General features: G+C 36.9%; 5 protein-coding genes across 7 annotated transcripts in view; all 5 read left to right on the top strand.

Annotated features, from left to right (window-relative positions):
- fcf1 (FCF1 rRNA-processing protein) overlaps positions 1-31 on the top strand; it is a 26,835-nt gene extending 26,804 nt beyond the window's left edge. The window contains exon 8 of the mRNA XM_079631888.1: positions 1-31. This exon is cut by the window's left edge and continues 1,663 nt beyond it. The gene's annotated coding sequence lies outside the window, so the exon portion shown is untranslated.
- Positions 32-2,180: 2,149 nt separating this feature from the next.
- Positions 2,181-2,862, top strand: cga (glycoprotein hormones, alpha polypeptide). The gene is made up of 3 exons (XM_079631882.1): positions 2,181-2,367; positions 2,452-2,639; positions 2,724-2,862. The coding sequence occupies exons 1-3, from the start codon at positions 2,274-2,276 to the stop codon at positions 2,796-2,798; spliced, it is 357 nt and encodes a 118-aa protein (XP_079488008.1). The 5' UTR covers positions 2,181-2,273; the 3' UTR covers positions 2,799-2,862.
- An 839-nt stretch (positions 2,863-3,701) lies between these two features.
- znf292a (zinc finger protein 292a) lies at positions 3,702-24,206 on the top strand. Of its 3 annotated transcripts, XM_079631981.1 has the most exons (9): positions 3,757-3,924; positions 4,619-4,773; positions 7,310-7,388; positions 11,032-11,167; positions 11,320-11,522; positions 13,257-13,393; positions 14,845-14,923; positions 17,385-17,523; positions 17,612-24,206. In XM_079631981.1, exons 6-9 carry the CDS (start codon positions 13,378-13,380, stop codon positions 23,603-23,605), a joined length of 6,228 nt encoding a protein of 2,075 aa, XP_079488107.1. In that variant the 5' UTR covers positions 3,757-3,924; positions 4,619-4,773; positions 7,310-7,388; positions 11,032-11,167; positions 11,320-11,522; positions 13,257-13,377; the 3' UTR covers positions 23,606-24,206. The 3 variants fall into 3 exon arrangements, with proteins under 3 accessions (XP_079488106.1, XP_079488107.1, XP_079488108.1); XM_079631980.1 differs by lacking the exon at positions 14,845-14,923 and having other exon boundaries at positions 3,702-3,924; XM_079631982.1 differs by lacking the exons at positions 3,757-3,924; positions 4,619-4,773; positions 7,310-7,388; ... (1 more) ...; positions 11,320-11,522; positions 13,257-13,393 and adding an exon at positions 15,155-15,236.
- Positions 24,207-32,850: 8,644 nt separating this feature from the next.
- On the top strand, positions 32,851-61,585 carry mthfd1b (methylenetetrahydrofolate dehydrogenase (NADP+ dependent) 1b). Its single transcript, XM_079632224.1, has 28 exons — positions 32,851-33,030; positions 37,312-37,396; positions 40,440-40,499; positions 40,809-40,862; positions 40,943-41,079; positions 41,209-41,309; positions 43,954-44,090; positions 44,854-44,965; positions 45,548-45,675; positions 45,806-45,903; positions 48,380-48,553; positions 48,682-48,818; positions 49,052-49,098; positions 49,183-49,290; positions 50,494-50,568; positions 51,310-51,412; positions 51,582-51,658; positions 54,497-54,637; positions 54,731-54,799; positions 55,016-55,127; positions 55,325-55,464; positions 55,637-55,678; positions 59,088-59,188; positions 60,016-60,193; positions 60,364-60,471; positions 60,607-60,759; positions 60,933-61,041; positions 61,132-61,585. Exons 1-27 carry the CDS (start codon positions 32,993-32,995, stop codon positions 61,020-61,022), a joined length of 2,805 nt encoding a protein of 934 aa, XP_079488350.1. The 5' UTR covers positions 32,851-32,992; the 3' UTR covers positions 61,023-61,041; positions 61,132-61,585.
- A 6,451-nt stretch (positions 61,586-68,036) lies between these two features.
- gpx2 (glutathione peroxidase 2) lies at positions 68,037-69,216 on the top strand. Its single transcript, XM_079632276.1, has 2 exons — positions 68,037-68,408; positions 68,634-69,216. Exons 1-2 carry the CDS (start codon positions 68,112-68,114, stop codon positions 68,991-68,993), a joined length of 657 nt encoding a protein of 218 aa, XP_079488402.1. The 5' UTR covers positions 68,037-68,111; the 3' UTR covers positions 68,994-69,216.
- Positions 69,217-72,089: the final 2,873 nt, after the last annotated feature.

Below are 72,089 nucleotides of genomic sequence, written 5' to 3'. Positions count from 1 at the left end.
TGCTAACTAATAAATGTATTTATGTATCTCCTGCCGTTCGTTCCTCCATGTTCAACAATGATAGTGATTGTGCTTGGCAAACTGCATATGCTTCCAAACTTGATACGTTGATTAATAAAATTGTGATTGCTATTGCATTACAATGGCAGGCCATTTGCCAAATTAGCAGACATTACAAACATGGCATGTCAGATATTTATGGAATATACATGCATGTCTTAACATTTTCAATAATTGAATGGATAATTTTGCATGTGATGTCTCACACGATGAAAGAATGTTTAGAAGTTGTGAAGAGTTAGACAGTTTCACTGAGAATCGATTATCAGTTTTGACCCAAGCATGTGCATTTAGATATTGTGCAAATTGTAGACAATTGCAATTACTCTTTTGCACACGTGTCTAAATAAATAAGAGTTCCAAATCTAATGTGAACAAGAAACTTATTGTACTTATGTTAATAATGCGGTGTTAATAAAAATAACTTTTATTTGCTCACCACATTCTTATTTTTCGTCATCTTAACAATTACATCTCAGTCAGTTGTTTACACATCACCTGCCATGCAGTTTAATCAAATCACCATTGAGAAACAGGTTACATGTTTGTAATGTCTGCTACATTATTCTCGGCATGATTATTATTCGCTTCATGTGGCTAAAACCATATTAACCATATCTGCCGTGCTACACCGCATGACATTTAATTGGGCTATACTGGGACATACAGCTAGCAACAAAAGTCTTAAATTCATACAATTATGGCATAAAATGTTGCATGAGAAGACATAGAGAAGACCCAATTTCTGCTCCACTGGGTTTAGTAGATTATGGCTGCGTGTGCAGATTAATTTCAGTAATCTGTAGAATTTGACAAACATGCGCAGATGCCCCTTTTCTGAATCTTGCGGTTTAGAGATGTAATGCAATTGAGGACATTTTTGTTCCAGCCTAAAAGTCTTAGAAAGATAAATGAGTTTGTTGAAAGTGTCTATAGTGGGTGGTCATGTTATAAATGATGATAAATTGTTAGAACTGCTTTGTCCATTTCAGATTTGTAGAATATGTCTTAAGGCATTTCATTTATAACGTTTTACCACCATATGTTGGTTTTAAATCATGCATGCGTTATTATTGTTATATAACTACTGGCTAATCTAGGACATGAGAAAATTGCATGTATTTGGTTCCAGAAACACTACTGATGTGAAATTGCAGTGTCATGTAGTATCTGATGGGTTAGTGGTTGGTAGCAGATGTATTCAAGCCTTCAGCTATTTTTGTGAAATGGAGATCTGTTTTTCATCTAGACATTTATGTATAGAAATTTTTTTAATGTATTGTTCCCTTCCAAATGTTTGTTAACTTGGTCTTTAAAGAAAGGTCTGTGTACACTGCCTTTCATAATTAGAGAATGTGAAAGCATATGTAATGACAAAGTAATGCAGAAAGGTCTCAAATAAACGGCAGAGTTGAAAATATTGCATAAAATAGAAAAAATAACTTTTTTTGGGAATATGTTTGCATGTTGCCATTGTTCTTTTCTTGCAGTCTTAGTTTGTTAATGTCAAATACTCCTCTCCATCTGGCATTGGAAATATTGAATTACCTTTGCATCAGGCATGATTCAGCGCAGTCCAAACCAAGGTCTTGTGGATTTGCTGCAGATGGAAAGATTGAGAGATAGTCAAGGCAAGCAAACATTCATCCTTGACAATTGATACTGTGTGTTTATAGAAGAGTTGAGGTACAACGTTAATTACAGACTACTTCGTGTGACAGTAAATCATGTAACAATCTGGAGGTTTGAATTGAAAACAGAACAAATGTGTTATATGTACAAGCTTAGTGTGCGTTATCACAATCAACAATGTAAGGCCGGTCAGAGATCGCAAGCCAAAATATAGTTCATTGAAACTACAGTACATATTCAGTTCTTCATTTAACTAATGGATTACAAGGTCAGCAAGGGAACAATCACATGCAATGCACACACAAGCTCACACACACACAATATGGGGCAGGCGTAAGCAAGGTATAAAAGGTACCTGTGCCTGAGAAGACAGATTGATCTCGTCTCACTGGAAGTCAAGAACAAAGGTAAAAATATATATATATTTGTGATCTTAAAGAATTCACTTAAGATGTACAAATATAACATTAGAGGAAAAATGATCAGGGTGTTTGTACTTATTTGATGTATTTTAAAAATGTGAGTGTCGTTTGGAAAGTGTTTCTTTTTCATCTGTGTTATTTTTTTCTATTATAGCCATCATGTTTTGGACAAGATATGCTGGAGCAAGTATATTATTGTTTTTAATGCTTATTCATCTTGGACAACTGTATCCAAGAAATGATATGACTAACTGTAAGTTGATAATCAATGACTAAATTCTAATACTCGATATGCTACGTTTTCCTTCACATTTGTGTGTGTGTGTTTATTTACAAGTTGGATGTGAGGAGTGCAAACTCAAGGAGAACAACATTTTCTCAAAGCCCGGGGCTCCTGTCTATCAGTGTATGGGATGCTGCTTTTCCAGGGCTTACCCCACACCCCTGAGGTCCAAGAAAACCATGCTTGTTCCCAAAAATATCACATCAGAAGCTACATGCTGTGTAGCCAAAGAAGTTAAACGGGTAAAATATAAATGAATAACTGCTATTATATTACATTATTTATTTCGTTATTATATAATAAAATTTGTTTGTGTTTGTTTGTAGGTACTTGTCAATGATGTCAAACTAGTCAACCACACAGACTGCCACTGTAGCACCTGCTACTATCACAAGTCTTAAAAACACTGTTACTAGTTTACTTGTTTGCTTACATTTAGTTATATTCCTGTCTACCTGTCATTTTACTGCAGTGCTTATTTTCTGTTTTTAATTCACAATGACTTATATAGGCTATTTAAAGTGAAACTATAGCTACTGTTAGAAGTTTGCTATGCATACTGTGCCAATTGTCTTATGTAGGCTAAACTAGATTCTGTTTTCAACAATTCTTTTTTTAAAGATTGCCCTATACTTCCATAAATACCTTATGAGCATAAAATGCTATTACAATTAAATTGAATTTAAAAAAAAATCAAGGCATGCTGGAATGCTTTTAAGCCCTCTTTTATTAGTAATTGCTGACTTATTTTGTCATCACTGCTGTAAGATTGTTCAAATACATTAATTAAAAATAAGATTACTTGACAGCTGCTTCATTTCTTTTCTCCATCAATTTTCTGCCTGTTTACTGGACTGATGTGCCATCATGTCTATGTATTTCTTTGTTGCTATTACATTTCTTTGTTTAAAAAAAACAAACATGCATGATAAGACGGACACACGGGGTGAAAAAATTTTTTCTTTTAAATTGTTTTATGAAATCCCAAGCTTAGTTTTTTAAAGAAAGTAAAAGAGATTTATTTTTGTGTCAATGGCGTTATTTTTTGTGGCCGGAACGTTATGCTACTCGAAGAGAATTTTTGAATACTACTATGACGAAAGATTGGGTCATGAATCATGCTTGAATATTAAATGTTTCTTTGACGTACTTCAAAACAGTTGCTATGGCGACTGATTCCCGGTCATAAATATTAAATATGTATTGTATGCATCGCTCTGTTACCTTGCTGTAATGTAGTTTTTTTTTGTTGTTGTTGCTTGAATATTAATTGGGCTGTGCTGACGTTGCTCGGTAGCCCTCTAATAGTGAATGCACGGGTCATGAATATTTGGATCAGGCCTTGGCCGTAGTAGTTTGAGATATTTGGGCTGGTGTGTGAATGCAGCGAAGATGGCGGAGGAGGAGGGCAGCGCGACTGAGGCTGTGGCCCTCAGACAGAAATTTCAGGATCTTATCTCTGAATTAAAAAGGACCTCCGAGTCGACGCTAGATGCCTCCAATAGTTTTTGTCGGGATTTCTGTCAAGTACGACTTTATTCATGCGTTTTAATCTACCAGTCTTTGTTCGTGGACGATGCTGCATGTTTGCATCGCTGCACCAACGATAACAAAACTAATAATACAGTCATTCATAAATATGATGGGAAAAACACAAAAAGCTGTATGCTGAAGAGATGAAGCATGATTGTGTTTTAAAGTCATTAAATCTTACAGACATGCTGTTTGTTTATATGTATGTTTGGTATGGTGACTGCTTCTGATGGCTAACACATTAGCTTATTGTAGCAGCAGCCTTTACTTTCACTCAGAACAGTTATTTGAGGTACATCATATAATCCTTATTATAAATATATATAACGTTAGACTATATCAAATCATCTGATGTAACATCGAGATGATTTTGTAATAATCATGTCTTTTTTGAAGAAAACAGCTGTTTTCTCAATTATTACTCTGTCAAATTATCTGATTATCAGATTAAATTAATCATTCTAGATCCTGTCAATATTTTATTTGATCGCAACGTGGCCTCCACAAATGTAATGTAATAATATATCAATCATTACTTTTCATCATATGTACCATATTTAATAATTTTTTTACTACTACTGTCAGATGCTTTTGTCATTGGCGTTGGGCCATCACTGAGACTATACAGTTTAGACTCTGAGCTGAGACTGACTGGACCCTTTATTTATGGCTCTTTTTTTTCTTTCAGGTTTTGATGCAGCATGGATGTCAGTGGAGACCAGATGAAGATCCGCTTCCTCTGTTGGAGATGTACACAGTAGCTATAATGTGCTGCGCTGAGGCTAGCCCGTTCCTCAGCCCTGAATGTGAACACCTAACAGATGTGCTGGACAAGTTATCATGGTGAGTATAGACCAGAATGGGTTTGCATGCTCAAAATGCATGTTAGTTTATTATTTAGTACTCTCCTGAATAAGATATTTTACATAAAAGAGGTTTACATATAGTCCACAAGACAAAAAAATTGCTGAATGTATATAAAAAAAAAAAGTCCCTGTTCAAAAGTTTATGAACCCTGGATGATCCACGACACGATCTTGTTTAACTGCCCAATGTTCTTTTCAAAAAATTCTCAAGGTCTCGAAAATTCTTCAGTTTTCCAGCATCTTTCTCATATTTTAACCCTTTCCAGAAATGTCTGTATGATTTTGAGATCCATCTTTTCACACTTTTTGAGTAACAATTGAGTGACTCAAACACACAACTATTAAAAAAGGTTCAAACATTCACTGATGCTCCAGAAGGAAACTCTTCAGGGAAACATGCAAGTATCTTCTTTTGCTTCCGAAGGGCAGTACCATCCTGTTCAAATGTTTTCACCGTCGTGGATCATCCAGGTAACGACACAGTATTAAGAATCAAGGGTATGTAAACTCTTGAACGGGGTCATTTTTATAAATTCAGCTACTTTTCAGCATCTCGTGTCTGAGGCGGTTCTCAGACAGTTCCTCCACGCACACAGTTGTGGCCTAATGGTTAGAGAGTCGGACTTGTAACCCGAAGGTAGCGGGTTTGAGTCCCGCTAGGCAGGAAATGTAGGTGGGGAGAGTGAATGAACAGCACTCTCTTCCACTCTCATTACCCACAACTGATGTGCCCCAATGACTCCCCGGCTCCGGGTGTGTGTTCACAGTGTGTATGTGTTCAATACTCACTGTCACTGCTGTGTGTGTACACTTGGATGGGTGAAATGCAGAGCACAAATTTCGAGTATGGGATCCATAGGACACCATACTTGGCTATAAGTCACGTCACTTAAATCACACACATACACAGAGCGTGTCCGATTACATGCGTCGGTCATGCTTCAGGTCATATACATTCATATAGCCTGTTTAAGATATTTGGATATATAGATTTATATATAGATTTGTTTGTGACAAATCGTGATACTGAACTCACGATACAATATTATCACAATATTTTAAATAAAGGCGTTTTTTATTATTATTATTACATTTTTATTATTATTGTATTATCAGGACCCACAAATATCCACCCATTGAATTATTATACATTAAATTCAACATCATATAATAGTTTAATGTAGTAATGTCACTGAAACTCACGCTTTCAATGCAGGCATTTGTTGCACAGACTCTCCCAGGGCTCGCTATGTCCTGCCTCTCCTGCGATTAATGCATTATACATATAATAATAAACCATCTAAAATGCTTTGAATAATCATACTACTAAAACTAAATGTGATGGTGATTTAAATGATGTTTGCGCTTTCAGTTTGAGGGGTTCCGCTCCAGCTCGTATGTGCTTCATTTGAACATTGCAATCACTCACAACACATGAAAATGACTATTCCCAAACTGTACATTTTAATTCTGCATTTACACTCAACAATCTCATGTTGTTTTCGCGCATCACACAAGCATTTTAATGTTTATGTTTACTACAGTATGTGTGCCGTTGTAAATCTGTTCAATATAAAGTCATCTCTTCAGAAGACTTGGATTTGGATTAGACCACTCGATTGATTATTTCTGCAATGCTTTTATTAATTTTTTTGGATCTTTTAAGTTTTAGAGGAATTGAGCCCTGCTCGCCACACAAGTCAAGTCACCTTTATTTATATAAACGCTTTTTACAATACAGATTGTTCCAAAGCAGCTTTACAGTGATAACAGGAAAATAATGCAACAAAGTTTAAGTAAGTTCAGTGATGGTTCAAATCATCATTTTTATATTTATTGTATGGTTTGGATGTTACCATAGACGTTTCTACCCCACCCATATGGTATTCATTTTATTTGTGCAGGTCTTAAAAAGCCTGTCATGGGAAGACATCTTGAATAAAAACTGCACATAAATATGGCTTAAACTGTTTCATTGTGGATTGATTCATTCTATCACAAGATTATGGGACCCTGTGTCTGAGCCTGTGTGAATCTAATTTATTACTTTAGCCACTAGGTGGCGGTGTGTGTTACTGTTTTAGGACACCCCTTCGCTTAGCCCGAATAAAATCACAGTAACAGACTGGGGCCTGGCCAGAAATGTTCAAAAGGGTGGGCCTTCATAAAACAGGGTGGGCAAAAAAAAAAAAAAAAAAAACTGCATGTTTTTAAGTTCAAAGTTACAAAGCAGAAAATAAGAAATAACCTACATGAATGAATGCATTTATATATGGTCAGACACTTGCACGTGTATTATTAATGTATTATTAACATTTGACCAAAATGAAGCTCAAATTGAGTTACAAATTGAGTCAAAAATTAGGTTTTTGACCAGCGAATTTCGGAATTTTACCATAAAGTGCATTGTGTGCCTTTTACTATATAGAGAATAGTGCATAAGTAAATAAGTGAGTCAGTTTGAACGCAGTGTAAAGGAAATTGTCTCAATAGATGTTTTTGTTCCCTGCTAGGAGCTGTCTGAATCTTCTGTTGTCATTCTCCGGGAAAATCCCTGGTGCCTTATGGGAAGAGTTTCAGTCTTCTGTCAAGGTCAGAGACAAGACTTCATTAAATATTTTTATTGACACAAAGGTAATGTGCAGTATCTTATGGAACTGGTGGATGGACCTGGCATATCAAATTATTATTACATTCATATAAGCATCAAATATAAGCATCACACAACAGCATTTCTAATTAGTATTATTATTTTAAGAACGTATTGGGTAAGAGTTAATGGCTTTTTGGGTTTACTAAACATGGAAAACTAAGCATGATTTTTTTTTAACTTTTCAATGCACATTTCTTCTCTGTGCCGTCAATTATATGATTGCTTTCATTACACAGTGAATATATATGACCTGTGCTGGCAAAATAAGTCAGAATGTGCAAATTAAATATATTCACGTTCTCTGAACGTTCCGAAACAAAATCACCAAGCAACCATACTGTAAAACCCCTGGTAATAACACCAAATCAAACACACACCTAGTCAAAACTCATATCTATAGGGAAAATATTTGTTCAACTTTATTGAAAATATTTATATAAAGAATATTTATCATTACCCAACTGATTTTCTGCTTAGCAGTCAGTTTAAGAAGTGTGTATCTGGTTAAGGGCAATCCATGTAGCAAAATTATGCAACAAAATATCATTAATAACAATAAATAACAAATTGCCCATTTCATGTTAAAAAAAAATTTATTAAAAAAGACTAAATTCTGTGAAAGAATTTTCATGATTTTTCCTCCATGGATGTGTGGCCAGATAAATAGTGATCAACACAGCTAGCAAAGTTCATTTTAATACATTCATATTGTGTCCATGCCCAACCATTGATTTGCTACATTAATGTCCACAATCATCTTATTTTGGTTATGGCATAATAATTTGAGCTAAATCTCAATTTCTCCGACAAGATTCACCGACCGCAGTGCATTTATTGCATTAGCCAATGACTGAGCACTCTCACTATCATCCATATCCGTTACAAAACAGGCATACAGATGTGGTCAGAAATCACATTATGAAATAAATGTTTTTCTCCAAAACTCGTTGGCCACAATTATTGGCACCCCCAGAATTTTTTATGAGTAAAATATCTCTGAAGTATATTCCCATTAATATTTAACTTTTTTTTAGCACACAGATTGTCTAGCTATGACTTCTTGTTTCACATGAGTGTAAATATAAGGAAACACAAAGGCCAAATTCCCTTAATCATCCTTCACAATGAGTAAAACCAAAGAATATAGTTCTGATGTGCATCAAAAGATTGTTGAGCATCACAAAAAAGTGGCTGTACGAAAATAGCTAAAGAATTGAAAATCCCCATTTTGACCAACAGGACAATAATTCAGTTCCAAGTAACTGAGCACAAAAAGAAGCTTTGAAAAAACTGAACCCTATAGAAAATGACTGGGCTCCACTGAAGAGAAGAAGCACCAACATGAACTTGTGAATCTGAAGGATCTGGAGAGACTCTGTATAGAGGAATGGTGTCTGATCTCTTGTCAGTTGTTCTCCAAACTCATCAGGCATTATAGGAGAAAACTCAGAGCTGTGATCTTGGCAAAGGGAGGTTGCAAAATGATTTAATAACAGGGAGCCAATAATTATGGCCAGTGTGTTTTGGAGAAAAGCATTTATTTCATAATGTGTTTTACCCCCCCACTTTCAATTCTTTTACTTCAATGAAAGGTTAGATTTGTGCATTTTTTTTGAATGAAAGATCAAAAGGAAAAACAATGCAGATTTATTTTTACAGCCCATATTTACCCATATCATATTTACCAGGGGTGCCATTAATTCTGACCACAACTGTATATCGAAGATTTTTTTTATTAAAAGCTTGAAAATGGGATATTTCTGCTGTTTACACTTTTCATGTTTTCAGAGCATGGAAAATTCCATGATAACACAATGTGCCACCGCGTGGGGTGTTGCCCTTAAGTGTTTATTTACACTAATTCCACCCACTGACATCTGGTTTGGCCAGACAAAATTACAGAAGATGTTTGATTGCCAACAGTAGCAATAGTGTAGGGGTAAGGTGCATGGCAGATAGTTTTGACGCAAATCGACCGGAGTTCGAATCCGCCTTTTGTCGAATTCACTCTATTCCCTTTTCCCATCACATATCATATTATGTAAAAGTAAATATTATGTTAATGTATTTTTTTTTTTTTAAATATTCAGAAAGTGGAAATAAGGTGTCTAACGTGTTTAATAATAAAGTGTTTATTGGTTAGGGGGAGGTGTAGGGAAGGCTTTATTGTCCCGATACATTGCACATCATCACATTTTTCAATGATTCTCAAACAACTCAACGGATGAATCAGTCTCTCTAAATCCCTCCTTTCCGCGAGCTACTCTTCTCTGATTGGTCAGATGGCCCAGTCTGTTGTGATTGGTCTACCGCTTACAGCATATTTTGGAAGCTAAATGCCCAATACATAACCGGAGGCTTCCTAAAGTTCAGAGATTGTACACACTGTAATGATGGAGTCGATTTAACCATATCAATCCTGAGCTTTAGTCCAATGATGAAACATTGTAAGAATTAGTTATTCAACCCGGGAGCTGTATCAATAACTATGCATACGTTCACCCAGGACTAACATGAATGACTGATGTAACAAAAGTTTGTAAAACCAATCTTGCTCCATCCTTTATCTTTACTCAAAGACTTAAGAACGACAAACAATCTGCATTAATGTTTTAGGTAATAGTGGCCCACAGCTGCTTAGCAGAAGTTTTCAGTAAGACACTATAATAACTTGAGTTAGCTGGTTAGCTGGAAACTTACACATTATAAAACACAAAACTATGGTACTTATTTTGAACACCCGGTAGAAAATATAATATCAATAATTATTCACATAACAGGTTGTGATTCTGAGGAGCAAGCTGTTCCAAATAAACTGGGTACTGACCCATCTTTTAAGAGCAAGCGTTTAGCGAATCCCGTGTTGAAGTAAAATGACTTGTTGTGAGCTGGTCAAGTTGTTTGCGGGCAGACACCGTTCAACATAAGCAAGCATTATGCAAATTTAATTTCTAGTGACGTAGAACCGTCAAGTAGTGAGATTCGAAATACAAACGACTCATATTGGCGGATCAGAATCGATTCTTTCTTTTGGGAGACAATCACTTTATTTATTTGGCTGGCACTTTCGACTATACAACTTTGCCGAACGTTTACATTCACAAACAGCTATATTACACACTGAATGTTTTTTTTAAAATAGGGGCTCTTTAAGCCACCAAAACTTCTAGTAAGTGACGATCCTGTTGAAATGTAAAAATCCTGATCAGAGCACCCTTAGTTTTTGAAAAAGAAGAATCTAAAAGACTGTTTACTAAATAATTAGTCATTCTGCTGTGGATGCACTCTTTCCATAACACGTTAAAATATTAGCAAATAAACAAAGAATTCACAAATTTGTAATGCAATAGTGTTCTCGTTATACTGTTAGTAGGGCTGCAACAACTCATTGATAAAATCGATAATAATCAATAATGAAAACAATCGACAACGAATTTGATTATCGATTAGTCGTATCTGCGTTCTGTGCACAGAAACCACTTGCCAGTCATCTTGTGAATATTATGGATAGGGTTATGGGCAGGGTTACGTGTGGCTGGAGTTAATTAAGGTTTTAATATTGTGATGATTTGTTTGATGCAGATGGCTCATGAGATCCTTCAGGCACGTGGAAACTCGCAGCTTCACACCCTGTTGACTCTGGTGGAGGAGAATGGTGTGTGGTCCAACTCCACTCTGTGTAGCCTTCTCTCAAGTGACGTCCCTAACGTAGAGAAAGGTAAAAATGCTTTTACCGTCTATCACTTTTTTATTTGAATATTCTCTCTTTTATAGTTCATACTTATTTGTTCCAAATTTCGGTAATAATGACATTAATTTATAATTGTACTGCTACTATTGTTAACTTGTTTGGATGTGCGTCTTCTGTAGTACACAAGTTTTTATCTCGAGAAGGACCTGAACTACTTCATATGCGTATAAAGCACCTCATCAAACTGAAGCGTATGGATAAAGCTGCAATACTAGCAAAGATATGCGCAGAGTTTCCTGAATTTGGAGGAAAGAAGAACTTCAAACAAATCTACCTCGTATGTCTGTGTGAAATAAAGCCACAACAAGAACTTATGCAAGAGGTGAGGGTCTTTTTCTTTTTTCTTTTTTTTTTTTTAAATCAGAGTGATTTACAATTACAATATAGACTATATTGTATTAATGCTGAAGTTCAAGTATGCATGAGTGGATTGTACATGAAAAGCTCTCCTCTGTAACAGTCTTTATTTATTGAATTAAGCTGTTTGAGCACCTCCAGAGGTTACTTCCACAAATTAGATTTTTTTTGTTGAACTTCAGAATTAATATTTCAATAATGTTTTAAATGTATAGAGCTGGTAAGTCCCGCCCCTTCCTTAAAACCCCGCTGAACCTCAAAGTTGAAAAACCGTCAATGCAAGTGAATGGGAGAAAATAATTATTTTCTGGTCCCGTTTGAATTGTGCCATGAATGTGAACATATGTTGTCTGTGAATTTTTTATATAATCTTTCATGTTACAAGTTTGACAGTATATGGTATGATTCGTCGGCTAGCAGTTGTGGAAAAGACATAACGAGAAAGACTACATGTCGCCTATGTGACGTCACCCCATAAAGTTGACTTGCCCGTGGTTTTCGCCAACCTCAACGATTTTGTCCTCTCCCTGAAAGAAGGCGGTGAAGTGCACCAAAGACACAGCCATGTCTAGCGGGATCCGTGAGCTAGAGCCGTGAGCTAGTGGTGTTGATGTTTCAAACGCGTCGAAAGCAGCGAAGAGTTGTAGTCCACAAAGTGCTCTCACACAAAGTCTACCCGTATCAAACTTCTACCCGCTAAACTGTAGCATTCTTCACACTAAAGATTATATAAAAAATTCACAGACAACATATGTTCACATTCATGGCACAATTCGAACGGGACCAGAAAATAATTATTTTCTCCCATTCACTTGCATTGACGGTTTTTCAACTTGGAGGTTCAGCGGGATTTTACGGAGGGGGCGGGACTTACCAGCTCTATAGCCTTGCACAACATGAATATATGAATATTATTTTCTGTGTCATGATAGAATCGCTATAATTTTTAAAGGGTTAGCTCACCCAAAAATTTAAATGTAACATTTATTTACTCACCCTCATGTGGTTCCAATGCCAGAAGACTTTAAAGAAGATCTTCGGAGCACAAATGAATATTTTTAATATGCTCTCATCCATGATCAATGCATATACATAGAGTTCCTCAAATATGGTAAGCATGAAGGCTCAATTATACTTGCTTGGCATGCGGGAACAAACCCCATTGGGCTTCTGTGTTTGCCCTGTTTGATGTGTGTATGTGCATTATGAATGTGTGTTGTTCGGTGTTTATATTGGAATAAAAACCTAAATCTGACTAATATCATATAAAGTTCTTCTGAAGACTGCAATTAAACTGCTCAATTCATAGATTACTTTTACCATGTTTTTTTGTAGGTTTTGATGCATGACACTTTTTGTTGCATTCAGTTTCAATAGCGGAACAAAAATGATGAGAATTTTCATTTGTGTTACAAAAGATAATTATTTTAGGTTTGGACCAGATACGAGGGCCGCAAATTAGCTTTATGGCCTATGTACATGGCATTGGTTGTCTGTGTGTAACAATGCCTATACTGTCCCTGTTAAACAAACAAAATGGGTGAGCAAATGATGACAACACTTTCCTTTTTGTGTGATCTATCCCTTTCATTAATCCGTTATTATTATTGTTTGTTATTTATTTATTATTATTTAATTTGCATAAGCTTGACTATTGCAAATAATGTGTAACCTAAATTCACTCTGTTATGTTTGGTAGATAAAGGAGGTAGACTGTAAGGAGGCTCTGGACATGATTTGTAATTTGGAGTCCGAGGAAGACGAGAAGGGAGCTCTCAGTCTTTGTACTGCTTTTTTCAAGCGCCAGCTTCTCAGTGGGGATGCTTATTGTGCCTGGTAAGACATTTGTTCTTATTTTCAAAGGTGAAGTATGTAGTTTCTGCGACACTAGTGTCACCTAGCAGAAATTTTTCAATCAACCTTGCAAACATCGCATTGCACCTCCACCAACTCCAAGATCACAAACACAGCTCTTACGGGTCCTTGTGAAGGCATGTCTTAACTGGTAAAAGTTGGACTTATTTCAATAAAAGGTCCAAAATATTAGGAATACTTTAAGTTTTGTTGCTATGGGTCATGAGTAAGCAACTGAGTAGGCTTGCTTATAATAAACCCATCCAATGTATCCTTACCAGGCGCACTTTTTGACATGACGTGCCACACCTGTTTGAGGCTGAGTAAACGTTATAAACCTAGGGCCAGATTTACTCACAGCTGGCGCCAGCGCAAACCCTCTTTTGGCATTAAAAAACTACTGTCAGGATATGCTAAAGACACGCAGTGGAAAATTAGCACTGAAAGGCGGGGACACCATTATTTTTGCAGCTTGCCTTATTGCATATGCATTTGTAGGAGTTTCCCTTTCAGATGCAAAATTTATGGGAGGAGAGTATTTAAATGAAGGTAATTTAAGGTTTGCACTAGTCCATTTACTGGTATTTGTGAAATTATTCACCGCCCCAAAAAATGTCTTAAAGCAGATGCTGGTTTGCACTGCTTTTGATAGATTGTGTTGGTCATTATGGAAATGATTCGGCTGAGTCTGTGTTCTTTAATTTGCGCGTTGTCAGTAGATCACGCGGAGAACTTTCCACTCCCATCAGCGCTTTTTTGGAATTGCGCTCTCACGCTAATTTGCCCTGTTTAGTAAATCTGGCCCTTAGTCTTTCTGAACGGGTGCATGATGATGATGCATGTTATTAAAGTGCCCATTGCAGCGCAGTGCATCGCAGTGCTGTCCCTGTACGCTTTGACGTGTTCATGAACGGTTTGATCTTTAAAGTTCTAAATGCTGTGAATTTTGGCTTGCACATTTGTAAAACCTTAAAACCTTTGCTATAGGTTGCTGGAAAGAGATCTGTGCGGACCGCTGTCAGTGTTTTGATGGTGCTCAATGTTTACACTTTTGGGGGAGATAAGCCCATGAATAGCATACTAATAGTAGCCAATGAACAATAAACTGGGTTAAGAGAATGTACTGTTTTTTAACATGAAAAATCTTCACTGTAATTTGAAAAGATCTTGTACTTCAACTGTAATTTCACTAAATCACTGTGCACTAGGGATGCAAAAATAATCTAAAAATAATTGTGTTTGTGATTTTGCCTGTTGTATTTCACTAAACGTGTCATTTCAGATTTTCATTCAGGTCTGTTTCCATTATGTGAGGTTTTACTATATATATATATATATGTGTGTGTGTGTGTGTGTGTGTACTCTAGTGCGTGCATAATTATTAGGCAAGTCAATATTCTGATCATATTTTTTCCAATCATTGAATGAAACAGTGATTAACGCTCCTCCAATGGCGCATTTGGACTGTGTCAGCGTCTATTTCATGTGCACAACATGGATAAGCTACAACAGGTAAACATGTCAGCTGTGTGTACTCTAGCTGGGTTGACAATATTGACACAAGTGTGATTTTATTCGATCTTGAATCGATAAATGAATTGATAAATGAATCAAGATCAGATTTATACTGTTTTGATTAACTGCGTGAACTAAACTTTCAGCTTTCAATTTGATCACAAAATTTAAACAATAATGTTGTTTTGAAACTCTTTAATGTCAAAACACTCCTTAATGTTCAAGCAGCAGCACGGAGCACAATGAACGATCATCTCTTCATCTTTACTACTGCTTATAGCACAAAATAAACATGAACGGACATAAGAAGGTATGTTGAAAAAAAAAACGTTTATTTTACTGAAATGTATCATTTCTCATGTAGTCGCTCAATCAGTTTCAATTGTGAAAAGACATCAGTAAAACAGCTTGCAAACAAAGTCATGTAACATTACATTTACCCCATGGAAGCAATTCAATGTCCACAGCTCATTAGTTAACTAGAAAAGTAACTCTAGAGAGGAGCATTTTAATAAATATAGTAAATATATATGGTGCATATTACATATTCACTACATTTTGCTTAACCTGTTAGCTGCCTAATGTGTAACTTAAATGTTTGTATACAACTCAGTTTTTATTTGAGTTGTTGATTAATTAATTAATTATTAAATAAGCTTTAATTTCATTTAAAATTTTCAGCTAATTCAAAACTAATTCAGGTTTTGGTGTTTCAGTAAAAAAAATCAGAAAAAATCAGTAATGGTATATGATTGTGACTTTCCCATAAAGAGAACAACGCCTTATATTCAGATGTGCAAGTATTTAGGCAAATTATTAGGCAAGTAACTTGGGCCAAATTAGTATATAAGTGACACTAAAAAGTCAACAATTATGAAATAGTCATGAGAAGGATGCAAGACTACAGAAATTTCACAATTAAGGCGTGTCCATCGGACAATGAAATGCTTATTGGGTCAGCAGGGTTGCTAAAAATGGATTAAATATAAAGACACTTTGGGCCCTATTTTAACGATCTGAAACGCAAGTGTCAAAGCGCAAGTAACTTTGTGGGCGGATCCCGGCGCTGTTGCTATTTTCCCGGCGGGATAAATGACTATTGCGCCCGGCGCAAATCTAAAAGGGGTTGGTCTGAAGTAGCTTCATTATTCATAGGTGTGGTTTGGGCGTAACGTGAAATAAACCAATCAGAGCGTCCTCTCACATTCCCTTTAAGAGCCGGCGCGCTTGTTCCATGGCAGATTGCTATTATAACGGCGGATTTGCCAGCGCACGCCAGGAGCGGTTCACAGCCGAGGAGACCGACGTTCTCGTCAGGACCGTAAAACACAGAGAAGTGACATTGGGGATGATGGGAGAAACCCACCCAAATTAGCTTCGGTTAAACAGGCATATAATTTGGGTAAATGTGTAGCCTAATCTAGATTTAAAAAAAAAAATCTAGATAGATCTTTTTCCACATCTTCATGGACACAACAATGATTTCCCTCGTGTGTTAATATTTTTCCTTGTAATAATGTATGATTTGCAAAAATGAAAACTGCTGCGTCTGTTTATATTAGAGAATCAAAGTGGATGCGCGTTAACACACTACATTATGGCCAAGCACGCGCCCTTAAAATACCATATGACTAACGCGCAACGCGCCACTGTCTTTAGACTGTTTTTATCCTGGTCAGTGGCGCAATTGCTTTCTAAAACTGGAAAATAGCACCAGGGGAGTTTTGCGCCGGAACACGCCTCCTCTTTGCGCTGAACCGCCCCCGCGAGCGCAAGTTCATTCCCTAATTTACCGATGTGCGTCTGTGGAGGGAAAAGTCCGCTGTGCGCGGGTGCAAAATAGGAATGATACATGCGTCGGTGTTCAAAGTCAATTACGCTGGGTGCAAGATAGGGCCCATTAACTGCAAAATGCTTTAAGAATGAAGTGTAAAACCACCAGAAACCCTTTACTCACCAGTGACACCATTTTCCAGGACTGCAACCTATCGACTTGCATAATAATTATGCACGCACATGCAACATCACCTGACAAGGATTTCATGTTCACTGGCACTGAAGAAAACCACTGATCATCATTGTTTTGTTCAGTGCAGGCTTTTTAACTGTCTGGATGATGTGTAAACTCACTGACTGCACAAATGTCCCTGTTATAGTCAAGACATAGACACAGTGTAAATCAGAGATTTATTGTGCAGTGTAGACAGCTTTATTGATTATAACAGGAGTTTTCATGAGCATGCATAAAAATGATGAAACAGTTGATGATGAAATGATGAAACAGAAACTAAATAATTGTGATTTTATTATTATTGGTGTGATATATACTATATATATATACATTATACTCGTCATGCTAGCCTACTGTGTATTTTAAAGATACTTGTTAATCATTAAATATGTTTTAGTGCTTGATTTCATTTTTAAGATCTCATGGATCATATTGTATATCTTACAGGGAGCTGACACTGTTTTGGAGTAAACTTCTAATACGGCTCGAATCAAAACAGGCCTTTTTGGAGCAATGCAGACTGTTAGCATGCCTCGCTGTGAGCGTGTACCATATTCTGCTCCTCATCAAAGTCATTCAGGCTGAGGTAAAAAAATTAATAATAAATTGTTTTTATATCAATGTTTTATAAACACCAAGGCAAGGCACTGACAATGACATTTTTGTTTTCTTAGGATGAGAAAAATGGACTCTCAGTGTGCATCGAAATGTGCATTCAAGGTCTAAAAATGGGAGTTCATGATAACGAGGGCTGTAATATCACTATCTGCAAAACAATCTCTTGTTTGCTGCCTTTGGATTTGGAAGTAAAACAGGCTTGTCAACTCACTGAGTTCCTGATAAATCCGTCTTTGGACACTTACTATGCTGTTGAGACTGTTTTTAATGAGCCTGACCAAAAGCTTGAGCAGGAGGATCCACCAATTCTGAACTCACTACGCTGTGACCTGTTGTTGGCCTTAAAGACGAAGTGGCCTTTTGATCCGGAGTTCTGGGACTGGAAAACTCTAAAACGTCAATGCCTTGCTTTGATGGGTCAGGAGGCAACAGCTATATTGTCTACTGACAAATGTACTGACAGTGAAGACAATGAAGTCCATGACCATGATGAAAAATATTTTCAACATCTACATTTTACCAATAGTCCTACTTACGAACTCAGTGGAGTTGAAGTAGAAAGAAAGAAGAAAAGGGAAATGAAGAAGATGAGAGAGATGGGATTTGTTTCTGCTCGATTCCGCAATTGGCAAGCTTATATGCAGTATTGTGTTTTGTGTGATAAAGAGTTCCTTGGACACAGGATTGTGAAGCATGCATTGAAGCATGTTCAAGATGGGATTTTCCGTTGCCCAATATGTGCTAAAACATTTGAAAATAGGGTAGTTCTAGAGCCTCATGTGGCATCTCATGTGAAACAGTCGTGTGAGGAACGCCTTGCTGCTATGGGTGTAAGCAAGAAACGTACCAGTATTGACACCAAGTTGACAGCAGCTACCAGTACCTTGAAAAAAGAAGAGGATTACAGCAAAACTGCTGTGGAAGTTAGCCAAGGGACAATTTGCAATAACAGTTTAAATGCTTCAAACAGTAGTCCCAGCACAAAAGTCAAAAGTAAAATTAAAGTGTCATCCCCCAAACAGGGCAACCCTATTCGTGACGTTAACAACACTGAATGTTGTTCATGCCCTGTTACAAGTTGTCAAAAAGTTTTCAAGTACTTCAGGAATTTGGTTGCACATGTTAAGGCACACAAAAACGAGCAGGAAGCAATACATTTCCTAGAAATACAGAGTCAGAAGGCTATGTGCCAGTATTGTCACCGCCAGTTTGTTAATGTGACCCATCTTAATGATCACTTACAGATGCATTGTGGTGAGAAGCCGTATTTTTGCATTCAGCTTGGATGTAATTTCAGCTTTTCCTCTCATGCTGAGCTTCAGGTACACAGAAAAGTACATACTGAATTTCAGGCACAGTGTGCATATCCAAACTGTGAGAGAATATTCAACGAGACATACTTGCTGTATGATCATGAAGCACAGCACTACATGACGTTCTCCTGCAAAAGTCAAAACTGTGACAAGGTGTTCTACACTCTGTCTGAGCTAGATCTGCATCAGAAAGGACACACAAAGAAGAAGGGCCACTCTGCTGTTGATGGGGGCTCACCTTCTCAACTTGAAGTACTAACTCCGACTTTTCCTGCCTTAGAGCTGCCTCCAAGCCAAATGAAAGAGGTTTCTCAAGAGTTTACCCCAGTAGAAAAGGAATGCACAGTTGAAAGCATTATAGACACTACTCAAGACTCCACAGAACAGCCTGAGCATCTTGTGTCATGCACAGCTCAGTTGACAGTAAGCAAAAATGATTCCCAAACTAATGCTGTTCAGCCTGATGAATCTGAGACACCTCATTGTCTTGAAAGTACAAAGCAATTGCATCTTGAATCTTGCTATGTAAAACTGGAGCCTATTCCCATCAAGTGCAATGATCCAAAATATTTAGATGCTCTAAGGAATGCTGACAGTGAAACTCAAACACTCTTGAAAGATAAGAAATTGTTTTCTTTCACATTGCGTCAGCTTAAGTCTTCCACATTGAAGTCGTCTCTCTCTGTGAAAAAAGCCAACAAAGAAGAAGGTCTGACTCATGTGTGTCCATTCGAAACCTGCACACGGAAATACAGCACCTCAAAAAGTTTGTCTAGACATGTCAAAAATGTTCATTCTGAAGCTTTTGAGGAATGGAAGTTATCTAAGAAGTACAAAAGGATTGCAGAAATTGCTGCAAAAAAGTCGTCATCTGAGAGCACAACCATTAGTTCTCAGATAGTGAAACGGACAAGCCGTTCCAGACAAACTGAGCAAACTACATTTCTGGACTCAGTGCTTGAAAGTACTTCCTCTGTTTTCTCCAATCACGACAGTATGCAGTCCATAAGTGCCAAGTTTTGCTCTCAGCTTGAAAACACTCAAAGTGCAGCATTACCAAACCAGACAGATCTGATGCAATTACCAATAACTCAGACATGGGCAGCACCTTCAATGGAGAATTTGGATTCAGGCTTTTCCGTACATCCCTACCGCTCTACGATTTTACCTGACAACCAGCACACAAACCCATCATACCATTCTGACACAGTCTTAGATTACGCATCTGCCTCATCTTATGATGACATCATCCCCCTTTCTGTGAATGCCAACACACCCTCAAGTGTAATGAACGAAGCCTCAAAATATGTGTCAAGCTCTCTTAGAGTACTACATGCCTTTAACAGTGAGCAGACTTGTGATTTGTCACAGGTTGAGTCAAGCGTTAATCCTGGATTCAGTCGGATTGGACAAAACCATCCCGGTGATATTTCCATCTGCACTTTGCCTGAGCAGAATGGCAGCCTATATTTTTCAACTTTGCCTTCAGAGGCAGGTCCTATTTCAGTGCAGCCATTGGGAAATTCAAACAAAGAAATCAGCACTGATAGTACTGAAGCATTACTCTCATCAGATGCCAAACATGTGTCAAATCTTTTAACCCCTCATTTTAAGGAATCATCAGAAGATTTATTTAGTGTTGCCCCCCTGACTGGTGAGAAAAGTCCAAAAGATTTTTGTGGTCATGAATTGTCACAGGAAGGACCAGAAGGAATCCCTTCAGATGATCAGAATGTTTCAGGTTCTGGTCAAACTAGGAAATCCAAAAAAAGTAAATCATCTAAGAGAGCAAAATGGCCTGCCATAATACAGGATGGGAAAGTCATTTGTTGCAGGTGCTACAGAGAGTTTTCAAGCACCAAGTCACTTGGAGGTCATTTGTCAAAACGTTCCCAGTGCAAACCTGTAGATGAAATTGATCTTACTGCCGATTTACCAGTATCATTTCTTGATTTTCTGAATGATCCTGATATTTCAACGGCACAAATACCTCTCCCCATGAATGACATACTTGAGCACACTCACAAACCCTGCGTCTATGCACCATCAGAATCAAATACCTTTAACAGTAACACTTTAACAAGCATGCATGGTGGCACAGATAGCATCCAGAACACGATGTCCTCTCAAGACCCCTCTGAAATGACTAGAAATTACAGTTTATATCCACCTGTATCAAACACTGGCATAGAAATCAAACATGAAGCTGAAATCATCTCTGCAAATACTGGTGAAGATGGCAAAATCATAGAAATTGAAAGGGCATTACAACGTCTTGATTTAGTTGACATACTCAGTCGAGACAAATGTGAGATGAAATCTGAGAGCACTAACCTGCATGATCAAAGCTCTAAAGATGTCACCAGAAATGATCAGTGTCACACAATTGAAGATCCTGTACAAAACGAGCAGAAATGTGTTTTAAAGCCCTTTAGATGTGAAGAAGGCTGTGTTTATGGAGCAATGACAAAAGAAGCTTTATTTAAACACCTTAGCCGTGTACATGATTACAGCGAGGACCGGATAAATAAAATGAAGAAAAACCCTGACAAATTCGCACCATACAACTGTCATTTATGTTCAAAGGGATTTACCAGAACCACAGGCCTTAAAATCCACTACAAAAATGTCCACCATTTTTCAAAAGAAGAAATTTCTCTCTTGAAAATCGGTCTTGGTTATAGAAAGGTCAGAAAATCTACATCAAAGTCAGAAAATGTGCATGCTGGCCTCATCACTGACCAGGGAAATGACTCCCTATCAGAGCAGATTCAACACCAAATCAATCCAAATCCAATCCAAGTTACATCTGTTGATTCAAATGTTAAAGGAGAAGCCAACATTGTTACCAAAAGAAAAAAGAAACGCCCCACAAAAAAGTCCCTTACAGTTTCCAGCACTGAGACTTGCAGAACTGTGGAAGCATCAAAGGAAAACGTAAATCTTGAAGGGCTTTCTGCTACATGTGTAAAACCGCTGAAAGACCCCCCTCTGACTGAAGAGAATCATGTCAGTGAAGTAAATGAACCAGGTATATTTGCGATGCAAGAGCTGAGTGGTGAAAGTCCCCATCTCTTTGACGCAATGGTTACACCAGACGAAAGAACGGAAAATGCAACTCCAGAATCTAACAGACAAATTGAAATGAATTCAGATGTGATGGTTGATATTCAAGAGAAAACTACTATGCCAATAGACACCATTGATTCTGGTGATGCGCACTGTATGTTCCGGCCATATCGATGTGTGCATGAAGGATGTGTGGCTGCCTTTTCAATCCAACAAAATCTTATCCTCCATTATAGGGCTATGCATCAGTCAGAACGTGATGAAAAGAACAGTGCTAAAGAAACTGATGGAGTTGTCCAAGTGCAGGAATACAGATGCCAAGTCAAGCAATGCTCAAAAGTAGTGTCGAAAGTTACCAGTTTGTTGAAACACTATCTTTTGCTCCACAGATGCACATTGGAAAAGGCAAGTGCATTGTTATCCGGTGTTGAGGTAGGCACGTTTCAGTGTGACCAGTCAAAATGTTCGGCTCACTTTACGTGTCATTTGAAATACATTGATCATATCAAAAATGATCACAAAGCAATAAAGGTTTCAGCAGATGGGGACTTTGAGAGTGTGGACCTCACATTCAGATGTCAATTTGAAGGTTGTGATAGGGTCTATACAACCAAGTCAAACCTTCTTCGACATCTTATGAAGAAACATGATGCTACTTTTGAAACTATGAAAGAGAAACAAAAAAGTGGAATTGGGAATGATGTTCAAGCTAAAAAGTTAAGTGCAAGTTCTAACAATGGAAAAGAGAACATTGCAAATAACAATATAAAAATTAAAAAGAAGAATTCAAAAAAGAGAGAGGACAAGGCCAAAAACCTTTTGATGACCTTAGAAAAGCCGGCTCTTAAATCCATTGATGAAGCATCTGCCATGTGCAGTCAAAGACTTCCTCTACAGTACCCATGTATGATTGAGAGTTGTGATTCAATAATGAGTGATGAGCAGAGTATATTGAAACACTACACCACTCATGGCCTCACGGAACAGTACATTGAGGATCAAAGAAGCCAGTTCATATTTTGCATGAAAAGCAGTGAGATGCCCAGAGCAGATAGTACCTCAAAAGATATTGAGGTGGAGCAAACTGTTTTTGATGAAGATCACACAGAAAATTTGAACGTCAGTCCTCAAGATGTAGGCCCAGATCCTGCAGCTGAGGTTCTAGTTAATGAAAGTTTCATTAACGAAAGTGCCACAACCATGTCTGTGGTCAAACGGAAAAGAGGTCGTCCGCGAAAGTCAGATTGTAGAAACAAAATGTGTGTAGAAAGAAAGCAAAGTCTTCGCAACTGCACCGGGGAGCATGTTAAATGTATGCTGAAAGTCTCAGGATCCATATTGAACTCATCAAGCTCTCAAGGGAACCAAGTAGAGAAAGACGTTGCACTAAAACTTTATAAGCCTTCAGAGTTTGAGACGTCTGTCCTGAAGTTCAGTGAAGACACTCTATCCAATCCATCAAAAAGACAGCGAACACTTCCACCAATCATCCAAGAGAGCGATCAAGTCCAATGTCTTCTTAATTTCAGAAATCCACTAAAGATTGAGACTGTGAAGAATGTTAAAATTGTTATGTATGAGAACCCATCCACTTGTTCTGAACTTTTGCTGAAGCAACTTCAAGATATGCAGCCCATGGTCATCCTGGAAAAGGGGCTGCACAGTTGATGGACATAAAATCAAGGCCTTGCTCTCAGGACCACATACTGTGTCACATGCTGCTGGCAGGTACATTAAGTTACACTCCCTCGCATTTATAGTAGTTCCAACACCTTGTTTGTTAATGGATTTTGATTAGTGCTTTAGAAGAAAGACGACTTTTGTACAATATTTAACATTTTGATGTACCATTATGGTTGTGTTAAAAAAAACCATTTTGTATTTCTGAAATTCTCAGATGAATATTAGATAAAAACATTTTTTAAATGTACAATTTTGTGTAGAATGAAAAAAGTTATGATATATCCCTGTGGGATTTGTATTCTTTTTTTGTTGTTGTTGTTGTTTTTGAAAGTATTTATTTTTAACTTAACAGTAGTGTCAATGTACTTGTCTTCCACCTAACATTCAATTTAAGTAAACTGAATGCTCAGTGTAAATTGTGGCATCCACATGACTGCTTGGTGTCGGATTGTGGTGTTTGCAATTCTGAGGTTTTCTCCAGAAATCAAGAATGAGGTGAAATGTTTCAGTGTGAACATTCAAAATAGCACAGAATTGAAGGACAGAGTACAAATTAAGGACGGAAAAAATAAAGATGTTAAAAGAATCTACAAGTGCAAAGTATTTGTGTGTGTGTGTGTGTGTGTGTGTGTGTGTGTGTGTGTGTGTGTGTGTGTGTGTGTGTGTGTGTGTGTGTGTGTGTGTGTGTGTGTGTGTGTGTGTGTGTGTGTGTGTGTGTGTGTGTGTGTGTGGTGTGTGTGTGTGTGTGTGTGTGTGGTATAATAAAAATGTATACTCACTATGCATGGGCATGTAGTCAAAAACAATACAGACAAATCAGATTTTGTGGCAATCAATCAAAACCCTGGTTTCGTAATGAAGTCACATGAATGCAGCTGCACTGACTTCACAAGTACTTCTGAGGCACATCAGGATTGATCTAGTCAAGTTTGAGCCTCCACACAAGACGTTAGGGCCATTGCATCATAAAACTATACCACCACTGAGATGCCTGTTGCACCTTCAGCCCATTTTGCAGAGCTGTTTCTCGGCTGACACAGAAAAAGTTAAAGGCGCATAAAAAAATTATACATTAAAAGTTCTGAAAATGTGGATTCTGTTAGAGGAGCTTATGTCCGTCTTATGACGCGCTGCAAAATGGGCTGATGGTGCAATAGGCTGCTCGGTATGTACAGTATTGTCCATAAAAGGTGGCACACTGTCATATGGTAGTAAACACAAGTTCCTATAAAGTCAGCTTTTATAATAAGCATTTATGAGTCAGATCATTTATAAGGTGATGTGCCGAGCTAGTGAATTTGTGCGCAGGCGAAAATGAGGACACAGATGAGGATAAGGAGGAAAGCAAAGTTTTCCTCGCATAGTTTTTCCAAGTTTTGCTTGTATAGAGCTGTTACCGTTATACTAAAATCAGAATTGTAAAGATAAGATTCCATGTGGTTTGTGCTGTTCACACTATTGAAAAAAATTAACCATTTTGGGTGTAGCCTGTTTGACTGTTCATAGTTTATATCCTCAGTGTGAAAAGATGGATCTCAAAATCATAATCAGTGTTGGAAAGGGTATATGAGATGATGTAAAACCAAAGAATGTGCAGGAGGATTTTTCTGGAAAAAAAAAAGGCCAGTTTAACTGCTCAGGACAAACAAGGGATTAATGAACAACATAAAAATAATGTAACTATTATTTATTGTCTTGTGGACTATATGTAAACATGTTATGTGAAATCGCTTAGGCTATAGTGTAGTGAATACAAAATACAATATGCACAAAATAATGTTTGTTGCATTTTATTTAGTTAAATAAAAAGTGTATGTAATCTTATGACTGCAACTGTATTTTAACCTTGTAAAGCCTGACATTTTAAATATTTTTTAATTTAACAGTTTATTGAAACTTTATACAAAATATAAATAAGACTACATCCAGGCCATAACTAAAATGGAGGAACACTATCATATCAATCTCTTTGTAGTTGTGGTAGTAAAAGGAGTGTTCGGAAACCTTGTGCACGAAAACTACAGCAATCATGACTACTAGTACCACTTATCTCTTTTTCATTTCACAATACTTGTCTCTGAAAGACACTCTGTAATACACAGGGTTTCAGCTCATGAAGAAACACACGTTGGCTCTGTCCTCACTGCTGTGTACATGAAATAACATGGACTTCATCAATATCATCGCTTGAGCTTACGGACACCCGCTATGACAGCAACTCCGGGATCAGCTTCGAAGAACCTAGTAATCCTGGATCATGTCAAATCATCAACAATGAAATCCAGCTTATTGAGCAATCAACGTACGAAGAACGGCCCCTGGTGTGAGTGAGTGGAGACGGGGCTAATTTGCATATTCATAGAAATGCATATATGAAGCTGTAGTTACATTCAAGCTATTTTAAGACATGAATAAAAAAAATCACAGGAAAAAAAAGTTTAAATATGTAATTTTGGTGATCAAAGACAAGTTTTAAGGGAAACAATTATTGACAGGTGGACCATGCACACCTGACACTCAGCCCTCATCATGAGCACTATAAGTAGCAAACACACACACACACACACCTGTCTTTGGCCTTGTCTGATGCAGAGCCTGCTAGAAGTTCCTGAAATACTCTACCTGCCTTGTTACCTCAATCCAGTCATCAACCAAGCCATCATCCCTCGTCTTCTTTACTCTGCAAACCTGTAAGACAAACAACGTTAATGTCAAGCCTCTGTTGATCAACTTACCGGTTTATGGACTGAGCTCCTAATGTTTCATTAATAAACTATTTTAACTGATCCGTCTGTTACTGTTATTGTGTCTAAGCCTGTACATGACAGATCTTCTCTTTCCACATCTGAAGATCCAATCTCTGGTAAATATGCTCTGGTCAGGCATATATTTTCCAAGTCGACAGTGCACTTTCACCTGATAATTCTGTGGTCTGGTAATCTTGGGTCATCATCTTTGAATTCTAGCTAGAACTTTTAATGGGTTTTTCATAATAATTTCCAGTTGTTTGTGATTTGTTTAAAGATCAGCCTCTTGGCCATAAACAAATTTAGAAACGGTTTTCCCCAAACACTATTGCAAGCATCTTTTTTCTCCTTTTCAATCTGTACATAGCATTGTTCTGTTACTGTCATTGCACGAGAGGCACATGGAACAAGCTCTTGAAGCAAAACTGCACGAGACCACTACACACTAGTGACGCATCTGGAGAGACTGGGTTTCAAAATAAACCAAACGAAGAGTTGTCTATCTCCGGCCCGAGAAATAGTCTACTTGGGTCTCAGGTTGAATTCTGTGACATTTCGAGCTTTCCTGTCAGAGGATCGCATCAAGACGATTCACTGCTGCCTCTCCCTTTTTCAAAGAGGGAGATCAGTCTCGTTCAGGATGTGTCTTCGGCTACTAGGACTGATGGCCTCAACGGTGTCAGTGGTTCCCCTGGGACTTCTGCGAATGAGAGATTTTCAGAACTGGAAAGCGTCACAAGGCATTCGTCCCAAGAGCTGCCTCAACCAGAGAGTGCGTGTCTCACCAGAATGCGCGAGCACTCTCTGTCATTGGAGAGCCCCATCTTTTCTCAGGACAGGATGCCCTCTAGGTCCTATTGTACTGAGAAAAGTGGTGACGACGGATGCATCTCTCACAGGCTGGGGCGCAGTGTTCGAGGGCAGAACAGTGAGAGGAGTTTGGTCCCCGGCACTGAGAGAGAGGCACATCAATTTTCTAGAGCTACTGACAGTGTTTCTAGCTCTGAGACATTTTGTGCATTTTCTCAAGAATCATCACGTATTGGTCAGGACAGACAATACAACGGTGATTGCCTACATAAATCGACAGGGAGGAGTTCGTTCTCACATGCTTCACATGTTAGCGAAGAGACTAATAATGTGGAGCAGCAGGGGGACTCCACCCCCAGGTGATCCTAAGGTTATGGGAGAGATTCGGCCAGGCTTCCGTAGAACTCTACGCATCACGTGAAGACACGCACTGTCCTGTTCTTCTCCCTGGCCGGCGACGGTGCACCATTGGGCGTGGATGCGCTTGCCCACGAGTGGCCAGACGTGTTGCTATACATGTTCCCACCGTTGAGCTTGATCGAGCCGACATTACGGAGGGTTCGGGAATGCAGACGTGATGATTCTGATCGCGCCTTACTGGCCGGGGAGACTGTGGGTGGCGGAGATTGCGCAACTGCTCTACGACCGGCCATGGCCGTTACCAGCGCGTAGGGATCTTCTCTCACAAGCAAGGGGGGAAATATTCCATCCCTCCCCTCAGAAACTAGCTCTCTGGGCCTGGCCCGTGAGAGGGTGAATCTGAGCACAGCCAGGTTACCTCCGAGGGTTATTGAGACGATTCAGAACGCGAGGGCTGCCTCGACAAGTTCTTTATATAATGTCAAATGGGGAGTTTTCGAGGAATGGTGTGCAGATAAGAAAATTGTTCCTTTCCTGTGTTCTGTTGTGTTTCCTTCAGGACCTCCTGGATAAAGGCAGAGCTTTTTCCACAATTAAGGTTTATCTGTCCGCTATCTCGGCATGTCATGTGGGGATTGATTCAGGCACTATGGGCCAACACCCCCTTGAGAGGTGCACGCAGATATCATTGCACCCAGTATCAAAGCCACTGGTCCCACTATGGAATTTGTCTGTGGTCCTGAACGCGCTCTCAAAACCCCCTTTCGAGCCCATTGATAAGATGGACATAAAGCTGCTCGCATTAAAGACGGCTCTACTACTCGCTCTTACAACAGCAAAGAGGGTGAGTGAGCTGCATGCTCTATCAGTTCACCCCTCATGTATGAGGTTCGCTCCGGGTGGTCAAAGAGTACTTGTTAGAACTAACCCGGCGTTCGTGCCCAAAGTATACGATCACGCGGATAGAGTAAGATCAGTGGACTTGTTGGCTTTTCATCCACCTCCTTTTTCATCTCCAGAGGAGGAGAGGCTAAACTGTTTATGTCCGGTTCGTACGCTGTATATGTATGTACAGAGAACCCGCACATTGCGTAAGAGCAACCAGCTGTTTGTCTCGTGGGCTGACTCTTACAAGGGAAAACCTATCTCCCTTCAACGCCTTTCCCACTGGGTGGTAGAGGCTATCGTGTTATGTTACAATAGCATGAATTTAGAGCCCCCAGTAGGTCTACGAGCGCATTCTACTAGAGGTATGTCTACATCCTGGGCTCTATTTAAAGGCATTTCGATTCAAGAAATTTGCGCGGCAGCCAGCTGGTCCTCTCCGCACACATTTATTCGTTTCTATAGACTGGATGTGACAGAACCCTCTCTGGCCCACTCAGTTCTGGGAGTGAGTAGTCAGGTGGTATAAGGTGGTTCTATGAGGGCGGATATCTCAGATCATTCTGTTTCTCCGTCTGGGTCAGTGATGTAGTTTTTTTTTTTTTTACTTTAACCCTCTCGTCTTCAGTCTGCTTTGTCAGCATATCGGCAATACGGGAGTTGTCTATATCCCATAGTGAGATACCGAACGAATGTTAGAAAGAGAACGATTAGGTTAATGACGTAACCCTGACGTTCTCTGATAACATGAAGTGAGGTATATCACAACATTGCCCTCCTTGCCTTTTCGCACGGAGAAGAGATATGCTGAGAATGACGAAACGGCAGGTAGCTGCGGTTTATATACAGGGAGGCGGGACTCCCTAATCGCTGCAGCGATTGGTCGTCCATGATTGGCAGACGTGGTGGAATTGGTGCTTCCGCGATCGGTCACGCCCAGAGGCGTTCCTATATACCTCACTTCATGTTATCAGAGAACCTGGGTTACGTCAGTAACCTAATCGATTTTACGTGGTTTATTTATGTGACTTTCTCATGCCAAGTAAAAAAAACATAAACATCAGACGTTGTTATAGAAAACAATCTGAAAGTCCTTGAAGAAACAAGGTTGTGTTGCAAAGTGCCGCAAGAGCAGAAAATGACAATGTAACGGAGACATGGTTTGAAACTGGCGGAGACCACAGCACGGAATAAAGTCACGCATACCAGCCTCCTACGTGACGCAGTAATCCGGCTGTGTATTTCTTGAAAAGTTTTTTCATTAAGATAAGTTTTACAGCCTGTAGTGTAAAACTCCTAAGAGAAGGCCTCAGGTCACAGAATTCACTATTCCGCACGCAGCTCTGAGCAAAACAACCAGCCAAAAATGGAACATCAGATGTTTTAATATGAAGATCCATATATCAAGCGCACTGATGCAAATGACATGCAGGTTTTCTATATGTTGCTTTGATGCTAAACCAGGTGACTGCTCTCCACTATTAGGAATGGAGCCAGGAAAAGAGATGATTGATCGGGGAGGATGGATGAACAATAAGGGTGTAATGGTACATGTATGAATTTGTCCCGAACTGTACGGTACAGGCATCACGGTTCGGTGCATGCATGCACTCGCACAACGAATACATTTAGTCAAAGGCGATCCACACTACAATCCAGAAAGGTGCATCCGCACCAATGCAATGCTGTTTGCCACCAGTAAAAAGCTCAGAAGAAGAAGAAGAGACGATTAATCGATGTGTGCTTCACAAAACTCAAATTTATGCTTTCTCGTTTCCTCACTCCTCCGTCCTCCAGCCTGTGACCCGGAAACCGATCAAATTCTGCCATCTCGAAGGACATCTCAATTATCTAACTGCACCACGAGGAGGCGAGGAACGAGGAGGAAGGAATCCTTTGAGCACAACTGATGACGCTTTGATCAAGGATATTCCAATATACAAATAGGGTGCTTCTCAATACTTATTTTTGCATCCTCGTTTCCTTTGCTCGCGTCTCAGCTCCACCCCCTGGAGGATGTGAGGGAAGGCTGCAAAGAAAGAAAAGGAGGAAATGAAGGAAAGCTTATTTATACATTGGAATACTTGATCACTCGAGCGTCACTTCACAGCGTCATCAGCAGCGCTCAAAGGATCTGCTCTTATGTTGTTGAAGTCTGGTTATTTAAGAAATTCATAATAAATAATAATAAAGCAAGATACCCTGATGAAATATGTGAGATCTGTGGTTTATTTAAACTGCAAAGGTAAAGTATTAAAATGAATTTGATCGAAGTAAAGGGGGAGCGGGGAGGAGAATTTATACATGCATCCCATTTAGTCGATAAATCACTTCCACAAAGGATACACCCGTGTTTCCTCACTCCTCGATCCTCGCCTCCTCGAATTGAGATGTTCTTCAAGATGGCTGAGCTCGACCGGTTTCCGGGTCATAGGATGCAGGAGTGAGGAAACGAGGAAGGATATTGAGAAGCACCCAAAAGATTTCCTTGTCCTCATTTCCTTCCCTCGCATCCTACAGTGATGGAGCTGAGACGCGAGGAAAGGAAACCAGGATGCACAAATAAGAAATGGGAAGCACCCCGTATGTTTACGTCTCTCAACCAGTGTTTCAACGGCAAACGGAAAGAAATCAATAAAGCAGCTTAAAAATAATATCTCAAGTAGCATTACAGTTACCTCAGGCATTTAGTGTCGACAGCAGGTTAGAGAAGCATTTTGTAAATGCACTATATTACCCTATTGATTTTATTTACTTAACCTGTTAGTAATGTCTTGATTATTTATTGTATGTTTAAATAAATTTGCTCTGTCAGCCACTGTGTAAATGATTATATTTTAAAAATGAATTGGAGTAGAAAATGTACTTTATAATTAGATTTAGATTTTTTTTTTTTTGAGTGTTGATTATTATATCTAAAGCAACTGAATATAATAATTTGGGCTCTGTTGTTAATTGTAACCTTTTATATTATAATAATATGTCATTAAGGTTTTCCCATATAGTTTACTGCATTAACTAAGATAGATTTTTTTATCCTTAAGAATATTTTTATTATAATATAATTTATTTAAACACTTATACACATATGTAAAAGATGTTTTGTATGTTTTGTTTTCTCCCCCCTGCTGTACCGAACAGTGACTTCAATACCGAGGTACGTACCGAACCGTCATGTTTGTGTAACGTTACAGTGAACAATAATTAAACATGACCTGAAGCAAAGTTGGGGACGAGGTGTAAGAAACTGTATAAAAGTGAGAGCCCCTAGACGGTAGGCATCTGGAACTCCGTGATTTAAGTGATTTCTTCCAAAAAGAGAAGACTTTTTCCATGACAGTAGCTGGTTCAAATATTACAACAAACACAAAACTGCAACAGCTGCACATGGTCATGTTATAATTAAGACATTTGTATTGCAACTGCATCTTCTCCTGTTTTCAGATAAATGTGCAACAATTCAAACAGCTTTACTTGCAAGACTGCATCAATGCTTACATGTAATTTAATTACGTCACTTACTGTACGAACATATGTCACTTATGCAGAAGTTGTGGATTAATCTCATAATATCCTATGTTCTGGCAATGTTTTAAGGACAGGCCTTTTGGTTCTATGTGTGGCTTTTTCTATCATAACTCCTCAAACTTATTTAATATGCCAAGGACAAGTATTTTGCTCTAGTGTGTGTGTGTGTGTGTGTGTGTGTGTGTGTGTGTGTGTGTGTGTGTGTGTGTGTGTGTGTGTGTGTGTGTGTGTTGATTTAACTGCTCCTAGAAAAAAATTCTTAGTGCTCTGTTTTGTTCTCTCTTATCATTTTATTGTTGTTAACAAAGCATTTCGACACAGGCATAATCAAAAACTGATCTTATCATCACTTGGTAGATCAAATGTTGGTAGATCAAATGCCCCCCCCCCCCCTCTGAGTTGCCCTCTGAGTTGCCCTCTGAGTTGCCCTCTGAGTGTTAATGATCCTCCTACATCTCAAAATGCTTTCGAAACATAATCCTAGGTACTTGAAAACACTGACTCTTTCCAGTGGCCTTTCAAATGTCATATAACATAAGTTGTCACATATTTTACTATTGTAGTAGGCTACATAGCATGACTTGTTGACATCTTAATATTCTAATCAATAGACCTTCCTCCGCCTTTTTAATAGCTGTCTGAATTTTTGTTGTTGTTGCTTGGTTAACTAACTAACTAACTAACTAACTAACTAACTAACTAACTAACTAACTAACTAACTAACTAACTATTTATTTGTAACTAAATACATAAATAAATATTGTTCATTGAAAAATAATAGTAAAGAAAAAGTTCCATTCTTCTTTCAGCAGAAAAAAAAGAGGACAGTTGATTGGTGCAGACAGCTACACCTACATCATTGACGTATATTTACGCACTTGATGATATTCACAAAAGTAGGGGCGGATTCATTTCGTAACGCCAGACAGTCAGACACACACACAGAAGTAGAAGAAGAGTTCAACACGTGCTCTCAGTTAGCAGCGTAAACTGTACAACACACAACTTTGTCTCACTTTAAAGGAAAACTAGAAATCTTAGGATGCCAGCCCAAAACATCTGCGGAAAAGCGATCTCAGCGTAAGCTATTTTCTAACATTTTTCATGTTACGTTGATAAAGCTATACGTTACAATCATTTTTATGTTTTTTGTTCTAATGTACTTGTGTGAATCAGAAAGCAATAATATTTTAGAGAGAGTGCCTGTTTGTTTGTTTTTTCACACCGCTCAGATTCGTGATTGTTTTAATGGATTTGTGAATTGAACTCTGAACTCTTGAGAAATGCACTGTTGGTTATTTATTGATCGCTTTATCGATGATATTAAAGTCTGAATGAGTATTAAGTAAACCAGGACACACTCAAAAGGTGTAGGGATCTTATATTCCTTTTATGTATGGACAACAAACATCACATGATCTCCATCTGACCATCATTACTCTGAAAGAATGGCACAGTCAGTAATAATCAGCCACTTAGTTAACGTTAACTTGCAGTGCACACACGAATGTTTTTAAACTTAACAAAATGTTTCTTATTTATTAACCTTATGGCTAATTTTAATTTAGCCAACATTATATAATTGCTTCTGTCTTTGTAGAGTACTCTGTGGTGTATCCAATGTGTGTAACTAATTTACATTGGCCATTTTCTACTAGTTTTAACATGTAGGCTAATTTAAACAATTTGAACACTAAGTTGCAAAATGAAAATAAACATGTTTTTCTCAAACTGAAAAGTGAGCATTCAAGCTAAAAGCTTGCAGCCAAATTCAGATGTCATTGTCTTTAAAAAATTTAATATTGAGCAAGAATGAAAAAAAAAATTGTCTCCTTTCCTTACCCTGCTTGACAATGGAAAGCTAGTGATTCATAATTTGAGTTATCTGGTCTAATTTGATTAAAAATTACAGTTTTATGTAATTTGCCTTTGCATGGTCCAGAAACATAAAGAAGACGACCCAGCTTCAATGGGTGCTTCTCAAATGAAAAGGCATCATACACTAGTCGTTTTGAGTTTTCTAGGCTTAAGTCCTCCTCAACCTTGACTACGTCTACATCCGCCTTCATAATGTGATTGTCTAATGAGATTTAGGCATGTTAACACAATACTTTGAACAAATTCCGATTAAGCTCATAATCTTAACAACCATAGTCATTGTATAACGTGGTGTATACGATGCAGATTTGAATCACAAAAAAGTCAAGTCACCTTCATTTAATATAGCGCTTTTAACAATATAGATTGTATCAAAGCAGCTTTACAGTGATAATAGGAAATTAAAGTCAAAAACAGGCATGTAAACACTCTGACCGCATCTATTCCTCTCTGACCACAGTAGCATGTGCATTTTGGGGTGCTGAAGGAACTGAGTTCATGTTGACAACGTTGCACAACATAAATAAATATTGCAGTATATTGATGGTTGAAATCATTGAAATGGAGACTTTTTAGGCCACACACCAAAGAATCAGCAAACAAATCCTTGTGCACTGGAAAAACTTGGCTAGGCACTGAATGTGAGTTCATCATATGTTCTGTGCATTGGGCTGTGAACAATCAGAATAATGAAAATTGCTTGTAAACTGGAGTGAAAAAGTCTGCATGTGTCATGTTAACATCTTCCAGCATTTAGGTATTTACTCTTACATTATTGGTGCACGTGTAAACGTACAAGGTCATTAATTGCTAGAATGAGGTGGTCTACTCTAAAGGATTCTGGTAGATGCTCCCCAGGTCTCTCTAAAAGTCTGGCTACATCAGAAAGGTTTGTGCACAATTCCTTCACCCCCTTATTCAGCCTCTACGAAAATACTATTAGAAATTAATTTAGGAAAAATATTAACTGATTCTTTGTATTAACTGACTCTTTTAATGCAACAAGTTGTTACCTTTATTTTTATAGCGATTTATACAATATAAATAGTTTCAAAGCAGTTTCACAATAAATAACAGGAAAGTAACAGAAGTTAAAATTCTGCTGTAAAGCAGTCGTTGCAAGATAAGTGTCATTCAACACAATTCAGTTCAGTTTAATAACTATAAAATTAATTTATTGTGAAACAAGTTCAATTCAGCTATAAGCTGCTCTATTGAAGACAATATTGTCGTTATTCAGCTCGAGTCCGTTCAATGTTGATTCAATTCAATAATGGTCTCGGTGTTGCAAACTTCAGTTTTGAGAAAAGACAAAAAGATTTAGCTATAAAGCAGAAGACATGACTGACATTATTCAATTCAGTTCAGTTCAAGTTTTGTTCTCATCCGTGCTGGGTAGTAACTGATTACATATAATCTGGATTACGTAATCCGATACCAAAAATTAAGTACTTAATTAGATTATATTCCATTTTTACAATGCTTGTAATCAGACAACAGTTACTTTTTATTGATTACATGTCATTCTTACAATAGCAGTAAATTATTCATAATTCATTGATTCTCCCTACTACTTTTTTATTTTTTAAATGTTCCTATCTAAAACAGCCTATAGGCTACTGCTTATGTATGTTTGAATGTCTTCCAGGTTTGTGGAATTACACACACACACACACACAGAGAGAGAGAGATCATGTGCCTATCACACTGAAAACAGACATCACTAATCTAATATCTGGATCTGCAAAAGTCATGTTCCTTTTAAAGGGATAGTTTACCTTTTTTTTTCATCACTCACTCACTCTAAAGTTGTTCCAAACCTGTATGAGCTTCTTTCCTCTGATATTTTGAAGAATATTGGTAACCAGGCAGTTTACGGAAGCCATTGACTTCCATAGTATTTTTTCACTACTATGGAAGTCAATGGCTACCATCAATTGTTTGATTACCAACATTCTTTAATACATTCTTTCTCTTGTTCAACAGAACAAAGAAACTCATACAGGTTTGGAACAACTTGAGGGTAAGTAGTATTGTCAAAATGTTTGGGTGAACTTTACGTTTTTTTCTCACTCCTGACAAACACATTGATTATTATTTGATTATCGGAATCACTCAGTAACTAATTTAACCATTTATTACTGTCTTTGGAAGGCTGTTGCCTTTCAAACACTTTTAAATTACTATTACCCCTAAAATTACCCATGAGATTTTGAGTTAAAGGGGTCATGAACTGGATTATTGTATTATTTTATAAAGTGTCCTGGGGTGTTGGTATGATTTTTACATAAAAAAATTGTCATAATTTAGAAATAAAATTCTCTTTTTGAAGGTGCATGTCTGCTGTGAGACTTGTGAATGTAGGCGTTGATCTTCTTTCACGGCACTATGATGTCATAATTCCACACTTTTCAGATCCTGTCGTTTTCTGACCTTGGTTTCAATAAAAGCTGTTTTTGGAATAACTCGGAAGTTTTGAGTTTTGAAAACATTTAATACGTTTAGGAATAACAGTTAAAAATATGGCATGGAAATCAATTTAAGGGGGCAATGTCACAAATATGCTGATTTAAGTAAATTCATTCTGATATAAAACATTATATGCTTCAGAATAAATTGCATTTAAATAATTATCCTTTTATCTTTCCGGACAAGTACATTTTTTTTCCTCGAGCTAGTGAATGACCTTTTTACTTGTCTGAAGGGCAAGCACATTGCAAGGCTTAATGTCGAGCCCTGTGGGTCATTGGAGGGCATTAGAGGGATTGGAGTTTTTAAAATACACAAAATCAAGGGCATAAAGCAAAGGCTGCATTCAAATTGAGATGGACTTTGACATTATGCCATGGAAACCGACATATGCTTTCTTACTAGGATGCTTACAATTGAAAAGCAGCCTATATCGTGTGTGTGGGAGAATCACACAAGACCTAATGTGAAGCGTTTATTCGCTATATAGAAAATGGCAATACAATATGACAGAGTTATCAAATCAGTTGATATTACACTGGTTTTGGCCATCCTTCTCTTAGACTGTCTCACAAATGAATTAGGTTGAATAATAACTGTCAGCTCAGCTGTTAAATTTAAGTACCGTACACAATACCAATTCCAAATAACAAGCAATGCTTAATTTTGTTCAGTCTGTGGTGTAAAAAGGTCGCATTAGCAATTAAAGAAAAAACACTTGAGCAAAACATGGTGGTCAAAGTGTCTGAATAAGGTTTGGTCCCAAATTTTTATAAATTGTACTGGTAGTCCACTGGTAGTTGGGTGTAATGTCACAGTTTACTTTATTTTGCTGTCCTCACTTACATAAATTAACTATAGTGCCCTGCACCCACTAGTAAAAAAATATAAAATTATATCTTGTGTCTGAATAATTTTTGGTTTGACTGTATATCATAAGTGTGTGTATATGTGTAGCTTGCTTTGTTACGTAATGGCTTGCATAACTCATTTTGAATCCTTATGTTTCTCCAGTCAGGTCAGAGAGAGGTTGAAGGAAGAGGTGAAAGGCATGAGGATGACGCATCCCAATTTCAAACCCGGCCTTGTGGTGTTACAGGTTAGTGGTGACAAGTTTCCGATTTAAATGTTGTGTAGTATGTGTGACTTCAAAATATATATACTTTTTTCTCAAAAATACAAACATTTACACAAATGCTGCTCACATATTATTGTAGCAGAGTTTATACTGAATACAGTGCAATCAGACTTTTTATAAGTAATTCACTGTTACTGAAGTAAGCACAAATGTCAGAGCATGTCAAAACACCCCCAAAGCCCAGAAAACACTCAGACACCAGACGGTTAAGGCATGAAGATATTTTCACGGAGAAAACAAAACGTTTCAATGTGATAATAATTTTGTTTATCAAAGATGAGTTTTAAGGGATACAATTATTGACTGCAGGGGAAAATTATGGTAGTTGTTTTATTGTGCGCTTGAGCAATGGTTAAAGGAATAAGACCAACTTTCTTTTTTGAAGAGAGTGGTTTTGCTGTTTTATTTAGATTTTATTTAGTGTTTGATATTTTTTTCAAATTTATAGTCTTAGAAATCTTTGAATAAAAATAAGGTTTGCCCTATTGGCAATTAATTGTGCTTTGCCACTTTGTTGGTCTGATTTAATTATAAAAAAATTATTAACTTCCAGTCAGTCTGAAGTTGTTTAAACTGTCCTCTTATAATTGCTTATGTTAGAACTGGGATGGGCAGCATCCATGCCCATTCATGCCATGTTTTGGTGACGATTTATTGGATTTGACCAATATTCGCATTTTCAATACATAACAAGCAACGTATAGATAATATACAAAGCTTAAATTTCAGCTCGGGTATTGCACATCATTTTACTCATTCCCGCAGGTTTCGCACTTATAAGGTGGGAAATTCCTCCAAAAAATTAGTTTTTGGGTTTAATGAGCGAATCAATCCACACAGATTATCAGATCAAAACAAACCTTTATGTGAGACATAATTTCACAAACATCGAGAGAGTGCTTTACCTTGTACCTTTTTTTTGTAACCGGTATCATTTCCTCTCTCTATTTTAAAATGCGTACATTGCTTCACATCACCATTATCGTCTGTAGCCAGTTGCATGCTGCAATACAAGACTTTCGCTCGCGTTTCGAGACACAATTTTAACTTGCCTAATCGGGCCAGTGTTGCATAGATACTGAAGTTTATCATATGCACGACTTGTCAATTTAAACATTCAAGTGATTTTAATTTTTTTTGTCTTTAGATATAACAAAATAACATTCATACAAACAAACAAACAAACAAATAGGGAAGGTGGAGCAACAGACATATCAATAAATCAACAATCTGAAAGAAAATGGGAAGGGGAAACTACTATATATGGTCATCCTTTATATAAATCCAATGTGTAGGAAGAAATAAAATTGCCCTGCATCAATGGTACTAGGTTTAGCCTTGTTCATTTGTGCTGTTGTACATTCACAAGTCACTATTTTAAAGAGGCTATGAATGCAATATGTTTTTGCACACATGCGGAGTAAACCAGTTCTGTTTTATTGTCATCTTTGCAGCAGTAAAACCAGCAAACATCATTTTATTTAGTAAGGAATGTATACAGGAGTCAGAATCATCATTGAGAATACATATCTAATCCAGGTTTATGTCATCAATTTTTAATAAGGAGGACAAAATAAAGTTGACAACAATTGGACACTCCCAAACCATGTGAAGAAAAGTACCTGATGATACAGTTACAGATATGGTAGTTATAGGTCGATTGAAGTTTAATTTTGAACCTCTTGTAAGGAGTTATGTATGCTCTATGGATGACTTTGAAATGGATGAGACGATGAGGACGTTTTTAGAAGTTAAGATGAGATTAGATCACACCCTCTCCCAGTCGACAGATAAGTAAAAATCGTATAATTAACGATTCTAGATATATTTAATAGAAAAAGTCTTTGCAATGTTATCATTAAGTTTACTATATATTAAAGAGACATATGGCCGACCAGAGGATACTGCGATCCAAACCCACATAGGATGAGAGAAAATGGGGGATGCTCAGGGTAATCGGTCAACCTCTAGCACGCACATAAAGCCGCTTCTCAAAAAGCTTGCGAGTTGGACCTCCAAATTGACAAATTAAGCACTGGTAAAGGGATTTAGATGTGGATTTTCGTTTCGAACGCCCCTACAAAAGGCTTTCCCTTTCCAAAGTTCCCTGAAAGAAAGCAAAAACGCATGTATGTATTTGTATGTATCTGACACTCTCAGTTCAACAAGCTGATGACGTGAATCAAGTGTCAAATTGTGCAGTGCTGTGGGTCCAGGATTGAAAATCACTGGTCAAGATGTGTTTAATTAGAAGTGGAATAAAAATCTGAGACAGTGGTCCCCCAGGAGTTGCCTATCCTTTTCATCTAGCAGGAAACGTACATTACAGTACTAAGAAAACTACAGATATTTGCACTAGTCATAATTGTTTCATAATTGTTAAAGTTTTAGGCCCCACCCACTTTATATTAAGTGGCTTTAAGTACTATGTACTTACATTGAAATTAATAATTTGATACAATGGACTTATTGTGTACATACATGTTTTTACATTGTACTTATATTTTTAAAATACCTGCATGTAATTACAGCGGATATTAATGTAAATAACATTTGTAACTACACTATTGACCCGTCCCTTATACCTTAACCCACCCTTAAACTTAACCATACCACCACACCTGTCCCTAACCATACCCGTATCACATCTCAATAGCAGCAAAAATGTTTTACAATAAAACATGAACACAATAAGTACATTGTACTTATTTTTCGATGTAAGTACTTAGTACTTAAAGCCACTTAATATAAAGTGGGACCTATTTTTATATTGTTCATACTTATATTTCTACTGTCTTTTTTTTTCTTCTTCTTTTTTTCTTTTCGGAGCCTTGCAATGAAATTTCGCTCAACTGTATATTGTGAATGTGCAGTTGAATGACAATTAAGTCTAAGTCATTACTTAAGCTAAAAAATGACAAAAAAATATGCATAAATTCTCTTAAAGGTTTTTCAAGCTATATTTGGTATACTTATTTAAATGTCGATTGTTTGTCTGTTATAGGTGGGAGACAGAGAGGACTCAAACTTGTACATCAGCATGAAGCTGAAAGCTGCTGCTGAGGTAAAGCCTTTGCACATTTCAAGCACATAATTCAAGTTTCAACAGTTCCACTTGTATAATACTTATTTCATATGCAAAGATACAATGCAATCATAGCAATTGGCATTTACATTGAAGTCTTAAAGGAAACATAAACTGAATGTGCAAATGGCAGTGTTAATAACAGGGTAAAAAACAGCTTTTTATGGAATTAAACCTAATTATAAGTGGATTGTTTCTTCAGGGAACATTGTAAAATAATCAAATGAATTGTAGGAATGAAATATAGTTCAGGACCATTTTAATTACTATTACTGTCTTGATTTTTAGATCGGGATCAATGCTGTACATGTGAAACTTCCGCAGACTGCAACTGAAAACGAGGTAGGGCAGATCATCTGAAGGAGTGATTAACCATTGTTTCTGATTTTGTCATTTATGATTAACTGTTACACATTTTGAAGGTTATGCGCAGTGTAATTGAAGTCAATGAGAACTCCAAAGTTCATGGGCTCATAGTCCAGCTGCCCCTCGACTCCATCCACACTATTAATACAGAAAGGATTATCAATGCTGTGGCTCCAGAGAAAGATGTTGATGGGTATAGAAAATATAATTCTTTACCATTATGCCATTAAATTATATTTCTGATTTAATGTGACTTTCAACAAATTGTATTCTGCTCCATGAAATAATGAAAGCTGTTTTGATGTCTGTTTGCTTGCTTCAGTTTGACGAGTATAAATGCAGGGAAACTGGCACGTGGTGATCTTGGAGACTGTTTTATCCCATGTACTCCTAATGGATGTATGGAGCTCATCAAGCAAACGGGTGAGACGGACACCTTAGAGTAAAGCTTAGACTAAAGTGTTTCTTCAACAGCTCTCCTCACGAAATTAATTTCAAATACAAATTCGATAAGAACACAGTGGAAATTATTAGCAACACCAAACATAACAGGACGTACATACAATGTTTCGAATGTAATCTTGGTTCCCTGAGAAGGGGAAGAGACAATGCTTTTGGCTTGACGCTATGGGACAGCATCAGTGTGACTGGTGTCTGAAGCACGTGTGACAAACTTGCCAATTGATTGACTGACGACAGTCCATCGCGTCATAAGCGGAATTGCCTACAATAAAAAGGCACCTGCAATATGACTTGCATAGACTGTCTAGTGGCACTGCTTCCCTAAGTCAATATTCTCTAATAATAGAACGATGCCTGAGCTTCTATGCTCTTTAGCAAGGGAAGTCCCGGCCTTTGCAACCTTAAAATGGCCTGACAAGTGAAGCTTTCATTGACACCATTATATGAGAACTGAACTGAGCTGGACCTGGACAATGACATCACTGTTTTCTCCAGAGCAGCTATATAGATAAATAAACTAAATAACTTTTTTTTTTTACAACAGAAATTAACCATTACTGAACTTACTTAAGCTGGACTATGACACTATTTTCTTATAGCTCTGTTGTACAGCCTAAACATACTTGCATTATTTTCCCGTTATCACTGTAAAGCTGCTTTGAAACAATCTGTATTGTAAAAAAGCGCTTAAATAAATAAAGGTGACTTGACTTAAGAAATAGTAATATTTTCCTGACAATAATTATTTTTAGTACAAGGACCTTCTCAATGGCAATTATTTATTTTTTAAATATGCTATTACAATATCTCACTGTTTTGCTATAACTGTATAAATGAGTCTTAAAATATATAGATGCCTTTTTATGTACACACAGCTTTAAATTCTCTGACGACACTGCCATTCTTAGTCTGCTTCACCAGAACTCAGATCTATCACTGTATTTTTCAGAGGTTAAACAATTTGTTGGGTGGTGTGACAAGAACTATCTCACCATCAACATTAAAAAAACTGAGGAGATGGTGTTTGACCCTCGGTCGGTGGGGGATCATACTCCCTTGTCCATTCATAGAGAGGAGATCAAGCAGGTCACTTCACACAGGTATCTGGGTATCCACCTAGACAACCTCTTAAGCTGGAGTGACCATGCAGATTATGTATGTTCTCGTTTACAGCAAAGACTGTATTTTTTACGCAGACTAAGAGTGTTTGGTGTCAGCCAGAGCATCGTGTTTTTATTTTATCAGGCAGTGATGGAGAGTATTATCAGGTATGGAATGACGGCGTGGTTCGGCAATCTCTCCACACAGTCCAAGTCAAAGTTGCAGCGCCTGGTACAGACTGCTATGAAGGTGATGGGGAGGACTGGAAAGCTCTCCCTTCAGTCCATCTACGAGCGGTCTGTACTTAGGCAGGCGCGGAGAGTATTGTTGGACCCGTCTCACATCCTCCATATCCATATGAGCTCTTGCCTTCTGGCAGAAGATACAGAATCCCTAAAACTAAATTGAACCGTTTTAAATACTCCTTTGTACCAGTTTCCATCAAAATTTTAAATCAAAATTTTTAAATAGATTTATACGATCTGTAATAGATAGGCCTGAGAAGTGTGCAATAACTTGGTGTTCAGTATTTATAACGTGTGTTTTTTTTGTTTGTTTCTTGTCTGTAATGGCAGTTGCTTCTATGCACTACGCACTTTGGAGTCCATGACAAATTTCCCCTAGGGGACAATAAAGTATATTCTATATTCTATTCTATTTATCTGTCAAAGTTTTGTTTATTGTTCAGACTTTTGGTAAATTTGTCAAAATTCTCAAAAACTTTAATATCCCAGTCTGAGGTGCTGTGAGAAAGCGCACTTATAAAAACATAAATGCATTTTTCATAAACGTATAGTTGCACAGAGGTTAAAAGAGGATTATTCCTTTAGAGATTCTGTCTATACAGTTTTGTGTCTGTACAGCTTTTGTGTCAAAATCGGTCCAAACTCGTGTGATTTTCTTTCTTCTGCAGAACACAAAAGGAGATACTTGAAGTATGCTACAACTGTTTTTGTCCATACAATGAAACTTAATGGGGTCAAACAGTTCCAGAAAGGACATAGAGGTAGAGTAAAAGTAATCCATTAATCCTCAATCCGACTCATGTACACAAAATCCAAATCAAATGTGGCAACCTGTCAAAAATATCAAACCCGTTTGCCACCCGTGTCATGATTTGGCCTTTGTGTATATGAGTTAGTCAATGATTTAAATTTACTTGAGAGTGAATAACCACTTAAAATTTGTTCCTAAAAAATTATCATATTGCTTCAGAAGACTTTGATTGGAGTTCAATGGATTATGGACTGGATTTTTGGATATTAGGATTTTAGGATAAGTCCTTATTAGAGGCCATTGAGTTTCATTGTCTGGAAAAAAAATAGTCTTTCTCCAAATATCTCCTTCTGTGTTCCACAGAAGTGGTTGACATGAAGGTGAGTAAATGCTGACATAATTTTTGGTTGAACCATTCATCTACCTTAAATGAACTTTATTATAACAGTGTACATATTTTAAATGGTGATTATTCATGATTTGCGTTTCCTTAATGTCTTGTGTTTAGGTGTGTCTGTGGCAGGAAAAAGAGCTGTGGTAATTGGGCGCAGTAAGATTGTTGGTGCACCAATGCACGACCTTCTCCTGTGGAGTCATGCCACTGTAACAACCTGTCATTCAAAGACTGCAGACTTGGCCTCTGAGGTAAAGAGCTCTGGAGCTTTATTTACACTTTGTTTTTTTGCTATATTATATTCTAATATAGTAAAATGATATTAGCTAATCAAAATCTGTGCGCACACTATTCACATTTTAGAATACTAAAATATCAAAACTATGAAATAAAACATGCAAAAAAGTATTTTAGAAAGAGCCTGGAAATTTCATGGAAATTCTTTTGTCTGCATCAAGTCGCTTATGTGGCATTTGAAACTTAATTTTTATGAGGCTTGCATTAGTCTGGTTATGAATATGGCAACAGATTAATTAAAGAGAAGCTGAAAATGCTGCGAACCCTATTGTTTTTTCCCCAGGAATATTAGGGGTTTAACCGTAAAGCTGTAGAAACTTTGTACTTGTTTCTTCCTCTTCCAGCTATGTTTGTATGAAACGAGAGAGTATCCAGGACACTGGATGGCATAATTAAATAACTGTACACAAAATATTTACAGTTTTACAGAGTTTTCATATTTTATTAACTCCTCAAATGCAAAACTTTTACGGAAAAAACCCCGTTCCACTTCAGAAACTCTGACCCTGTGTTATCGGTTTTCAGCGGTTGTTATCTGGGAATAACACACCGCTGGATGGCACAGAATCAAGTATTCCACAGAGCCGTGTAATATTATATAATAGCATTTCTATTCTAATAGACACTTGTTAACTGTTGTACATTTTCTCCGGGTTTCCAAACTGCTTGAATCATCATAATAATTGTTGTTTGTGCACCGTTTGGTTTTTGTTGTAGGTGGGAAAGGCAGACATCCTGGTGACTGGGATTGGTAAACCAGAGATGGTTCGTGGAGAGTGGCTGAAGAAGGGTGCTTTGGTCATTGACTGCGGTATTAACACCATCACAGGTGTGTACAGTCAGTATGTGTAACAGATGCAGTTTTTGGTAGGAGTCTACTATGTTTTCAGTTTAATTTACAAATATGTAATTTTTTTGGTTAGATGTTTTTCTGCATTTCCTGTAGTTGTTTAAATGGTCTCAATGAATGAATTAGTGATGTCAAATTTTTCAGGAATATTTTAAATTGATGATCAATTATATATATATATATATATATATATACATATTTTGCATGCGCCAAAATAAAACAACAACTTTGGTGCAACATAAAACAAGTGTGCTGCATGGATGTTGCTTTCCTATAATCTTTTTTTTATAAATGAAGAAAATGAAACAAATGTACACTATGTTGAAAGATACTGTAAAACTATTTTTTTTGTGCAAAAAATGCCTGAAAGTTGTTTAAAATCTTTAGAGGGCATTTTCTCTAAAACATGCTTTTTATGTGGTTTTTCTTCTTTAGTATTATTACTTTTCCAAGCACCGAAATGATTGTGAGGATTGTCTGAAATGTGCTCTAGAGTTTAGGAGAACTTGTGAAATCCATGGTTCAAAAATTAGTCACTTAGTCACTTACATTTTATCTCAGACACCAGCAGACCAAGTGGAAAGAGACTTGTTGGAGACGTTCACTATGATTCAGCCAAAGATCAGGCTGCGTTTATTACGCCTGTGCCTGGAGGAGTCGGCCCAATGACTGTAGCCATGCTCATGCAGGTACATTATTCCTGGAGATCACATCTGTTACGATTGTGTGTGTTTTTGTGTTTTTGTGACAAAGTGAAGTAGCATGTATTTACGGTACTATGGTTATTAGAAAATTCAATGTTTGCTTTTAATTTCACAGAACACAGTTCTGAGTGCCAAGCATTTCCTTCAAGCACAAGAACCTGGGAAGTGGAATATAAACTACACCAAACTCAACCTGCAAAGACCAGTTCCAAGGTGAGATTGTGTATGCAAAAAGCAAGAGTGATAAGAGTGAATATTAAAGGGTTAGTTCACCCAAAAATGGCTATGTTTGGCTAAAAGAAGAAAGTCAGAGTTATATAAAAAAATATCCTGGCTCTTTCAAGCTTTATAATGGGATTGAATAGAACCTGAGCTCCAAAAAGTGCATCCATCCATCATAAAAGTAACCGGTAACACTTTACAATAAGGTTCAGTAGTTAACTACCTTAGTTAACATGAACTAAGAATGAACAATACTTCTTTTTTTTCTTCTTACTTATTAATCTTAGTTAATATTCATTTCATCATTTACTAATACGTTATTAAAATCAAAGGTTGTATTTGTTAACATTAGTTAATGCACTGTGAACTAACATGAGCAAATAATATTAACAAACATTAATAAATACTGTAACAAATGAATTGCTCATTGTTAGTTAATGTTAGTTAATACATAAGCTAATGTTAACTAATGAACCGTATTGTAAAGTGTTACCAACTAATCCATACGGCTCCAGGGTGTTAATAAAGGCCTTTTAAAGTGAAGAGATGCGTTTTTGTAAAAAAATAAACATCCCATATTTAAAGGGCACCTATTATGACATTTAAAATGTTCCTAATGTTGTTTTGGGAGTCCCCAACAACAGTTTTACATGCATGCAATGACAAAAAACACTTTTGTTGTCGTATAATATGCATTTATTTTTACTTGATTTGCTCACCGACTCCCAAATGATTCGTTCAACGACTCATTTTTCCAAACCCCTCCTTTGCGCGACGCTAATCTGCGTTGATTGGTCAGATGACCCAGCAGTGTTTACAGAGATAATACTTATTGTTTAACACGGAGTACAATGATGCTTTTATCAATTAAATTGTGTTATAATAATGATTATAGTCCACTGCTTTGTAGTTTGTAGTAAAAAACTAACAATAAGATGAAGAATTTAATGTAATGTTAGCGAGCATAGCCCAGAGTTCATATTGTAAAAGCACAATCAGTCTTTGTTTGCATTAGCCCGATGCATAAACATAACGTTTAAAAAATAAAAATAAAATGCCGTTACGTTACTACGAGGTATTACTCTATTCTTTAAGACAACTCCGAAAACAACGACAAACACTTCACATATCTCAATACAATTGTCATTGAAGACCTAGAAGCTAAACGGTGCTTACACAACATACAAAATAATTATTAAGCATGCTACATAAAACATAAAAGCAACACTTATTAATAACACTTACAGGTTGTGATACGGAGGAGGAAGCTGATGCAAGTACACTTGGAACTGAATCTTCCTTCAATATCAGCCGGCTCGCGAATCCAAGTTTGATTGCATTTAAGTTGGTAAAGCAATCGTCTTCAAAATGGCGCGAACAAAGCATAAGGCTCGGACTATACTTCTGTGGTATAGTTATATGAATTGTAGCCACTTAGTCTTCAAATGCTCCTCCTTGGGCAGATGAAAAAAGTTGGCTTTTGAGTCGCACTTCAGAACACAGCGTCTCGTCGCCATGATGTTTTCCCTGCTGGCCTTGGAGCGCAATAAGTGGGCGTATCGTATTCAAATAACTTGACAAGTTGACGTCATCTAGTCAGAGAAAAAGCTTCGGTCTTCTAACGATTCATAAAAATGACTCCGAGTCGACTCTTACTTTTGAAAGAAAATAACTTTATATATGGTGCACTTTCATATTTCAAACTTTGCAGGATGTTTTTGTTCACTTAGATCTATGTTACACACTACATGAAAGGTAAATTTCAAAATTCCATAATAGGTGCCCTTTAAAACTTTTCTAAATTAAAATCATTGTCTTATGTCGTTTTAGATTCTCGTTTATAATTTGTGTCCGGTGTTTTGTTTTGCTCTGTCTATCCTACGCGCTTCCGAGTTCGTCAATTCGTCATACGTCAGGTCAGAGGTCACTCTTCTGCCGGATCTAGACTCGCCTACTGCCGTTACCGGAAGCCAGTGATTCTAGTTCATGAAGTTATAAATATGAATATTTGTCTTACAAAAACGCATCTCCTTGCTCCAGAAGGCCTTTATTAACCCCCTGGAGCGTATAGATTACTCTTATGATGGATGGATGCACTTTTTGTGCTTCTAAATCTAAGGTACCATTTACTCTCATTATAAAGCTTGGATGAGCCAGGATATTTTTGAATAACTCTGATTGTGTTTGGCTGAAAGAAGAAAGTCATATACAATTAGGATGGCTTGAGGTTGAGTAAATTATGGGTGAATATTTTTATAATTTTCATTTTTGGGTGAACTTACCCTTTTATTAGAGATTGACTTTTATAGGAATGGTTGAAAAAATATGGACTACTGTTATGATGCATGCATTTATTTGGGGGCGGGTTTTAATATGAACGATTTCTTGAAGTAAATGGTTGTTCCAATATATTTTACTTTTTGTTCTTGTAATTTTAATAGCAATTTTGTTTATTTTCATTATGCAGTGACGTTGCCATCTCTCGCTCCTGTGTACCTAAACCCATTGAGTGTCTTGCTAAGGAAATTGGTCTTTTTTCGGATGAGGTTGAGCTTTATGGCAGGACCAAGGCCAAAGTCCAACTGAAAACAATTGATCGACTGCAGGCTCAACCGGATGGCAAATATGTGGTTGTTACTGGGTAATCTTTTTCTCTGTCTCTGTCAAGTGTTATTCTAAGAGATGAAAATCAAATTCATGTTTTATTGGCATGTATTGGATTGGAGATTTTGATACTTGTGCAAGAAAGTAACATTTTGTTTAATGTAGAATCACTCCAACTCCTCTTGGTGAAGGAAAGAGCACAACTACAATAGGGTTGGTTCAAGCACTCGGGGCTCATCTCAAACTTAATGCGTTTGCAGCTGTGCGCCAACCATCACAAGGCCCAACGTTTGGCATCAAAGGTAAGTTATGCTGATAAGACATACTCGTATACCAATGGTTACCACTGAGGTTGTTGAAGTTTGGTTAAAAACAATGTACCAAGTGTTGTTTGCCAAGCATTTGATGTATAGTACGTACCACATGCCAAAGCCAATGAATTTCCTGTGCAATCATGATGATTTTTTGTCAGTTTGCATAGAAGTGAGAGCAACTATGGAAAATGAAATGTCTACCTCAATTCTCATGTCTGTAGGTGGTGCTGCTGGTGGGGGCTACTCTCAAGTTATTCCCATGGAAGAGGTATTTTTTTCTTTTTTTGTCAGCTGCTTGATTGATTAATAAAGATGTATAAAATCATGTTCAGTGATGGTATTTTCTTCTTAGTTCAATCTTCATCTGACTGGTGACATTCATGCAATCACAGCAGCCAATAACCTGGTAGCTGCTGCAATTGATGCTCGTATCTTTCATGAAGCCACCCAGTCTGATAAGGTCTGTCTTCTTTCATTTATTTGATCACGGAAATCACATTCTGGTGTGATTGTTGGAAAATGATTAGTGCTGTCAGTTGATTCAAATGTTTTAATCTAATTAATTACTAATACATTTTTTGTCTAATTTTCCAGTTAAATTATCTAAAAATAGTTGAAACCGGAGACATTTACTTCAGAAACAACACCACATATGATATTTGGTTTTCAGAGAATGTCTTTAATTTGAGTGTATTTTGTCTTCCTGCACTGGCAAAACAAGTAAAAAAACTAATGAAAAAATCTGCGAGTGATTATAAGACAAAGTTTATGATAGAATATATGAAACAATGCAGTGTTACTTCTTTAATAAATGTACCTCAAGAATTTTTGGAAATTTACAAATATTATTATTTTAATCTTTTTTTTTTTTTGCTGTTTTTTCTTTTTTCTTTTAATGACTCTGAATTGAAATTCATTATAAATTAAAAAAGATTGAAATGCTCCAATGATTTCATCTAGACATACCCACTATTATGACTTTTTATTGAGTAAATAAAAATGACTGTTGTTCAAACAGTATCTTACTGTAACCTACATGCATAACCCCTGAAGAGTTTATCTGTGGATAGCTAATTTTAGTAACTCAGCTATCATGTATGGTATGTACTTTTTAGTGCAATAGCAGCATTGATTTATTTTAGGCCTATGTAATTGGAGTTTAGTTCTGTAACCTGGTTATGACGAAGCAAAGAAAAATTTAAAGAACTAAAATCATGGACAAATGACAATTGTGAGTGAGTCTCAAAACTGGTAAAAAAATATATATAATAATTTGAAAGGTCAAAAGTTGTCACATGAATAATTCCATTGATTTACACGTAATCTCTTGCTTCTCTCCTCGCTGAAGTATCTCGCCCAGTCAGTATTCATAGAAGTGCATTAAAAGTTTATTCCCCTTTTTGGCCTATTATCAGACTCACAACAGTGCAAAAGACTGTGGCAAAATTATTTATCTCCATGATTCCTTATCACAGACGGTGTTCTAAGCAGAGCTCTTGTATTGCTTTTATACAAAATAGGGATCATGGCTGTGTCCTTAAATGTTGACCTTTAATGTGGGGAACAGTGAGGATGTGCTAAGATGAATAAAAAACTGAGAAGATATGCATTTTAAGTGTGCTGTCCAAATCAACTGCTAAATATTATTCTATCTCTACACTAGGCTCTCTTTAATCGCTTGGTACCCTTGAATGAAGGTCAGAGGAAGTTTGCCCCAGTTCAGATCAACAGACTTGAAGTAAGAAGTGTGTGTGTATCTGTGTGTGTATCTGTGTGTGTATCTGTGTGTGTATCTGTGTGTGTATCTGTGTGTGTAACTGTGTGTGTGTTCTCATATCCCTTTCTCTAAGAGTGTGTTCACACTTGGAAAGTTTGATTGGATTTAAAACACCTGGTGCGATTGCTCTGTTAGTGCGGTTCATTTGACGCTGCCATCCGAACCCTGAAAAGATGGGTGTCTGTACGCTTTGAAATGAACTCTACTAAAATATGAACGCAACACAGACCGAAGACATGTATACTAACCAAAACAGGACATGATGTCACAAGATGCAACCCTAAAAAGGACCGAATGCTCAAGCATACCTGTTTTTTCTCATCATAGTCGCGATGTTGCCCATTACAATTCGTCACAGGCATCAGAACCGCGTCTTCTCGCTGCAGATCTTCTTTTGTGTGTGACTGCCGCCGTTTTGACTCCTTTACACATTTTATAAGATCTTTACGACCCGTCACCTCAATCATATATACGCACATACAGTCAGCGCATTTAGCCCAGCACACAGCAATGTTTTGGATGTCCGCTGCAATATATACGTCATAAAAGCGAACCAGGACAAAATTGGTCTATACCAAAAGAACCACGAGAACCGAACTACAAGTGTGAACACACCCTAAAACTAATCTTTACATTACATTTACTCATATAAACTGTCATGCTTTCTGTAATTTAGTATATTTGATGTTCTTGTACCCATAGAAACTAGGCATAAAGAAAACCGACCCCAGCACATTAACAGAGGAGGAAATCACACGCTTCGCCAGGCTGGACATGGACCCTGAGTCCATCACATGGCAGCGAGGTGCGATAGTTGTTTCTGTTTTTCTTACAATTTATGCTAAGGAGATGAATAAGCTAAAATGAATATCAAACTGAATCTATAAAACTAGAACATTTTTGCTATTGCTATTGGATTTGATGGTATATACACATTTAGGTGAAATGTAAATCTTTTTTGGATTTTATCACAGTGCTGGACACAAATGATCGTTTTCTGAGAAAAATCACCATTGGCCAGTCTCCAACTGAGAAGGGCTTTACCAGAACTGTGAGTCAAGTCATCTTCATTTATATAGCGCTTTTAACAATGTAGATTGTTTCAAAGCTGCTTTACAGTGATAAACGTATAATTTAAGGTAAAAGATTGTTTTGGCTTTATAGCGGTTCTTGAATAATGTTATTTTCCAGCTAAAGTTAGTTTTGATTGATTCACTTCCGTCGAAAGGATAATTTGGTTATTAAATTAGAGGCCGCTAAGACGACACCGTTCTCTCTAAACAGACTTTAAACGCGAACCTGTGAGAAACGCTGATGGCGCTCACGTGCGCATCAAGAATTAATTCTATAGTTATGTGTGTTTGGTTTGAATATATGTGCGCATGTTTGTAATTCCCTACAAACCAAGCCTAAACAAACTACCGGTACTTGTCCTGCCTATTGATACAGAATTTTATTTTATTTTATCACTACGGGGTTGATACGTGAATTTTCACAATGCTTTATCTGTATAGTGATAAAGGGATCCTCCATCGGGAGAGGCTAGTTGGCACTTCAGCAACAAATTGCTGAGCACTTGAGCATCACACATATTACCTAATGCTTTATACACTGATGAACACAAGCATGCACAGGTATGATCAAACATTGTTTGACCAGCCACTTCACTGTCCACAGCCTACATCACTTCAGTTCAGTCAGGACCACTTGGAGAATGACATTTATTGACATCTTTGGATTTGGAGATAGGCTTAGACTCCAAGGTGCTCGACCTGCCATATAGACAGCTTGAGATGCATCCTTGAGACACAAAACCCCCAAACCTTATAACCTCATGTTTTTTTTAGCATATGTTACATAAAGAGATACAATGATTACGTACATAGTTATTATACAGAATCCACTGCTCTGTTATGAAGATGCTAGGAGGTGAAGGGGTGGAGGTGGGTGTAAATTCTGAAACAAAATATTTAATGATTTTTTAGAATTCAATAATTATCTTAACACATTAAATTCTAAATTAAATAAATAGTGTTGACTTCACTTGATTTGTATGGTCTCTTTAACACATTCTGTTGACTATGTAACATTGCACCTACATCTCTACTAACTCTCATTAGATTGTTAGTAGAGTATTAGTAGACTGTTAGAATAAGTTGACATGTTGCAAAGTTACTTCTAGTCAGAAGAATGTCTGTTGGAGGACCATCACAATAAATAGTTAGCCGATATTAAGCAGACAGTGTACTAATACTGTAATGAGAGTTAGTTGACACATAGGTTCATGACAGAAACCTTGTCAGCTATAACTGCATCCATTACAGCATACATCATTCTTTATCCTTAGAGTAAAACATTCTAGACAAACATTCACAATTGAACACTACTAATACTAATTTTCATGAACGCCACAAAACTCTCCAGACAATGGTTTTCACTTTGGTAAACCAATCTCCCCCAGCGGCTGCAGTGGCAACATGGTTTACAGAACAATGCATCTGTGGCAATATTGTATTTAAGCCAAAGGAACACATTTTAGCATTGTACAGAAAAAGCTGGCCGAACCTTTTCTTTGTTAATTTTTCTACATCAGTTAATCAAGAATGCCAGAAGAACACTGAACACCGATATAATAAGGGTGTGTGGCTTTAGTTGCAAACTATACCACTGCATAAATCTAACCAATAATACACAGTAGCACAGCTATTGATTTGCTTATAGGTTCCAAAAACCTAAAAAGGACCTCAATCAATGCAAATGCGGAAATAATTTGGCAACTCTTGTATAGTTATGTATGTCAATGTTGATTCATTTAATATTGACTTTCACAAAGTGTATTTCAAACTAAATTCTTGTTTTTTTTGGATGATGTTGAAAGTAGCGGCTTTGGTAGCAATCGGATACTGAAAATGTAAAAATGTCTCCCATGTCTTTCTGCAGTAGTGGGTTCCAGTGTTACCATGTCTGCCTTTTATAAGTAACTTTAGGTTTATTTATTTTTTCACTCATAGATATGGGCATTTGCAGACTGCAAATTATTTTTATCTATTTATTTATTTATATAACATATCTCCAGAATACATTTTTCATTTTAGGCAGCTGGGGAAAATGAAGCGACTGGAATTCACATTTCTCTATATTATTTGGAAATATGGCCAATGGAGTTTCGAGAACATAAAATGATCCTTTTTACATGTATGCCATAATAAGGTCATAATTTGGTCCTTGAATAATGTGATATTTGAAGACATTTTGGACTTTAAAGGAACGAAAATCTAAAACATTAAAATTTTGGAAGAATGTAATAGAAAGCTGGAACAAAATCCCTTTTTCCAGAGTGAAGTTGTTTTCCACATGTTTTTTGTCTGAGGTAGAGCCTCCAGTACTGACTCTTTTCTGTACAGTGGAATAATGCTTTCCTTTGGCTTGAATACAGCATCACTACAGACACATTGTTCTGTAAACCATGCCAGTTAGTTCACCTAAAAAAAAATGCAGAAAATCTCAACAAACTTTGACCTGGCATTGTAATGCAGTAATGTGGCGCAAGACTGCAATATGACAAAGATGTCCACCAGATATGTAGACCAATTAAAAAACACAGCATAAGAAATGTGTTCTTGTTTGAAGAACCTTGCATAAGAACTCCGTAGTTATCTTTTTTTTTTAAATAACTAACAAGTTATTATAGTTTAACATTTAATTATTTCCCAAGAAAGCCATGTAACTAGCTAATGGCAGTAATTTCTTTGTAAACACAATACATGATGCTAGATAAGTTTGAAAAGGGCAGAACATTCCTGTGCAATCAATTGTAACGATGAACATTTTATTTTATTCTGTTAGCAGACCAGGCCCGGTAACTTTCTTTGTGTGTTTTGTTTTGCAGGCCCAGTTTGACATCACTGTGGCCAGTGAGATTATGGCAGTTTTGGCTCTCACCACCAGTCTGGAGGACATGAAGCAGAGACTTGCAAAAATGGTGGTGGCCACCAGTCGCAGTGGTCAGCCTGTCACCACAGAGGATTTGGTGTGCTGCTGTCATATGTCTCATTTATCTCAAATTAAAATGTGTTAAAAAGTGTTTTGCGCATGTTTTGATTCTGTAATGCTTGTGTCTTAGGGAGTATGTGGAGCTCTGACAGTACTCATGCGAGATGCCATCAAGCCAAACCTCATGCAGACACTAGAGGTAAGAGGAGCTGGCCTGGGTTGTGTGTACTATATTCAAGTTGATATGTAAATCACCTAGAGCTACACAGGCCTTGAAGGCTTCATAGAAACATCTTCTCTACTTCATGCTCAAATCCACTAGTTGCTTAGCTCAGTTTTGCAGCTGTTTTCCTGTCACTTCTTTCTCTGGTGCTTTAGAGTTGTGTCTTAAGCTGTTGTATGAACAATTGTTTAGGGAAACCCCGTGTTTGTTCATGCTGGACCTTTTGCAAACATTGCACATGGAAACTCGTCAATCTTGGCTGATAAAATTGCTCTGAAACTAGTTGGACCTCAGGGATTTGTGGGTAAGTTACACAGATGAAAGAACTTTGTTATTGTCATAATTTAAATCCATCTATGAAGAGTAAATATAATTTGTCAAAACTAAAGTTTTGTCAATAAAAAAGACGGACCAAAAGTAATTTAATATTTACAAAATTGTACAAAATGTTGTCAAGGATCCCACAAGCATGGACTTACTCTAGTTGTTGTTTTCTTGCAGTCACAGAAGCAGGTTTTGGAGCAGATATTGGGATGGAGAAATTTTTCAACATCAAGTGTCGCTACTCTGGTCTCAAGCCTCATGTTGTGGTCTTGGTTGCCACAGTTCGAGCACTTAAGATGCATGGAGGTGGGCCAACGGTGAGTCTGAGAAGAACCCCTTTACTGTGTCGTGGAAGAGAAATAATTATTTTTAGTAAGAACATTGTTGGCATGATTTAGTTTCATGCTGTTTGACATTTTGTCTCGCCTCTTGTACATATCATGTTATACAGGGAGTCATTAATGTGCATTGCTTGTATCTTTTCTATAGGTCACTGCAGGTGCGCCTCTCCCGAAAGAATATATTGAAGAGGTAATGTAAGATTTTTCATGTTTTCCTGCTAGTCTGGGATCTTGTAGATAAAGTAGCCTTTGAAATGTGTTCTGGTCAGTATTTACAGTGGGGATTTAAGTAGCTGCAAAAAGAATCACTTTTATTAATAAGTTCAGTCAATAGTCTATACAGATGACAATGCAGCCACTGCATCTCCACAGTTAATTAGTTATTTGATTACATATGTAATTGAGTCTAGAGATTTTCCTTGTTTATTGAAAGTGTGAGCAAGTTACTGTATGTTCATCTTCGCTACAGTAGCAAACAACAGATCCATTGGTGGAGGAGCACCTTAACATACATATTGCAGTGTTCATTTTGAATACAGATTTGTGCTTTGTAAGGTAAGCACATTTAGGTGGTCAACCAGGCTGGAAAAACTAAATTAGATTTATTTTTATTTATCTCATTTTGAAAATTACAATTCTATTAATTTTACAGAAAGCGCAACAAATAAATGTAAACAAAACAGCAGTGTTGTTGTTTTTTTCCACAAAGAACAAACCTGGCTGTTAACAAAATGGCATTTTTGTTATAAATATTTAATATTTTTTGCCCCGATTTGTAGTCTGAAGTAGTCCGCATGTACTGTAGGCGTGTGTTCGGTATGACTTGTAAGTCTGGTAACTCTGTAACCAATTTTAAAGTTTGCAAGTGTTTGACGTGTAACATTTTAAAATCTGTTCAGTGTATTCTAGCCTTAATGTGCAAAATATTCTGCTGTTTACAATTCTTTTATGTTAATATATATTAAAATATGAGGAGATTAATTCAATCCAGTCATTACACATTTGTCATTTTGTGTGACTGTGGCTTGTATAAATTGAGATTTTGTCATCAGATATAATTATTGCTAGTCTTCATTTGCTAACCAAGCTTTAATGAATTTATGCTGAGAAGAAAAAGGATTTATGGTGAGGTTGTCCAAAACCCCACTGTATGTAGGCCTATGGTCTATTTGTATGAAAATGTATAGTAACCTATTTGGATAGAATTTCCAAGGAAAGGTGACTATTGTGATGTTCGCTGGTGTCAAAAAACACCATTTAGTTATGGAAATTTAAGCAAGTCAAGTGTAGTTTATTTTATTTTATTATTATTATTGTAGAAAGAATGCCGCAAATGTTTTTATTTACATTTTTATTAAACATAACAATTCCATTAATTATAATGCTTTAATTTTAACATTAAACTTCAGAAATGTTAAAGGAACACTCCGACTTTTTGGGACTTTAGCCTATTCACCTTATCCCCCAGAGTTAGATAAGTCCATACATACCTTTTTCATCTCCGTGCGTGCTATAAGTCTGTTTGACGCACCCACCGCTAGCCTAGCTTAGCACAAAGACTGGATGTGAATGGTTGCAGCTAGCATACCAATCCAAATAAGTGACAAAATAAAACAAACATTTTCCTATTTACATGTTGTGATTTGTATAGTCACAGAGTGTACAAAAAACAAAGTCACATGAGACACAGACATATTTTAACCGTATAAATACTGGGAACTATATTCTCTGAAGGCGAAGCACTGCTAGTAGCAAGTAGCAGTGCTTCGCCTTCAGAGAATATAGTTCCCAGTATTTATACAGTTAAAATATGTCTGTGTCTCATGTGACTTTGTTTTTTGTACACTCTGTGACTATACAAATCACAACATGTAAATAGGAAAATGTTTGTTTTATTTTGTCACTTATTTGGATTAGTATGCTAGCTGCAACCATTTACATCCAGTCTTTGTGCTAAGCTAGGCTAGCGGTGGGTGCGTCAAACAGACTTATAGCACGCACGGAGATGAAAAAGGTATGTATGGACTTATCTAACTCTGGGGGATAAGGTGAATAGGCTAAAGTCCCAAAAAGTCGGAGTGTTCCTTTAATACAAATTTGAAAAATGGAGGTGTTCTAAACCTTTTGATCAATAGTGTATACCATTACCATATAATATAAAATTACTCATAGCATGATGTCAGATTTTGGTCATAATGTATATACCAAATGTTTGATTTTATAGCTGTTTGTCTATGCATTTATCTGCTTAAAAATGTAATTATTTTCCCTCAGTGTACCACTCAAGAAAGGCCACATAAACACTGTAAAATTGAGAGTGCCAGCTACATTTAAATATGAGAGCGAGTCACTCCAGAACATTGGATTATTGACATTAAAAGGATAGTTCACCCTAAAATGAAAATGAAGTCATCATTTACTCACCCTGGTGAATTGTTTTAATGCTGTATGCTCTTATATTTCTTTCTTTCTATGGACCACAAAATGAGAATTAAGAAATGTCCCGCTCGTGCCTGTCCATATAATGGCAGTGAATAGTGACCAACATCAAGCTTTTTAAAAAAAAAGATGCAAAAGTATCACAGAACGATCCCATGTAACAAAAACAAGACATGAAATACAATGCCTAGAAATCCCCAAAAGCACCCGTGTCTTATTTCAAGTCCAAATGTCTGATGAAAGTCAGAATGACAGTTGACCGATATGAACGCGATGACTTCTTGTTACGACAAACTGAACGGAGATATTCACCTCAGAGAATGTCACTTTTTGTTCATCTTGATTTCTCACAATTTTTCCTTGGCGAGACCGAGTGGACTGCGGTGCTTATCGAGTCTCACGAATGTGCTCGTCGTGCAGAGAAGACCAACGGCCAAGGTCAAGAATATCGTTAAATACATTAAATTTCGTTTTAAATAAAATTTCACGTGTTGCATGGAATCATTCGCGTCTTTTCTAAAAAGATTGATGCTGGTCACTATTCACTGCCATTATATGGATGAGCGCGAGCAGGATTAAAAAAATTATATTCTATAAAAAAAAGTATTCTCCTTTTGTGGTCCGTAAAAGAAAGTAGGGCATTCGGCATTAGAACAACACCAGGGTGAGTAAATGATGACTTAATTTTTAGGGGTGAAATATCCCTTTAATTAATTGAAACAGGGCCAGTTCTAAATGGCGTGCTCTTTAGTTGGGGAGATGGAAAGTGTCAACATTTGCAAATGACTCAAGACTTGAGAGAATACCTCTAGTCTGAAGCTGTGTCCCAAATGACGCACTATGTACTCAACCGTGTAGTGCATTAACTTTTTTTTAAAGTTTATTTTGTCTTTCAACATCGGAGTCTGAGCCCTCCCCCTCCACTATGTAATTAAAGCTGTTTTTTCGGTTAAAATAAGTGCATCATCCGGGTATTTAAGTGCACTTTTTCTTTTTAGAATTTTCAGTGTGAACGCACTACTCACACTATTTATACTACAAAATGACGTAGAATAGTGCACAAGTACACGATTTGGGACGCACCTTGAGTGTTTTTTTTTTTGTTATGTACTCATCATTGTACGATGTGGTTCTGATGAAACTGGTTTGAACTCTTACAGAATCTGGCACTGCTGGAAGCCGGCTGTAGTAACATGAGGAAACAAGTGGAGAACGCTCAGCTTTTTGGAGTTCCAGTAGTTGTAGCTGTCAATGCTTTCAAGTAAGACTGCATCTGCTAAATAAACCTATGAGTATAGATACTCAAGATAAATATATCTGTCTTATAGTAGTTTGGTCACAGTTCTATAATAGTTTATGATGGACAGAGATGGTTGAAAAATGTAAGTAACCAAAATAATGTGCTTTTTGCCCTAATAACACACATGATGCCTTGCATTTAAAAATAGCTAGACAGAGCCCAGTGGATAACAAATAAAATGTAGCAGTCTCAAGACACATTTTTCAAACTTGAACCACTTCTGAAGGAATAGCTAACCCAAAAATAGGTCTTCTGAAACGGTACAATATTTTGTGTAAAAAACAACAGCACATTTAAAGTCTCATTTAAGTTCACTGAAAGTTTACCTTCAGTATGCCGTTTACTGCTGCAACTGGATCATTGTGAACCAGATCTGTGTCGTGATTGAATCATTCAGTTTACAAATTGTATGTGTAATGGACATTTGTTACGTCTCATGAATGTCAAGAAGAGCTGTCAAGATGGGCAGATGTCAGGATTGTTAAGATGCAATGGCCAAAGACATCAGATTGCACATGTACACAGACAACACACAATTAAAACATTGCTCTTAGTAAATATGATTGAAGGCCATACATGATTAATCTGACTAAATTACCATCTGTTAAAATTAAGCCAACAGCAGGTTTGACTGTGACTAATTTATTTCTTTGAGTAAAGGTGATATTGAATTATATTGAGCATCATTTAGGAATTATGGGTTTTATTTTCTGCATAGACAATGTATATCATACCGCTGTATAGCTAATATGCTGTTCAAACTAAATATTGCTGTCTCATGTTTGCAGGACAGACACAAAGGCTGAACTGGATCTGATCTGTAAACTAGCCAAAGAGGCAGGAGCGTTTGATGCTGTGCATTGCTCTCATTGGGCTGATGGGGGCGCCGGGGCTGTAGATCTGGCCAGAGCAGTACAACAAGCAGCAGATTTACCCAGCAGCTTCAAATTTCTTTACGACATTAAGGTAAATAAATAAGAATATTAGTGTTGTAGCATTATTATTATTTTTATAAATAAAACAAATTTGCAGGGAGGCATGTTTTACACAATATTAGAGGGTTTACTCTACTGCCATATTTTACCAATGAACCCATTCACACACCATTTGCTTATTTATTTTTGTTGTTATCTTAGTTACCCATTGCAGACAAGATCAGAATCATTGCGCAGAAGATCTATGGTGCAGATGACATTGAACTCCTCCCAGATGCCCAGCAAAAGGTGGACCTGTATAGCAAACAGGTATGAATGGCAGATTGATTGTACCCTGTAAAGTAAAGAGGGTGGGATTTTGAACTTTGAATTTTTGTGTCTCATTAGATAACCTTAAACATGAGAGTGCCATTATGTTTATACAGCTTTTTTGTCTCCCTCAAGGGTTTTTCAAATCTACCCATATGCATGGCAAAAACTCATCTGTCTCTGTCACATGATGCTGAAAAGAAAGGCGTCCCCACTGGATTTGTTCTTCCGATTCGTGACATTCGTGCCAGTGTAGGGGCAGGCTTTCTCTACCCACTGGTTGGCACAGTAAGTAGCGTAATATGGAAATTTCTAACAATATGCTTCTATTTTTTTCAACCCCTCCTAATTGTTTAAATAATTACAGATTGAATAAAGGAATGAATGAAAAGTTATGTAAAAACACAGTAGTTCTAATGTGATTGGTACCATGTAAACTAAATGTTCATAATTGTATGCAGATGCCGACTATTCCTGGCCTTCCTACTCGACCATGTTTCTACGACATTGATCTTAACACTGAGAGTGGAGAGGTTATTGGACTTTTTTAAATGAGACACTTTTATTGGGGTATGTAATAATCGCATCAAAATGCATCCATAAAATGGTACATCTTTTAATACAGTTGTAATTATTAATTTTGTAATTATTAATTTTCAGTTTGTGGCAGTCCACATAGGATTCCTTCCAATGGACTAAAGTCTTCCATCCTCTCAGATCAGAGGTTCTTGGTTGTTTATATTTCTAACAGAGCAGATGTTGTCATAACTTTTGATATATTCTGATCCATTACATTTGTCCAGTTTCCTAATGAACATTTATTTCTAATAAATATTTTTTTCTGCTATACTGGAGCACAAAACTGTATGGTCCAAGTGTTTTTGTAAGTGGTAAAAAAATGTTTTTAATTAATTGTCATTTCTAAACATTATGAACAATTGTGTTATTTCAGTTAAATACTACAGTATGTTCTATCTGTAAGGCTACAATTTGAAACTTGTCAAGTGCCAAATGAGAGTGGGTAAGCTTCTGTATACTGAAAGATTGTCAGATTATGTTTAAATGTTAACATTTGTGTGAATAAAAAATTTAAAGGGCACCTATTATGACATTTAAAATGTTCCTAATGTTGTTTAGGGAGTCCCCAACAACAGTTTTACATGCATGCAATGACCAAAAACACTTTTGTTGTCGTATAATATGCATTTATTTTTACCTGATTTGCTTACCGACTCCCAAATGATTCGTTCAACGACTCATTTTTCAAACCCCTCCTTTGCGCGACGCTAATCTGCGTTGATTGGTCAGATGACCCAGCAGTGTTTACAGAGATAATACTTATTGTTTAACACGGAGTACAATGATGCTTTTATCAATCACATTGTGTTATAATAATGATTATAGTCCACTGCTTTGTAGTTTGTAGTAAAAAACTAAAAATAAGATGAATAATTTAATGTTATGTTAGCGAGCATAGCCCAGAGTTCATATTGTAAAAGCACAATCAGTCTTTGTTTGCATTAGCCCGATGCATAAACATAACGTTTTTACAAAAAAAAAAAATGCAGTTACGTTAATAAATGCAGCTACGAGGTATTACTCTATTCTTTAAGACAACTCCGAGAACAACGACAAACACTTCACATATATCAATACAATTGTCATTGAAGACCTGAGGCCTGTTGCACAAAACTAGGATAAGGGATTAAGCCAGGATATCTTGGTGATCCTGGCTCAATTGATCCGTAATCCGGTTGCACTAAAGCTGGATAGGGGGCAGGAGGATATGTTATGGTATAAATTACCATGGAGATTTATTCTGTGGAGCTAGCCTGCTCCAGACCAGGCTAAATTCCAGGATCTATTTAATCTCATCCCTAATGTCAGTCAGCAGTCCCCACAAATGGAAACCAATAGTTATTTCACTGCTCACTATACATTATCACATATAACTAGACCCACTGTCATTATTTAAACGTTTGTGATCATTAATTTCAATGATTTTGGATAAATAATGATTTTTAGATGATGTTGCTATCATTAGATAATTTACAGTTTCCCATAGACTATAAGGCTATATATAAAATGATAGAATATTAGGGCCACAGAGGAAAAAAAAGACGACAAGTCATAATATTGTAACCAGTTGTTTTAAAGGAGGACAGTTGTTAAAATGACAGATGTGGGGCATTTCGTGAAATTGTACTTCAGTATGGTTTCATAAACAAAGACATGCTGATGTGCCAGAATATTAAGTATCACATTGTCATAAGTATCAAAACTGTAAAAAGAATATGTAGCTTTTCTGCAGAAAGAACCAGCCTCATAAATGTATGACTTTATCCTTTTTCTTCAGTGTGGCCCTAGTACTCTGTCATATAAACCAATACACATTCCATATGAATATAAAAACACAATGTGTAACATTATGTTCCTTTATTGAATAAGGACAAAACAAAGCAGGTAAACCATCAGCTCCTTTCGAAACTGAAGTCACAGTCTACAAGATGGAAAGCACAGAATCAAAGCATATTATACAAAATGATACATACACATTCAAAGGTCTGTATATAACACACCCTGCATGTCTGCACACTAAATTAATGCAGGACAAATCCATACACATCAACTGAACAGACAAATGAATGGATGCAGTAGCCTCCCTGCAGCCTTGTATTACACACAGTATACCGCACAAACATCATAAGAGGCCAAATTAGTAAAAAAAACGAACCCAAAAAAAAACAAATTCCTCTGCCACCGCAGGACATATTTAACCAAAATTGAAAGCACACATACTAACTAAAATAATTCAACACATATTGGTCCCTCAGCAGCCGACCACTGTCGTCATCAGGGAAGATTGCCGGATTGTCCCAGTCCATGGCTGGTGGCACTCTGGGCCCTCTCCTTCCTTATAGTTTAGACAAAAAATATAAACTTTAAGTAAATGTGTGCTTAAAACAAGCAAAAAAAATAAAAAAATCTGTCAATATAATAAGAAAAATTCTCTTGAAATAAGTTTACTTTTTCCATAAACACTTAATTTTAGAAAAGTTCTCTTGTTTCACTGGCAGATTTTTTTGCTTATTTTCCTAGGTAATTTTGCTCAAGAAAATATTGAAGATTTTTTTTAGATATTTTTTTTTTACTGAAAACAAGACAAAAATACTAAGTAAGAAAGACATTTTTGCAGTGCAGTGAGCAACCGACCTTGGGTCCTTTGAAAGGCGCTATATAAATTAAAGTGATTATTATTATAGCTCATCTATTTATTCAATTACATTTTATTTATATAGCACTTTTCACAATTGTTTCATTCTGTCGAAGCAGCTTTACATTAATAAAAGCAGGAGAAACACACAAAAAAACAGTGGACAACATAAGAAGCAGAGTACAACGGCTAAGATTAAACCGTACTGAGCGTAGTAACGTTAAATAATAATGTAGGGCTTTAATAATAATTTATCATAGCTTTATACAGTGTGATGGAGTTACTTTACACAATTTCACTCATATCTGCAGTGCATTTCAATTAAAAATTTAACCGTTTCATAATTACAGTACAAATGCGTTTTTGGAGATGTGAATTAAATATTTGAATTGTAATTGTGATGTTTCAGCGGAGCGGTGAGTGTGTAATTCTGCACTACTTACGCATTCAGGCGGTCTGCAATACTTTGCCACGCTTTTTCTCTTTGCTTTATCACTGTGGCGGTGTTGCCTTCTTCTTAATTATATCTTTTACCTCCTCGTATGCCTCCATGAGGATTTGCGCTTCCGACGGGGAAAAGTACGCGGCTCTAGTTGCCATGGTAAATCAGTTAATCTGTGATCTGTGGCGGGGTCTATTTGAGTGAGCCGTGAGCGCGCACTTATCCAGGATTGGTTTACCTGGCTTAATGAATCCGTGTCTGCTCATCCTGGCTTGGTCTTTGTGCAACCAATTAAGCCTGGACGCACATGTTTTGGATTCATTGAGCTCAGCTGAGTCATTTATCCCGGATGTCTTAATTCTACTTTTGTGCAACAGGCCCCTAGAAGCTAAACGGTGCGTACACAACAAACAAAATAATTATTAAGCATGCTACATAAAACATAAAAGCAACAATTATTAATAACATTCACAGGTTGTGATACGGAGGAGGAAGCTGATGCAAATACACTTGGAACTGAACCTTCCTTCAATATCAGCCAGCTCGCGAATCCAAGTTTGATTGCATTTAAGTTGGTAAAGCAATCGTCTTCAAAATGGCGCGAACAAAGCACAAGGCTCGGACTATACTTCTGTGGTATAGTTATATATTTTAGCCACTTAGTCTTCAAATGCTGCTCCTTGGGCAGATGAAAAAAGTTGGCTTTTGAGTCGCACTTCAGAACACAGCGTCTCGTCGCCATGTTTTCAAGTTTTCCCTGGCCTTGGAGCGCAATAAGTGGGCGTATTGTATTCAAATAACTTGACAAGTTGACGTCATCTAGTCAGAGAAAAAGCTTCGGTCTTCTAACGATTCATAAAAATGACTCCGAGTCGACTCTTACTTTTGAAAGACAATAACTTTATATACAGTGCACTTTCATATTTCAAACTTTGCAGGATGTTTTTGTTCACTTAGATCTATGTTACACACTACATGAAAGGTAAATTTCAAAATTCCATAATAGGTGCTCTTTAAATAAATTGTGAACTGAGCCTCGGATGCAATCAATCTCATCTGTGTCTGAAATGCCAGCTTTTGATTGAAGAATCTGAGAAGCAATAGAGTTCACAAAAAGTTACCATTAAGTTTGTAGTTATTTTCATTGCTATGTAGGAGAAACAAGAAAAATCACACATTAGATTTTTAAGTTAGTATTTCTTGTTGCTACTTGACTGAATTAAATTAGATGCATTTGAGATTCATTAAGTTTAATTGGCTTAATCTAAAACAACTTTTAAAAGCATAGCCAGTTAGCATGCAGTGATTATGAGCTCAATAATCCAGAGACTAAATGTATTATGTTTGTAATAAAAAAAAATCTTATATTGTGCTTTTTACAAAGCTTTGATGAGATTGTTTCAAAGCAGCTTTACAGTGATAACAGGAAAATAGTGCAACAAGATTGTTTTGGCTGAACAGTAGCTCTAAAAGAAAGTCATTGCCCATCTTAAATAAGGTTTTGATTGATTAATTTCCGTTGTAAAAATCATGGCGCTTACACGACACAGTTTTCAACTGAAACGGAAATCTTTTAATGTGCTCTGCCTGTTCGCTTACATGACAACAGAGTTTTGGTGGCCTGAGAATGCCAACTTTGAAATGGGTTTATGTAAATAAGTTTTTGAACGGGAATCATTTTGATAACATTTTTCATATGTACAGAGGAAAAAAACTGTCGATGAGGCCTTCGCAGGGGATAGTCAAGTTGACACTGTCTCTGCTGACACTTCAGGACTGCGTATTGGTCATGTCTAGGCGCATGTCCATCATCTGATCTGGATATGTCCCGGATCCAACTGACTACAGTTAACCTCGGCATAAGCGGAGACTAATATTAGCGTAGATGCCATTATTCTAATGATGTAACGAGTACATCAGGTATTAAGGGAAGTTTTCCCGGTTCCGGTTGACCGTTCATGCAGCCTAACAATAATTTAACTGATTTGAATTATAGAAGTTGATCATGTGTTGTGTATGCCAGGTTAAAGAGATGTGTTTTTAGTCCAGATTTAAACAGAGAGTGTGTCTGCTTCCCGAGCTATGCTAGGAAGACTGTTCCAAAGTTTAGGTCCTAAATAGGAAAAGGATCTACCGCCAGCAGTAGATTGATATTCTAGGTATTATCAACTGGACATAATTTTGAGATCGCAATCGACGTGAAGGACTATAATGCATTAAGAGCTTGCTCAAGTATTACTTTTTAAGTAATTAGCAAGATTTTAAAATGTATACAATGTTTAAAAGGCAATGCAGTGTTGACAGAATGCGGCTAATATGGTCATACTTCCTGGTTCTGGTAATAGCTCAAACTCCAGCTGGTCCAAAACACAGCAGCAAGTTTATTAAGCGTGCAGGGCAACCACCCAGTAGAGCATTACAATAATCTAGCCTTGAGGTCATGAATGCATGAAGTAACTGTTCCGCATTTGTCAATGAGAGCATATGACGTAATTTAGATGTATTTATAAGATGGAAGAATGCGGTTTTACAGATGCTAGAAACGTGACTTACAAATGAAAGATTGGTATCAAAGAGCACACCCAGGTTCCTAACCGACAATGAAGACTTAACAGAGCAGCCATCAAGTGTTAGTATTCTAGAAAGGCAACTGCAGTTATGTATTCACAAAATATATCAGAGGTCAGTTGAAAATGGATTCAAGTTCTCTAAATCAAAAACAGTCTGTACCCACTTCTGTATCCAGAGATCCCTTCATCATGATCCAGAACTCTTCATTAATAGAGAACTGATTAATGTTGTTAAGGAAATCAAGTACTTGGGTCTTCTATTTGACAACAAAATTACTTTCATTCCTCATTTGAAATAACTAAAAAACAACTCTTAAAACTATGAATATAATGAAAGTATTGGCAAAAACAAAATGGGGAGCAGATTACATTGTTCTTTTGAGACTCTATAGAACACTAATTCGTTCTCATCTGGACTATGGAAGCATAATATATGACTCTGCCAGAAAATCATATAAGCAGATGCTTGACTCGGTACATCATCAGGGCTTACGACTTGCATTGGGAGCATTTATACTTCGCCAGTGCAAAGTTTGTACATTGAAGCCAACCTTCCCTTCAAAATAGACGATTGAAGCTTTCACTTCAATATGCTGTCAAAATAAAGGCAAATAAAACCAATCCAGCCTATATGTCTTCAACCCACAATTTACTCCTTTGTATGAGAGCAAACCTAAAAGCATCAGATCCATTGGTATTCGTATTAAACCACATTTGGAGAACTTAAATACAAATTTGAACATTTTAAATCAAATACAATTCAATTCTATATCTCCCCTGGAAATTAAGATCCAATTTCCTGCAGAGTTTAGCTTCAACCCTTTTCAAACTCATTGGCCAGTAGCTGTCTAGTAAACTTGAAGATGTTGATTAGGAAGCAGTGGTACTAATTTCTACAAAAAGGTCATGAAACTGAAACCCTGCATACATATTTGCACCACGCTTTGACCTATTTCCAAAGAAATTAATATAAAAAAATTAAATAAAACAAAAACATTAACAGGAGCAATTAAGTGACTCCTTATTCACTACACTGCATGAAAGATCTAGGCACTCTAAAGAAGATTAACCTGTGCAGTCATCCATTTTTTATAACGTTCAAAGAAATGGAGACAGAGACATCATTAATAAAATATATCCCAGCAACTGATACGGTTGCTAAAAATTTCCACAGAGCTCAATGGAGTTTTATTTGATCTGTATCAGGCCTTTCCATTTCAATGTTTTATGAATACTTTGTATTATTCTAGCTAAATTTAATAATAGTTCAGGCAAAAAGTTCAGGATTCAAAACTACATTGTTTGTTTCATTGCACCAGTCTTTAATTCCATATTTTAAGACCGTTACCTTTACAAAAGGTTGAGTATCACATATCTGTGGAAGACACCTGGCATGCATTATACATGACATCACATGACCTGTTTTGTCGACATTATTGTAGAAAAAGACACGGCTTATGTCATTGTGAAGAGGAGAGCAAGACTGAACATGACATTTATAGCTAAAACTTTTTATGATCTACGCGCATCTACGCTGGAAGGAGATACAATTGATTTCAATATTTTCAGAGGACGAGTGGTACTAATAGAAAATGTGGCATCACTCTGAGGGACGACCACCCAGGACTATCTCCAGCTTAATGAGCTCCAGAGCAGATATCCTCACCGGTTTGTGGTCCTGGGCTTTCCCTGCAACCAGTTTGGATACCAGGTTTGTAAATGAGGACGTGCAACTCAGCTTTTACTCACTATTTTAGTTACACTTAGTTCTACATATGTGTTTTACTTGTGGGCTCAGTGTCATATAAATGGTAAATGTAACCATTCAAGCTGTTACTAGTAGTGATGAAGAACTTTGTAGGAATATTGTACATAATTTTAATTGTAATTGTAATCACTGAATTCTCCCTACTTTTTCCATTTTGCCATTTTCCAGGAGAACTGCACTGATGCAGAAATTCTCAACTCCTTGAAGTATGTACGTCCAGGTGAAGGGTATAAGCCTGCGTTCACCATTTTTGAAAAGTGTGTTGTAAATGGGAATGATACACATCCTGTCTTTTCCTACTTGAAAGACAAGCTTCCTTATCCAGATGATGATCCTATGTCACTTATGCAGGACCCCAAATATCTGGTCTGGAATCCCATCAGTCGGAATGATATTTCATGGAATTTTGAAAAGTTTCTGATTGGGCCAGAGGGTGAACCCTTCAAGAGATACAGTAGCAAGTTTAAGACTATCAATATTGAACCAGACATTCAAAGACTGCTGAAGCTGACATCAAAAACACATTAATTGATCATGTGTCATAATTTAGTGATGTGTTAACTCAATACAACAAGATTTACAATGGTTTTTAATTCACATTATCTTCCATGTTAGCAACATTGTGGCATCATCTCGCTTTCTTTTATATTACTTAATGAGAGTGACACACCAAAATGCAATAGGGTTTCACCTGAGATTGTATATATGAAAGAATTATAGATGATGCCATTAACAAATCCTCTGTAATGGAAATGCCTTAATAAAATATTGATCAACGCAATGGTGGTTCTGGCTTACTGGACTTGTTTCAATAATATGACTTTGCATCACTTGTCTCACTGAACATTTTATCTTTGTCTAAAGTGGCGTCTGTATGCATAATATATTGCAAGACTGGGATTGTGCTTTTATACAACAGTTCGACAAGAGTAGGTAAATAAATAAGGAAAAACAAAGACTGATACACCCAAACCTTCGTAATTCAAAAACGTCACTTTAGAACTAGAAACTAGAAAGGCTGCTTCAGGAAAGTCATAAATAGCCTATAGTATTATAAGAGAGAGCGAGACCAAGGGTACGTTTGCACGACAACGATATGCTTAACTGAGAAGTTTTTCCTTCGAGTTTTCCGCATACAGACGACACCTTTGTCAAAACGATCCCAATTCACACGGATCCGCAAAACGAAAACGAATAAAAACGCTGTATTCTGATGCCACGCCATTAGATGGCGACGGAACACTATAGACTGAACACGTAATACGAATGTGCATGACGTCATTGTCTTCAGAGATTCGCGTTTTTGTTGTTTACCCGAAGACCGTTTTCAAAAACTTGCACTTTGAAACCCATTTTCAAAAGTTTTCAGGCACCCAAAACGGCAACTGAAAACGTAAAAATGCATTTTTACCCGTTCATTTAAACGACAATGCCGTTTTGACTAATTCATGGGCTAATTTTTTATTTTGGGGTGAACTATCCCTTTAACCAAACCCTTAAACCTACCCGTATCACCAAACCTGCCCTAACCTTACCCGCATATCACCCGTATCACACCTCAATAGCAGCAACAGTGTTTTGCAATAGAACTGGAACATAAGTACATATACCTAACAATTTATTTTACATTTTTTGACGCTAGTACATATTTAAAGACACCTAATATAAAAGTGGGACCACCAGTCATTCTTATATTGTTAAATTTTCTGTTGAACACTCACATCACTCATAGCTACCAAACACAATTTCTGCATTTTGTACATTTGTAAATGTAAAATAGTGCATTAGGATATATATGAACTGAAGTTTAATGACATTTGTAGATTTTCAAAAAGTGCTGATCATATGAATTGAAAGTGTAATGACATTTGTAAGAATTTAAATTTACATTGAAATTGTCTGTAAATCATTGTTTACAGTAATAAGTTAGTTAGTAAACATTATCTTATATTTCTAGCTATTTGAATATAATTACTAATGATCCTTTAAGAATTATATAATATTTTTTAATAATTTATTAATAAAAGTTATTATACAGTGTAGTATAAAGTGATTTTTATAACGGGAACATAAAAATAACCTTTATATTCCTAATATTTAAAGAGAAACACTTACTGTAAGGAAGCACATTAGGTTTCCTTGATTATCCTTTAAGTTATAATATGTTCAAATGTGAGTAACAAATATGATACATCAGGCTTTGAGCATCATCATTGCATTGCATTATTTGCCCCCAGAATAAAAACTACAGAGCTTTTATCATAATACTAAGCATTAAAATATAATCTTAAGACATATTATTGACAGATGTAGAGTGACAATTGATATTTATATGCATTGTATGCAAGTAGTCTGCTATATTAATCTAATTGATTTACATCAGAATTTGTATCTTTTTGGCAATATAAACATCAGTAACTAAACAAAATGGCATACTTTTGGTTAGTTTGGGCATCTGAATAAATGTAGGTGTTTTTTCATCCTTGAGAATGAGTTCCATATTCTCCTATATCGTAGGCTACTTTATGAGCCATAAAAGCCTGATGTCAAATATGGTACTCAACAAAAACATATGCAATTTTTTTATTTATTTAAAGGGTTAGTTCACCCAAAAATAAAATTCTATCATTAATAACTCACCCTAATGTCTTTCCAAATCTGTAAGACTTTTGTTCATCTTCGGGAACACAAATGAAGATCGTTTTGATGAAATCTGAGAGCTTTCTGTCCCTCCATTGACAGCTACTAATCTATCACTTTGCCGCTTCAAAAAGTTCATAAAGAGATTGTAAAAGTAATCCATATGAATCAAGTGGTTTAGTCCAAATATTCTGAAGACACTCGATCGCTTTATATGATGAACAGATTCGATTTAGGCTTTTATTCACATGTAATCATCAACTCACACATCAGTTGTGGTAAACGGAAGCTCAAGCATGCTTGTCAATAGCCTGGGATTCCCCATACTGCCTTTGCGCAGCGCGATTTTATTCACGCTGAAAGGCAGTCTGGATACCATGGACCAGATTTTCGCCTCATCCAGGGAACCAATCACAGAACGGGGAGGGAGCAGCAAGACGATGACGACATCTATGCGACACAACTAAGCAGTTTGTTTATATCCATATATACCTTCGACCCTCATGTTTATCTTGCACAAATGGCAATAGTCGCTGAACGTCATTGTTTACACAAAAATATCTTACCCATCGTCTTCTTCCTTGTCTAATTTCTGTCGCTCTACATACGTCATCTGGTATAATGGAAACGATTGGCTATGAGCTACGTACAGGCGCATTTGATAGACATTCTTAGCACCCAATAAACGGCGCCGGGCATTCGTAAACCACGCCTCAAATACGAGAAAATGCACATGTGGTTCCCATGTGGTCTCAACGAGAATTGGGTCTGGCGTTAGCCAGGCTAGCTTCTCAAGGTGGTTCCGGCCAAGATGGCATACTAGATAGCAGCATAGTTTAACCACGAGCAATCTCTCAAAAAAATAAATATTTTCCCAATTTGTTTGTTGACAAATAATTTTTTCATTATATAAAGATCAGGAAATTCTGAAGAAAAGCACGTGATCAGTTACAGAAATTATCATGATTACTCTGACGCGATGGA

This window comes from Phoxinus phoxinus (genome assembly GCF_949152265.1).
Source record: "Phoxinus phoxinus genome assembly, chromosome: 13".
NCBI lineage: Eukaryota > Metazoa > Chordata > Actinopteri > Cypriniformes > Leuciscidae > Phoxinus > Phoxinus phoxinus.
This window is presented reverse-complemented; position numbering and strand designations above follow the sequence as displayed.

Bases quoted from the DNA above. Each gene is read 5' to 3' on its own strand.
- mthfd1b (XM_079632224.1), top strand. From the start codon at position 32,993: ATGCCAGCCCAAAACATCTGCGGAAAAGCGATCTCAGC. The intron at 55,465-55,636 runs GTGAGTCTGAGA...TCTTTTCTATAG, and splicing joins TGCATGGAGGTGGGCCAACG to GTCACTGCAGGTGCGCCTCT. The intron at 60,760-60,932 runs GTAAGTAGCGTA...AATTGTATGCAG, and splicing joins TCTACCCACTGGTTGGCACA to ATGCCGACTATTCCTGGCCT.
- znf292a (XM_079631980.1), top strand. From the start codon at position 3,790: ATGGCGGAGGAGGAGGGCAGCGCGACTGAGGCTGTGGCCCTCAGACAG. The intron at 11,168-11,319 runs GTAAAAATGCTT...CGTCTTCTGTAG, and splicing joins CGTCCCTAACGTAGAGAAAG to TACACAAGTTTTTATCTCGA. The intron at 11,523-13,256 runs GTGAGGGTCTTT...TATGTTTGGTAG, and splicing joins AACAAGAACTTATGCAAGAG to ATAAAGGAGGTAGACTGTAA.
- cga (XM_079631882.1), top strand. From the start codon at position 2,274: ATGTTTTGGACAAGATATGCTGGAGCAAGTATATTATTGTTTTTAATG. The intron at 2,368-2,451 runs GTAAGTTGATAA...TTTATTTACAAG, and splicing joins AAGAAATGATATGACTAACT to TTGGATGTGAGGAGTGCAAA. The intron at 2,640-2,723 runs GTAAAATATAAA...GTTTGTTTGTAG, and splicing joins TAGCCAAAGAAGTTAAACGG to GTACTTGTCAATGATGTCAA.